This window comes from Notolepis coatsorum (assembly GCF_963971535.1).
Source record: "Notolepis coatsorum genome assembly, chromosome: 14".
Taxonomy (NCBI): domain Eukaryota; kingdom Metazoa; phylum Chordata; class Actinopteri; order Aulopiformes; family Paralepididae; genus Notolepis; species Notolepis coatsorum.
Genome location: NC_140178.1, coordinates 62299328 through 62371416, shown reverse-complemented (window position 1 = coordinate 62371416; position 72089 = coordinate 62299328). Strand labels below are relative to the sequence as shown.

Sequence of the window (72089 nt, the reverse complement as noted above, 5' to 3'; positions counted from 1 at the left end):
CTGATCTGAGGGATCGTGGGGGGTGTGGCGGTGCAGGAGTTCGGACAGATAGGGAGGAGCCATGCCATTTAGTGATTTAAAAACATTTAGGGCTAGTTTAAAATCGATCCTAAAGCGGACAGGCAGCCAGTGGAGCGAGGCCAAAACTGGGCTGATATGTTCATGTTTTTTTGTTTTGGTGAGGAGGCGCGCGGCTGCGTTCTGCACCAGTTGTAGGTGGCGAAGCAAGGGGAAAAAAAGCATCAGCTAAATGACTAAATGTAAATGTAAATGTACAGTAGATTTCATTCTCAATTCTTTGTGCACGCCTGGTGATACTAAATCCAAATTGAACTCTGTCATTGGAACGAGTAGATTTGGCCCGATCCATAGATGTGCAACATGGCTATAATAAGGTAATTTAGGCCTGATATTCTATATTCTATAATAATATTTCAAATTGCATTGCAGTGTCCGGATGGCAGAATTCAGTACTGTATCTACAAAACCTTCTGTTTATTCATATTCCCTTTATTTATTTCCTTATATATTTTGTACACGTGATCTCAAGAAGGTACTGAACGAGCTCAGTGGCAGCTTTTCATGTCTGGTCATTGTTAGCATGGTGTTATTCACTGTCAAATATGCAAAGAAAAATCATAATTTATATTCTCCTTTGTTTCATCACAATGAATCTACTCAAGCCTAGTAACAGACACAATATTTCTGACACTGGGAATACATTCCCTGAGATCCATAGATGTCCCTAGATACCAAGAACATACAAATGGACCTTGTAGAAGTGGAGCAATCTTCCATTTACTTTTTAGGCGGATTTTCAGATAATAGGACTAGGGCTTAACAGGGCACGCTTTAGGGCATAGCCAAGAAGAGAAAAGATAGCACGAAATCTGGTGCACAAGAGCAGCTGATGCACAAGGGGGTGCTGGGTATCGTAGTTCTCTTGCTCAAACTCCAGTAATTAAAACGCAGTGGTGCGTTATGGATTTTGTGTCGTGGATATATTAAAGGTTAGTCCATAAAAGTCAAGATATCATCATAGAGGGGGTAGGATGAAGTAGGTAGTAATGATTACAGTGCAATGCAGCTGTAGACAGTGAGGGGGTAGGATGAAGTAGGTAGTAATGATTACAGTGCAATGCAGCTGTATAGACAGTAAGGGTGTAGGATGAGGTAAGTATGATTACAGTGCAATGCAGCTGTATAGACAGTAAGGGGGTAGGATGAGGTAGGTAGTAATGATTACAGTGCAATGCAGCTGTAGACGGTGATGGAGTAGGATGAGGTAGGGTAGGTAGTTATGATTACAGTGCAATGCAGTTGTAGACAGTGAAGGCAGTAGATAGGTACACAGTTTTTATTCAAAGACACTGTAGGCTACACTGAATGAAGGAGTTTGCAACAACCAAGTGATATTCTTAAAGAAGGTCCCGTTCTAAAGGAACACTTACACCCCCTCCCATCTCTGCCTCAGTGGCTCCCTCTGACCAAGGCCTCATGTCCTACAGCTGGTCTATTCAACTTCAATAGAAAGTGGGCCAAATAGGAAAATCACTGGGGATTCATGGGCCACACAGAATAGTTCAATGAATGGCTACAAATAACTCTTACAGTATAATGTTAAGATACAGTATATTACTACAGTATGTGGAATTAAGTATCAAGAACAATCAGTTATAAGAAATAAAGTTATAAGAAAGACATCATGTACATGACAAAGACATAGACATGTATGCTGTCCAGTTGTAAAGTGTCACTGAGAATGAAATTGTGTGTTTTAAAATCTTTAAAAAAAGTAGAGTGAGCGAGTGAGTGAGTGTGTGTGTGTGTGTGTGTGTGTCTGTGTGTGTGTTGTGTGTGTGTGTGTGTGTGTGTGTGTGTGTGTGTGTGTGTGTGTGTGTGTGTGTGTGTGTGTGTGTGTGTGTGTGTGTGTGTGTGTGTGTGTGTGTGTGTGTGTGTGTGTGTGTGTGTGTGTGTGTGTGTGTGTGTGTGTGTGTGTGTGTGTGTGTGTGTGTGAGAGAGAGAGAGAGAGAGAGAGAGAGAGAGAGAGAGAGAGAGAGAGAGAGAGAGAGAGAGAGAGAGAGAGAGAGAGAGAGAGAGAGAGAGAAAGCCTGTCTTGAGTGTGTGTGTGTGAGAGATAGCTTGTCTTGAGTGTGTGAGTGTGTGTGAGAGAGATAGAGCTTGTCTTGACCGTGTGAGTGTGTGAGAGAGAGCTTGTCTTGAGTGTGTGAGAAAGAGAGCTTGCCTTGAGTGTGTGAGTGTGAAAGAGAGAGAGCTTGTCTTGAGTGTGAGTGTGAGAGGGAGAGTGTGTCTTGACTTGAGTGTGTGAGTGTGTGAGAGAGAGCCTGTCTTGAGTGTCAGTGGGACTGATGAAGATTTAATCAGTTAAAATATCATGGTACCATCGAATCCTACTATAAACACAAATAACACACATACACACAAAGGCCTCTTCACACACTCTTTGTCTCCCCTGCACTGTCTCTCTCTGTCTCTCTTTCACACCCTGTCTCTCTCCCTCTTTCTTTCGCTCTCTCTCACCCACACTCTCTTTCTTTCTCTCTATCTTCCGCCCTGTTTCTATTCTTACCTCCATCTCGAAAGTCATGGAGAAAATAGTCTACGAACAGGTCGGAAAGTACCTGGCGGAAAAAAATCTAATCTACGAATTCCAATCTGGCTTCAGAACGTCCCACTCCACTGACACATGCCTCCTCTATTTGAACGACCACATCAAACAAGAGGTGGACGCGGGCAAATACTGCGGCATGGTCATGCTGGACCTACAAAAGGCCTTCGACACTGTCAATCACTCCATTCTGATTGACAAGCTAAAAGCAATTGGTTTTGATAGTTTATCAGTGAGCTGGATGCAATCCTACCTGGAGGGGAGAGAACAGATGGTAGAGGTAAACGGTACTCTATCCCCCCCCCTCACAGTGAGCTGTGGTGTTCCACAAGGAAGCATACTAGGACCGCTACTCTTCCTAATTTATGCAAATGACATGTCGTCAGCCTGTGACTGCAACTTGTTCCTGTTTGCGGACGACTCAGCCCTGCTGGTCTCTGACAAGAACAAGTTGCAGGTTGAAAAAACAATCAGCTCGGAACTAGGCAAAATCTGCAAATGGCTCGCTGATAACAAACTATCATTACACATGGGCAAAACAGAGTCCATTCTCTTCGGTTCAAATAACAAACTCAGCAAGACCGACGGCTTCTCAGTTACAGTGGGTGACAATATTGTCACAAGGAAAGACGAAATTACCTACCTGGGTTCCATCCTAGAGGCAAATCTTTCCTGTGACAAAATGGCATCCAATGTAATAAAAAAAGTCAACCAACAAACTAGATTCTTGTACCGGATCTCCTCTCTGGTAAACAAGAATACCCTGAAGACTCTGGCAGGAGCACTCATTCAAGGATACTACAACTATGCATGCACCTCATGGTACCAAAGCACCTCAAAGGCGCTTAAAACAAGATTACAAACATCACAAAACAAACTGGTCAGACTACTACTTGACCTTACCCCCAGAACCCACCTCACCCCTGCCCACTTTGACAACCTAGGATGGCTTAGAGTAGACGAGTAGAGTACAGCAACTTGCAATGGGCCTGGTCTACAAGATACACTATACGACTAAAGTACCCATGTACATGTCAAAATACTTCCCTTCTCAGTGAATACCACAACCACTACACCAGAGGAAGCTCAACAAATCATGTTAAACCCAGATTCGGCTCAAACAAGGGACTAAACACGTTTTGCAATTATGCCACATCAATGTGGAACGCCCTACCCAAAGCTGTAAAGGAATGTGAATCCCTACCCACATTCAAAACCGCTCTTAAAGAGCACCTACGGGAGGCTGCAATTAGAAACTGGCCACCGTAAATGCCCAAAACCCCCACCACCTCCTAATAGACAGTCTCCTCCCCACCGCATGTATATATTCCCTCCCCGCCGTATGTATATTTCTCTCCCACCCACCCACCCCCTCCTAATGTACAGTCCCCTCCCCATCATATGTATATACTCTGTCAGGATCTAGGGGTAACAGTACTGTATATTTGAATACCGTTTATGTCACAAATGTATCAGTACTAAATACCTATATGTCCCTATGCCATAAATGTCATGTATGTTGTGTATGTCATAAATGTCTATATGAATTGAAAATGGGGGACCCTGATGGAAACAAGACAAACGTCTTTCTCAGGTCTGCATCCCCTTAACAATTGTGTGTATTGAGCCGTACTGTATTGTACCCATTATGCAATCTGTTCAATAAAGTTTTCATTCATTCATTCATTCATTCATTCATTCATTCATTCATTCATTCATTCATTCATTCATTCATTCATTCATCTTTCTCTCTCTCTCTCTTTCTCTCTCTCTCTCTCTCTGAGTGTATGCTGGGAGCGAGCATGAAGAGAAGCATGTGTGAGCGTTTGTGAGTGATTTATATATTTTATCTTACGTTTATTCTTATAGATGCTGTAAAAGTTCTTTAGTTGTTGTGTATACATAGTTTTTATTTCATAATTTAAGAGCGTTGTGATTGTTTGTGTGCGTGCGGCCAGTCTGTGCTGGTCGGCATGCTGATGCTGAGATGGAGTTTCCCAATTCCCTAGGAAACATGGCTTTAAAATTGCGCCTGATTTTCCTCATTTAGTGGAAGATTGTAGTTTGGCAGTCGGAAAAGTTGTTGGTCATGGCAACATTAAAACAGCTGGTAGAATTAATGGTGGGGTGGTGATTTTTGTGGATGATGTTGATAAAGTGAATGGAGTGGTTGAAGCAGGTGTTGTTATCGATGACAGGTTTGTCTCGGTAACGCCACTCGCCACACCATCAACGAGAGAGTTTCACACAAGCAGAATATGATCCTGAATAAAAAAAGACGAGGAACTGAGTGTAGTGTTTAAAGTGAAAGTGGATGATTTTGATTATGTGATTCTTGTAAACTCCGGGATTCTGAAGTTCTTTGGATGTGGAGGGGAAGGCCATTTGGCTCAGGCCTGTCCTGAGAAACCTTCCTCTGCTGACTAAACGCAGAGTGAAGAAGTGAGGGTATGGTAGACAGGGCAGTGAAGAGATATATTAATAGCAAAAAGGGACAGAGTCCAGAAAGTAAGGACAACGCTGAAACAACCAGGCAGAGTGAAAAGTCTGCAAACAAAAATGTAAATGAGGGAAAACAGACTGAAGAGACTGTTGAAGCACCAAATGCTGCAGACAAAGATGCTGAAGGTGCAGTGTTGAATAGTGATGAGGAGGAAATATCACTAAGCTTCCTGTGCTAAAAAGGAAGAGTCCAGTTGGTGAGAGGGGCTCTCATGTAAAAAAAATTAAATAAAAATAGGTAAATAATGATGAGAGGAATAACCAGGTAGAGGGACACCTGTCAGAGGAAGGGTTGGGCATGGAGATACAGTAGGAGGAGGAAGGCTCACCTGTACACAGACCCTAATACAAGGGTCTCTCAAGCCATGAAAGAGTTAAAAGCCAAGCATCTAGAGGTATCAGATGTGGAGTCAAGTATGGATGAGGAGGAAGAGGAGGAAGAGGAGGTGGGAGACTGTGGTGTCAGTAGCCAGACTCACACTAACTCCAATGGGAGTGATACACAGCCGGACCTGTACTATAATGTACGACAGATAAAAACATTTCTGAGACAGACCAAAAATAAACAACGATTTAGATTTGTTTGGCAGATAAAGAGCTGTTTCTGTGTTCTGTTAAAGCCCAGATGAAAGCGGGGGCTACGCTACCACAGAGGTCTACTACAGGTTGAAGAAAATAGTACAGAAAATCAGCCAAGAGCTACTGAATACTGAAGTAGAAGTGATTTAAGGTAATTTATCTCCTTTTCCATTATGTTATTTTATTCTTGTGTGTTATTCTTTTCTCACATGAGTTTGAATTCCACACTTATTTTAAATGGAGCGAGAGATGTGAGGAAGAGAACATGTCTTTTTGTGCTTGTGAAGCTGAAGTTCATTAGTGTCATGTTGCTTCAGGAAACATAGTCATAACATGAATAAGACTGACTGGGGAAAATAATGGGACAGAGAAGTTATTTTAACCACTTAATTAAGCATCGGGCAAAAATGGGGCTAGTTTTTATTTTCTTTTTTACAATTGCATACCCAAAGTAATTTGCGTAAATTTGTTTTTGTAAATTGATTATACTTTATACTTATAGCAGTATATATATATATATAGTTTGGTCTCTTTTGAAAGGTAACATTCTGAAGTTTCTGACACAATAATCACTTTGAGTGCTAATGAAATAGAGGTTTGAACACACTGAAGTAAAAGTTCTGTATCGTATGGCTCTCGCTCGGCGTCACTCATGCACTGTCCTCGCACGTGCACTGAATAAAAGACCACAATGTACCTTTATATCCCAATATTTGTCTGACCACACCCCTATCAGCTTCCCATATAAGCTGGGGTGGGGCCACCCCCTCGCCTCCTTTCTCGCTTCACCACAAGGAAGTGCCTCGATAGCCCCACTTGACGATGTTGTTAGTAGGAGAAAGTTGGAAAACAAGAGATACGTTGACATCATATCTTTATTTTCTCTCTCACTATATTCGAGAAAATACGGCGATATTGTCTTCGTACTGGAGTGTCTGGAAGATGATGATCATTCTACACCTCCGTCGGGTTTCGTATTGGGAGTTTATGCCGCTACATGCCTCTCAACTGCAGTCCTCCTTGCTGCGGCTGGTTGCGGTAAAACCTTCCAGCGACACAGCTGGACTCTAGGACGCGCCGCTGTTGTGAGAAGCGGTGGGTTCCAGGTTGGTGAGTAATGTTGCTTGCAAGCTCCACTTGTCTGTTAGTGCTATGGGGGCTAGCTGACAATGTTTACGAAAACCGGCCCCAGATTAGGGTCCTTTGTTCAGCCTTTAGGCGACGGCGGAGGATCCTGGTTTGAAGCCCATTATAGCAACTAGTGGGCCACACGACCAGTAACTGGTGATCCCAGGATCTCTGGACGTGTGGGTACTTCTCTGTCACCGTATAAGGCCCCGTCTTTCATATACAAATGAGAGTATATCCTAAAGGAGGAAATGTGAGCATGGATGATCGTTATCGGAAAATCCATGTTCAAGTCGGATACAGCCCAGATGGGACTTGTACCGGCTCCGCCGGATGGTAAAATCACTGTTGTAAAACTGTGTTAACATCTCGTTTCTCTTCTCTCTTAAAAGGTGAGGAGGGTTTCAGAACGGCGGCCTGTCTGAGTGTGACTTGTTATATCGTTGTGTAGGAGTTCAGGTGATAGCTGCTTAGCTTGCGTGCTAGTTGTGGCCTACTGTGTTAGCCAGTCAGCTGTTAGCTGCGGCGCTAGCTCACTGTGTTTACCAGGAGCCTGTTGTGTCACTAGGCTAGGTAACGTTAGCTTGCTGCTATCGGCCGCACTGTTGAACGTTCTGAGACTATAACATGCTTAAACACTCTGACTACGACGTCATCTTTGACAGAGGATGTTAGTCGAACCTACCCTGGGGCCAGCCGGCGAGGACTGTGTCAACAAGGGGGACCGTAGCGGCGGGATGGAGCGGTGACGCTGCCCAGGTCGACAACACAGGACGGCTGTGTTTACTACGGTGCCTTGTTAGAGACTGCAGTTTCGCTTGATCTGCGCTCACGGTAGGAAGGGTCCTGACCAGACCTTGAACACTTCTTCTTGCTTTCCCTTCTAAATGTTTTGTAAATAACGATGTTTTCCAAAACAAATGTTGCTGCACTACATTTAGGATACGACGCGAGTTATGTGTGAATTGTCTTGTCACTGGTCTCCATGCAAATCGGGTTATTTGTTACAGATGTGAAAATGATCTGGTTTGTTGTATTGAGACACATTGTGTGTTCATGTACCGTGTACTCACAACTAAGGGGGTTAAACTAACCTATAAAGCTATGCTTGTTGACATATGAGTAAAGAATGATTCTTTTCTCAGCCTGTAATGACAATGAACAGTGTGTTCACATATTAACAGGTTACCTGTTTAACTGGCCGTATTAAGGGTAAAGTAGGAGGGGTGTTTTTTCCCCCCGATTCCCTGGGGACTTCTTCACCCTCCTCTCAGACATGTTGTTACACTATATTGTGTCACTGTGTGGTAGGGATACGATGTAACCCTTAGCTTAGTTGTTGGGGTTGTGCTAACCGCTTGAGAAACTATATTTTCCTAAAGAAAAGATTGTTTGGTCACTTTTTTGTGTGTGCTTAGCAAGGCCTGTGGCCGATACTAATCGAGAATTATGTATTCTCTCATTATGAAAAACGGCGTTCCTCTGTAGAGTGTTTTTGCCATTTTTTGTAAGTGATAAAGGGTTGTGTGTGTCGTGCGACCTACAACTGGGTTGGGTTGGCCACAGAAGCACATGTGTAAGTCTGGTACCGGGGCTCTTGAGAGGGCCCTCTCTATTCTGTGTTTTTTCCTTAGTAAAAATCAGATGGCAGGTTAGCACATGCGCTGTGTGAAGCTGTTAGACGCTTCATGGAGCTGACTATGACTGCGTCATACTCTTTTTTGTCATTACATCGTATCATGGGTGTGGGGTCGTAAAGGGGTGAACTGGTAATCCTTTTCTCCCCTTCTTTGATGGGCAGGGGTTAAAACCTCCTGTCCTTCAAGGTTCCTGTCACGTTGCTGTTCGGCACATTACAGGGTAAGAGGGGGGGGGGGGGAGTTTCCTGGTCCCACGCCCTGGAATATTGGGCGTGTGCACCGCTGAAATTCCCCCGCCATAGAGTACGTCACTGTGCGCGTCTCTGTTGGTAGGACTTCCGTGTGCTGTTCGGGTCCATATGATGGATCTGTTTCGGGGGCTGGTCAGGGCTCCTCCTCACGAAGCTCCTATTCGGGCCTTCTGTGAGTTAGGACTCTCCTTCCATGTGAGGGAGCCTCCTCAGAGTACAGAGCCTCCTCCTCAGATTGTCAAGGTGAGTGGAACCTCAAGAAGGAGTCCTACTCTATTGTGTGTGTATTCGATTCAATTCGATTATTGAGTGTGTATGGGTTCAGTGCCTCCTCCCCGGAAAGCCCTAAAACCAAACTTTTACATGGCTCAAGGTGAAATATATTCTTTTCAATCTGTACAGCTCGCGTGGGAAGTCTCTCTGGGGATTTCCGTCTCCTCTCTATGGGAGGGTGGTGGAATGTAAAAATGTAAAAAAAAATTACCCCCGGCTGTGTAGACTGGGATACATGCTGTTGGTGCTTCCTTCTTTTCTATTAAAAAGAGTTGGAGTTAGGAAGCATCACACCCCTCTTGTCGTTCCCCTGGGCGCCTTGGGGATTCAATGACAGGTCTAAATAGCCTGTTCATTGATGTGGTTGTGTCCCGACGCACGCATAGTGCTAGCTCGGGGTGTTCTGTTGAAGATCAGGCGAATGACTGGCACGCCTTGGTTGCTTGAGGTTAAAACAGCGTTTTAATAAAGCAACTGGGATGGAGGTTTTTCCTCTTCCGACGACCTGTTTTGGTTGTCGACGGATTCTCCTTAATATCTGGGGGATGATGACGGAATGGATCTGAACATATGTAGAGGGGTCTCACGCCCTGGGGGTGGGCCACCGGGCGCGGTTCGCACCGAACGTCTGGGTGGCGCCTTCTTTTCATGTTTAAGATGAACACGCTTATCTGCCCCTTTTCCTGGAGTAGGCATGTCGGCGTGGTTAGGGCACGGGACTGGTTCTGGTCACGCTGGTCCAGATCAGTTAAACCCGTTGTCCGCCGGGGATGCAGATCTGCTGTTCTGGTACCCTGAGGGACTTGGGCTTTTTTCAGGGGCAAAAATGCCAGGTCGGTCCGGGTGTCACAGGGTTAAGCGCTATGGAGACCCTGGTTGGGTACATTTTGTACTCTGCACTGTCGTAATGGCTTACAGCCATGCCAACCTGTACACGCTCGATCTCGTCAGATCTCGGCCGCTACGCAGGTTGGTCCTGGTTGGTACTTGGTTGGGAGACCGCCTGGGAATACCAAGTACGGTGTGCTTGGGGCTGGTTCTCCATTCTTTTCGCTCCTCTCTCAGGCATGGCGAAGGGGGCCTGTTGGGGTGGTCTTTGACCTCCTCTGGTGACCCTGTGCTTCCCGTATTGCCGGGCCCGGTCCGAAGTAATGTTTCGTCGACCCGTAGGCCTGGGATAACCCTTTTTTGAAAACTGAAACACTTGTACTGCGGTATAGCCAGTGTGTACCCGCAGGTGTGTTTTGGAGTTTTTTTCTTGAGGGGTTATAGGAACAACCACCGCATTGGGTAACGACAAGGTGGTTGATTCCCTGGTGTGTTGGAGCAGTGTCAACTCCCGGGTTACCCGGTTGAGGGTGCCCCTGCACGTTCATGACGTCTGCCAATCATGTCAGCCTTCTCTGCCTCAACCCCTCTGGGTGGGTTTTTTTTAAATGGAGGCTTGGTCATGCAACAACGCCAGCATACGCCCCTTCCGCCGGGGGGGCTGTCTCGTCCGCAGTACTCCAGGCTCAGGTTACAGCCTGTTGCCTGGTTTTCCCCGGTGCGCTGCCTGCTTCCGTTGGTTAACCTTTTTTGTGTGCTTACGGCCATGCTGACTGCCTGTTCTGCAGGGTCAGTGTGCCAAGCGGTGTGCTATTGGGGGGAAAGGGCGCGCTCTTGGAGAAGAGGGGCCTTATCCGAATACGCTGGCGATGTGGGGGGCGGTGTCACTAAGTGACCGCCTGGTGGGGTCTTGATGCCTGGCGTCATTGACCTCTCCGGGCCCCCGTTTTCCAGGGGATCCAGTCCCTTCAGTGGGTCTGGGTCTTCCTTCGCGCTCCGCTGCTACGGCCTTGCCACGGGGTTGGGTTTGCCCTTGACCCCATGATTCTGGGGGCAGTAACGAGGTTGTTCCCTCCGTTCGTTCCCGGGTGGCATGCGGGTTGTGCGTGTGTGTAGTCGTGGGGTCAGGCCACGGTCTGCTCACCCTGTGCGTTGAGTTGCTTGAGTGCCTCTTCGCACGGTCGGGTCCGTCGCCCTCCCGGGAACCTCCAATAGGGGGGGGTGCCCTCCATTAGGGGGGGTCGGGGGGGCTCGGTCCTCCCTGATCTGATGGTTGTGGGGGGCCTTCAGCGGGGTGTATTTGTCGGCCGATGGCTCTCGCTCGGCCTCCCTTGTGCATGAGTGATGCCGAGCGAGAGCCATACGATACAGAACGTTAGGTTATGACTATAACCAAGTTCTGTTAGTAGTGGTGACGCTCGGCGTCCGACGCCGCTGCAGCCCTTGATCTCGCCTTGTGGTGAAAGCTTGGGAAGGAGGCGAGGGGGTGGCCCCACCCCTGCTTATATGGGAAGCTGATAGGGGTGTGGTCAGACAAATATTGGGATATAAAGGTACATTGTGGTCTTTTATTCAGTGCGCGTGCACGTGCGAGGACAGTGCATGAGTGACGCCGAGCGCCACCACTACTAACAGAACTTGGTTATAGTCATAACCTAACGTTTTGTGTACTCACATTTCTTTTTACTGGTTGCCAGATGCCTGTTTTTAAGTTCCAGCTGAGAGGTAGGAGCTGGAAAACATAATGGTTCCATAGCCTGAAGTCTTATGTAGTACAGGTCCAAAGTTTATTAAAAAAAGTTTATATCGTGTGTGCCAGTACAAATTCTGCATGATTATCCAAAATGACCAATCAGCATGGGTATGGGCGGGTTAATTGTCCATTGATAGGGATTTTATTGGCTGTTTAAGCATTACATCACGCAACAGAGTGTGTTATATGAATTAGATCACGCCTAGGGGTGGTTGTTAGGCCCGAGGCGCAGCCGAGGGTCGTTAGACCCCCCTAGGTGTGATCTAATTCATATAACACACGACTTCAAGTGATGTAATGCGTTTATACAATGGCCGAATTCACCCAACCTTATTGCTATACAATAAACACAGTAATTGAAGCATAATGGAGATTTATTCACAAAACCATCCACAGAAAAAGTAGCTAGGTCAAAAAAAATAAAAGTGTAATTCGGTTGTGGGAGGGATCTGGGGTCACGTGGAGTGTGTTATACGAAATAACAACGGCTAACTTGACTGTTTCAGCCAATCAGAATCAAGATATTTGCATGCCATAATTTTAAATAAAGTGCGGCCGCAGGATTAATAACGTTAGTTATCCTCCCCCAGGCCATCAGAACATTGAACACTGAACTCTCCACACACAAGTACACATACACACACAACACACATGCTGCATTCACTCACACACAAACGGTCACAAAATGGAAAGGACACTTTAAGCCTCAGGTAGGTTGGTGACTGACAGCTCGTTGCCATAGCTACAAAAGGATTGCGCTGTGTTTTTTTCTCTCACCGCAAGCGCTGGACGAGAGAGAAAGAACTCTAGCGACAACTACATGACAGCCATCTTGTAATAATAACTTTTATCGTATTTGACTGCCGCGGTTTTGCACATATAGCATATTTTAATACACTTTATTGTATATTAATTATATATATAGTTATTGCCTGACACCACAGTTCGCCCTTTGCTTTTTATTAGCTTTTATTAGTGTATTCGTGTAGTTATTAGTGTATTTGTGCTTTGTCGCGAATCTCAATGGCCCGTCTCTTCTGGGTAGATAACCAAGACAGGCAGGCAACTCCGGTGTCAGGTTACAAACAGAGTGGTATATATGATTGGCTGTGATTGGTTGGCTGAAAATGCGCTCTGCGCATCGCTCTGAAAAGTTCAGAAAGTTTCAACTTTAAACGCTGGGTGCGGCCGCAGAAAAAAGCTGAAAGGCGCTGAAAAAAGAAGCCGACTGCAGCGCATTTCCTATAGGCGGCAGTATGCGGCCGCATACGCTCCCTCCCCATTGGGATCAATTGACAAAAGACGCTTGCGCCCAGAAATATGCGGCAGGTGGATCCAAGCCCTAAAGGAATGAGGAAAATAAAGGTCAGGAAATAACTGATGTGGTTCTTGTATAGTATAGTTTAGAAATAGCAGAGTAAAAACTGTATATTTTATAGTAGTGTACATAGGACCCGACCCAGTGCCTTAATCCGTAGCTAACATTGTATTGCACTATCTCAGGACTTTAGCATCTATTTTATCATGCCTATTTTATGTCTATTTCATTACCTGTTTATTATGTCTATTTTATTATTTAGTATTATTGCACAATCAAAGCGGGCATTGGCCACCCGCATTTCACTGTATGCCCTGGTATGTATGTGACAAATAAACCTCTTGAATCTTGAATATTGTTAGTTTGGCCAGAGAAACAAATATACTAATTAAAATGGTTGGACCTGCAAGATTTATACTTTGTAGGTCAGCATTTTAAATGTAAGGAGTAAAATGTATGTTTTTTCCTCTGAAATGAAATTGAGTAAAAGTACAAGTATACAAACCTGATAATACTTGAGTAAAGTACAAATCCCCAAAAACAGTACTTAAGTATTGTAACAAAGTACAATTACTCAAGTACTTTACACTCCTGCCATCCAATGTAGGAAGTCCCATGACAAAGTCGATAGAGATGTATGACCATGGCCAGCATGGGACAGGTAAAGAATGAATGAGACCAGATGGCACTGAGTGGGTAACTTTACCCTGGGCACAGGTGGCACAAGCCAACACAAAAGCCATGTGTCCATGCAGGAAAACCAGAGTGCGGCTATCACCGGGATGACAGGTGAGTTTGGAGGAATGAGCCCATTGAAGAACACAACTTGCGCGCACGGCGCGGCACTTTGCTCTCCTCTGCCGGCTCCAGGCTGTGATTTCGCCGATCATCCAATACATTGTTGGAAAGTTGAATTTGCCGCCTTTTGATCGTCACCCTACTCGACCTATTGTGTGCTTCCAGTCTCAAGTTACAAGACGAAACATCCGACGAGCGTCATTTGACAAGCCATTCAGACAAGTGACCATGTCCGGTTTGGCCGGGTCCTGAACGGACCAGTCACCGCTGATGGGCGAAAATGATTGACCACCTTTGTAGCCAATGAACTTCTGGAGCCAATGCTATCCCATTGAAGGAATCTATGTTTTTCAATGTGTATATAAGGTATATCGGTGGGTGACAGCATCTACTCAGACGGATCTATAGATCTTAAAAGTAGCCGGCAGCCAGAGTGTGTGTCTCCACGGTAGCAAGCAGGGTGTGTGAATGCCAAGGTCGTCAGCAGGTTTGTAACCAAAACATTGCACTGAGAGCAGGCAGGTTTGGAGAACTAGGGGGATAATATCAACATCGCCGTTGCTATAGTGATTTGGGTCAAAGAGCCGTTGTCAAAGACTGCGTGTCACGCAGTAACGAGAAGGGGGGGCTAGGGAGAAGATGTTATGATGTGAGTTTCTTCCGGGATAAGTTAGACTGAGATACGAAGCACAGACGAGCAGATGCGTTGATCAGAGACTTTGAAACGATCCCTCCTCCCCTCGCGGGGAGGTAGGGAATATGCCATGTCATCGCTAGCTTCGGCTAACAGGGATTGGTGGTTGGCCACGACGAGGCCCAGAACCATTGGACTGTCGTGACAGAAGAGATGGTGGAGAAGAATGAATTAAGACTGTTCAAGGACAATACAGAATGGGTTACATCGGGTACAGAGGCTATGTTTATGAAAATAAACATGAGGATCTAAGGAAAGAGATCACGCTGTAGTGTCGTTTCTTATGACTAACGGATGTACTAACAGGGGTTGATACAAACACAATGCAGAACAGGGAGAGTCACGAAGGAGATGATGAGAGGAGATTGGCTGATTACCGAATAATCCAACACCATGCAAGGGCTGATGAAACGAGAAATGGATAGAAGAAGCCAGGGAAGTCCTTTGTTTTTACTAGAGCCTCGGAATCAATGGAAGCGGACGGCCATTTTGGATAATCATGCCGAATTAACGCTGGTACACACATTACAAAAACCTTTGTAAAACACACATTTTCAGTGGGATTGTTATAAACGTTGGACCTGTACTGTAGATAAGACTTCAGGCTATGGAACCGTTATTTTTTTCCAGCTCCTACCTCTCAGCTGGAACTCAAAAACAGGCATCTGGCAACAAAACGTGAGTAATTTTATTTTTATTTCAGTGTGTTCAAACCTCTAACTCTATTACATTAGCACTCAGAGTGATTCTTCTCCTGTTGTGGAAGAAGGTTCAGAATGTTTCCTTTCAAAAGAGACCAGACTGATGCATGTGCTATACGTGGTTCAAGTAATAAATCGCTAATTACTTTGGGTATGCAATCATCAGGAATTTTATGCTAAATGTGCCCTCAGTATAAGGGGTTAAAGGTCCTCCTCACCTCATGCTCTGTTAACCTGAACACTGAGTCTGCACTGGCTCTACTTACTATTGTAGTGGCCTGTAGGCTGTTGGAATTTACAGCCTCAAAAGCGTGTATAGAAAGTATTGGCCAAGGAGACATCAGTGTTCAGTATGTCATCGTTCTGAGGCCTTGCCACATATCTCTGACCTCTATCACTGTTCTCCAGGGCCGGACTGGGGAAATAATTCATACCGGGAGATATAGCGCGAAATATAGCCCCAATCAGGCCACTTTTTAAGTGGGGTCTGGGGGTCCCCCACCAGGATTTCTTTTGTTACAAAGACTTGATTTCCTGCATTCTGGTGAATTTTAGTGCATGTGAATCACAAACTAATGAGCCAACAATTGCTTAGTACAATGTACTGTTATGAACCTCAAATAAAACTGTTGTGGCACTAGCAATGCTATACTCTCCACCTTCAAAAAGAAAAAAGCAAGAGCACAACGTATTTTTCTATTTACTATTATAATACAGTTAACCACTCTCTCCACCTATTCAAACAGAGCAAGAGCACAATACCATATTCACTTTACTGATGCACTACCCATTAACAGTTAAAATAGCCCTTTACACAAACATTAAATAACAGACCTTTCATTACAATACTATAATAACAGTAGCCACTGCCAGAATAGTGACACATGTATCGCGTGTGGTGAGCACACGCATGCATGCACAACGAAGACAGAAGATTGCGTTGTCTCAATCATTTTAACTATAAAATGAGCTCAAAGTATGAGCTCACTGACTGAAATTTCCAACAAAAAGCATCAATTCTCAAATAATATTGATCACATTAACTAGACTAGATGTTTTTGAGGAAATTAGAAAGGGAACAACAACTTAACCCGTGTGTCTGATCAGATACTTGTTTTTTGATAACTTTGCAGTGATTATGTTTGTAGCCAATATATGTGGCAAAGGTGTGTAATCTTTGAATTATCTTGGAATTATTTTGACTTTCTCTTTCATAAATTGTTTATTCAACTTCAACCCCAATCATAACCACCACATATTGTTTTTTATAATGTCAGATTTAACAACTCCTTTCAGAAAAGTCAGAGTATTTCATTTTTAATCTGAAGTTGAATAAAATATTTATGGTAAAGAAAGTGGGAAATTATTTCAACATATAATCTTTTTATGGCGTTTTTCAATTTATTCCCCTAATATGGTAAGAGTATAACACTTTAGTTTTCAGACTCAAGGGTTAAATTATTTATTTGTTTCTTGGCAGATTCAACATTGGGCTTTTGACAGGGGAGATGATGCATTGCATGGTAACGTTAGCTAGCTAACATCCACATGTTTATTTTTATCACTGACTAACCTGCTGGTTCCTTGACCTTGGTGCAAGAAAACATTCGATAAATGTTGCTGGATTTAGCAGAATCTCCTGTAAGGGCCTTTCTTTTTCTTTGTTTTATCCCTCTCTCCTCCACCCTTTCTCTTTCTTCTTTCTTCAATGGCCTGGCAAAAAAAATTAAAAAATAATAATATTTTTTATTTATTTATTATTATTATTTTTCTTATAATAATTTTTTTTGTATCTGTGCAGGCCAGGCCACCGGGAAAACTCCCGGTGCTCCCGATGGCCAGTCCGGGCCTGCTGTTCGCCGTAGGTTGTAGCACGCCACCTTGTGCTCGTCCATGTTGCCTGTCACGAGCCAGACGTGCAGGCTGATTTGCCCGCATTCAGAGCTTCGCGGACCGATTTGTCTACCCAGGGCTAGAATTGTGGTTGAGGGGACTATTTCTTCTACCAGAGTACCGACAAATTCTAGCACTGTTTCTGTGTAATCGTCAATATTGTCTGTGCTCTCACGAAACACGCTCCAGTCTGTGCAATCAAGTGCAGCTTGGAGCGTGTTCTCCGAGTTCACAAACCAACATTTCACTTCTTACGTTTCCGCGAGAGCACGCTTGAGACTTTGTTTATATTTTGGTATGAGAAAGATGGCCCTGTGGTCTGATTTACCGAATGGACTAAGCGCCTGTGACTTGTACCTGTCCTTGAATTGCGAGTAGCAGTGATCTAATCTAATGTACTCCTGCCTCTGGTGGAACAAGTCACATGCTGGAAGAAATTTGGTAACACTTTTTTAAGATTCGCCCTGTTAATGTCCCCAGCCACCACAATCACAGCATCTACATTAGCTGTTTGGAGTTTGTTTACCCTGTCGTGAAGCTCTGAAAGCGCTGCCCCAATGTTGACTTGAGGGGGGATGTAAACTCCGATTAGGATAACCGACGTGAATTCTCTCGGGATGAAGAATGGACGACTCTGTCTCTCTCCCTCTTCTTCTCTCCCTCTCCTCTCACTCTCTCTATTTCTCTCCTTCTATATCTCTCTCTCTCTCTTTCTTCTTCTTACTTTCCCTTTCAGTGTACGGCCACAACATGAAGAGCAGCAACGACTTTGTGGGCCGCATCATAATCGGCCAGTTCTCCACGGGCCCACCGGAGACATCTCACTGGCGCCACCTGCTGGCCTCACAGAGAACGCCGGTGGAGCAGTGGCACAGTCTGCGGTCACGCACAGAATGCGACCGCGTCTCGCCCGCTTCCCTGGAGGTCACATGATGAGATGAGGAGGAGGAGGAGGTGTCGTGTCGTGTCGTGAGTTCAAGAGCGAGGGAGGAGGTTTGTGGGGAAAAAGGAGGTACTGTATTAATTTACGTCGATGCAGGCTGAGAGAGAAAGAGAGGAGAAAAGGGGTTTACATTTCATCATCTTGCCGGTTAACCATCTTAGATGGAGAAAGACCCTTTTTGTCCAACATCGGCCCGGCCTCCTCAAAATGGCCGCTCTCCTCTCCTCTCTCCTTCCCCACTGATCTCTCAGCCTGGTCATAGGCCTGTGTAAACCAAGGCAAACACAGTGGTTTGGGGGAGAGGAGAGGAGTTTGAAGTGTTTTCTTGATCCAAACAGAGGTCACTTTTGGGGGACATTTGAGGATCTTTGTTTTTCTAATGAATAATTTTATTTGACGACCAGAAGACAACCGCCACCTCACTGTAACACCTGACATTCCGCTTCTGATGTTTTTCTGCCCTTGACTGACCTCTGCTGACTGGCAGTAGTTCACAGGCAGGACCGACTGACCCACTCACATACAGGTTGATGTGTCAGCAGACTGGATGATAGATAGATGGACCGATAATTGGGCCAAATGAAGCCTTCTAACTAAGAACCATACAAATCTATTTAACCTGTGTGTGGTGTTTGGGTCTACAATGTATTTTATGTGAAGAACATGTAAAATAACACATTTGCATTGTGTGCAGTGTGCACACTGTGTACCCCCCCCCTACACATTTATATTACTGTGGTGTGGATTACTTCACCCAAAAGTGTGGAAATTGTACAGTAGGTGAAAATATGGTAAAGATTCAACAAAAATGTTCACTGTGTACCTTCACTGTCTGCCTCCACCTTGTTTCTTTTATATTTGTCAAGTTAAACATGATTTATTCCATTCATATCTTGATTATTTTTGTTTATGTTTGTTTTACAGACATCACATTTTATCACAAAAGACGAATAGCACTTTTATTGATAAATGTGATCTAGCAGAGGTAAATGGCAAATATGAACCATATATGCTTGGTTGTAATTGAGATAAAGTTAACATCTGTTAAGTACTTTTACATGGATTATTATGGCTTTATTGTTTTTAAATACCAACAATGTTGCGGGTCTACCAGACCAGTGCACATTAGATGAGTAACAAAAATGCGTTTCGTTTTTTTTATCAACCAGCATATACTTGCAGTCATAGTGTCAGTCCATATCACTTGGAAGGTAAACGTATCTATGTCGACTGCAAGTACACAACCTGCACTTCCTGTTACAATGGGTACCGCAAAGGCGGTCAGGTGGCATAGCGGAGATTGCGTTCGTCACCAACGCCGGAGACGCTGGATTCGCCTGTTCGAATCCAGCTCCCGGCGTTGTCACCAGCTTGGCTGGCCGTTCACACTAATACAATTAGCAGTATTAGAGGGTGGGAAAGCTGGCGGGGTGGGTCCGGGTCGTTGTAAACAGTGACTCCTACAGTTCGGTCGGGGCGCCTGCTCAGCGCGGATAGGATCTAAGGGGGGTAGTGTGATCCTTCCACACGTTACACCCTCTCAGTGAGAGTCCGCGCTGCCAGGTGAAAAGAAGCGGTTGATTGGCTAGACGTGTGTCGGAGGAAGCACGTGATTGATTGATTGATTGATTGAAAAGTTTATTAACAGATTGCAGAATGGGTACAGTACAGTACAGCTTAATACATACAATTGTTAAGAGGATGCAGACCTGAGAAAGACTTTCGTCTTGTTTCCATCAGGGTCCCCCATTTTCAATTCATCATATGACACACATGACATACAGATAGACAGTACTGCTACATCTATACATTTATGACATACCAGATTTTCAAATACAGTACTGTTTGTGATACTAAAAAAATCCAGAAGAAGAGTATATACATTTGACATAGAAACTGTGCATTGGGGGAGGTTGGGTAGGTGGGGTGGGGCTGTACATTGGAGGTGGGGGGGGGTTGGGTAGGGGGGGGGGGACACTCTACATTGGAATACTGACATACATTTGACATGGAAACTGTACATTGGAGGAGGTTGGGTAGGTGGGGTGGGGTTGGGTGGGGCTGTACATTGGAATACTGACAAAGCCATGATAGCCTCCACTCTCCCAGACCGACTGTGGGGGGTAAGTGCGCAGCGACCAGGAAGGGGATTGGGAATTGGCATAACGACTAACATTGGGATGGGAGAAAATCTGAGGAAAAAGGAGGGGGAAAAAGATTAAAAAAAAAAATAAAAAAAAATTGGTACCGCGATTATAAAAGTTATGTATCACCATGGTACGACTTTTGTACTTAAATAATACCATGGTTTAATTCAATAATTCCATCATTGTCGTATTGACCAGAAAATCATGGAAATACCATGATACTTTTTTGTAAGTTAATTGAAACTACAGTATGAAATGTTGATGCGCATCAACTTCCAAAGGCTTTTAATTGCATGTAACTGCAACCCACCTGGATTAAAACCTGGGTCCCCCATATGGGAAACAACATAGCCACATATATCTAAATGTGGGAGACAGTTAAATTCAGGTACATATTTAATTTATTACACCAATTCTTTTTACTAGTCTAAGGTTTGGATAAATGAGATTCTACTGAATTTCAACTCTCTGTGGATACTGATTATCAACTGTATCCAAACATATGGTACTGCATACCGAATGACAATGCAGCGAGTTGTATATGGTTGGTTTAGGCTTACCGATAAGATGCTGTCTCCAAACAGGAGAGAGAGAGACAGTGCTACTCACCGATAATAACCAATAATTCACTGTTTGTTTTATTGCTGAGTTCTCAAACGTTGAGTAACTTAAATCATGTTTGGGAGGTCACCTTGAGGTCCTGTGTGAGTGATGTGTGTTGACTCTCACTGGGCATCAGTAGAAATAGAAGAAATTGCTCTTTTCTTTCCTGTCTGTACTTGTGTTATCCTGTGTTGTGATGTTCTGTGCTGTGTTGCAGTGCGTCGTTTCAGGCCTAAAAAAGGGCCATGAAAAAAGGGTCTCGATTCTAGGCCCTGTCAATCTCAGATATGGACCAGATATTTGTTTGAAAAATAAGAGAGCTCAGATGTGCCTACCTGCTGTGGTTATGGTAGTATTTTCTCTGTGGTTGTACCTTCCGACCAGGGCTGTTTCTTGCTATACAATATTTAGCATAGGGCCCTAAAAATTCTAGAAATAGTCCCGCCTCTAGCGATAACTATCCACAGTAAGCATACTGTATAACATAGGAACCCGCAGTCCTCTGTAATTGTAAAGCAGTTGTACATAGTTTTTTTGTGATGGTTGAAACCAGGAAATGGTGACTGAAAATTAGGTGGATATCTTCATCACTGATGATAATTATCTTAATATGCACCTATTTCGTGGAGAGCCATTATGTTGCATTGTAAATCTTCACCAGAGGCTACAATCAAATGTGAAATACCGCCTGGAACCATAGGGCCCTGGCACATCTGAGGTCTAAGGTTTAGCCTTTTTTTTCTTTTTAGAAATGAAACATACCATAGTGCCACCAGAGGATGGGAGTTTTATTGCAGAATCTGTAGATTTGCATTGGGAATTGCCTGGCATTAATTAGCATGGTGTTATAGTGTTTGGAAGTGGTTTGGTGGTGCTGAGGGGGAGGTAGGTATACTGTCACCCTACCATCCCTTATATTTCAATGGTAATTGGGTGGGGTGGGTCTACCTATAGGCTATAAATTAGGCTGATTGGTGCATAATACCCACAAAAGATCCTGCAAATGTGTACCCTCAACTACTCTACAGTTGCAGGTCTGTGTCCACTATCGCCCGCAATGTAACTGTTAACCGTGTCTGTGCCTCTTTGAAACCCTGTTGTAGCCTGTTTCATGTGACAAATCAATTTAACAAAATATTTTACGGTGAAAATGTTGGGGGAGAAAAAAGAGATGGATACACTCTGCCAGCAAAGATCTTTATTTATTAATTTATTTCGGTAAATGTTGACAAATATACTCAGTAAGATATATAATATATATTAAATATGTTTATCTCAAATTCTATGTATGTAGCCTATGTACGATAGGCCTCTTTGTAAGTATAATCTTCTTCTGCCTTTAAGGAGAATTGAACAAATCGGTGTCTATAGATATTTACAGTAGATAGATAATTGAAGCATTTGAATCAATGTTTTAAATATTTTTTATTTTTTTGCATCTCTTCCTCATCGTATTCTAGAAGCAAATAGAAAAGGACTCAAATGACCTAATAGGGAGCTTTCTGTAAATTTGTGCCCTCGTTTCATCACGTGTTTGACACCCCAGATATACAATCGTGTGTGGGGGGAAAAGTACATCTGCTCTTAAACAGAATTTACCTATTTCATTCCTATGGTCTTGGATAGTTCAGAAATGCTCAAGAACGAGGCAGATTTCAAGAGACCCTAGTCCCTTTATAGATGGCCATTCTATCACTCGTTTCATCTTCATTTCACCTCAACATTTTTATAAATACATGATAAATACAATACAATATACAATAAGTGCAATCCTAATATTGCGACTATAGGGTCTGAATCGATCAAGACATTTTTAGTCAGTAGTCTTTTTCCCGCTCTACAAAAACCACAGTCACAGTGTGTATATTCCTATATCACTAGGAGTAAACATCAATACCAAGACTGTACTTCTAGTTATCACTATAGCAATACAGTACCACTTTTTCACTGCCCATACAGATTCAGAGTCCTAAACGTTCAGTATTTGATACAAGTCTTTCTGTTTTAGCCCAATCTGATACCGATACCTTGTTTTAGGTATCAGCCCAGTCTGATACCAATACAATGTTTTAGTCTGGTATCAGCCCAATCTGATACCAATCAGGGGCGGATTTAGGATTGTAGGAGATCCGGGGCTTAGCCCAGATGCCCCCCCCCCCTTTTTTTTTTTTTTTTTTTTTTATTTTTTATTATTATTTTTTTTTTTTTTTTTTTTTTTTTTTTGCAGGCAAGGGGTGGTTTGGAGGGGGTCAGGCACGACCCCCTCCACGACAGATTTTTTTTTAATTTAATGAACCTGTACGTGCAATTTCCTGCAATATAGAGCCTTCAATCTTGACCAATAAAGCTGCTCTTTTCACTATAAAACTCAGTTAACCATAACGTAGTTATGGTTAGATTTATATATTGGGGGGGGATATATCATATTTTTCATATAATCAAAAAGTGGTGGAGCAAGATCATACCTTTGCTCCCCCAAGTTCAATAGTGGGAGAGCAGAGATGCTCCGAATGCTCTTATGGCCAGGCGTCTATGATTCACTGATACAAAGTAAAATAGTGCAGTGCAATAAAATAGTTAGTAAAATAGAATAAAATAATGCAATAGTGCATTGCAATAAAATAGTTATCATCGTATTTTTTCGGGAGGCCGGTAAGGAGTGCATTACAGTAGTCGAGTTGGCTTGAGATAAAGGCATGGATCTGGTTTTCAGCGTCCTTTTGATTTATAAATGGCCGTACTTTAGCTATGTTTCTAAGGTGGAAGAATTAAGTTTTTGTCAACTTGTTGATTGTGATTTAAAGCTCACTCAAATACAGTTAGCAGCTGGATAGACCACAGATGGAAATTAGCTTCTGCTAAATCTGGTGCAAACATATTTTCATGTAACAATGATGAATTGTAAAAAAATTGTAAAAAAAAAAAAAAAAAAAAAAAATTAAAAAAAAAATTTTTTTTTATTTTTTTTTATTTTTTTTTAAATAGATTCGGGGCTTTTCAGAATACATCCGGGGCTTGAGCCCAGGTAGCCACCCCCTAGCTCCGCCCCTGATACCAATACCCTGTTTTAGTCTGGTATCAGCCCAATTTGATACCAATACCCTGTTTTAGCCTGGTATCAGCCCAATCTGATACCAGTAAAAGTGAATCCCAAGTTACCATGAGACAAATTCTTGAAAAAGCAATTATCCAATTAGCACCATGGTGGGACTAACGATTAACCAATCAGCGCCACAGGGCGGGACTAACGCCATTCTCAAGCTGTTGTCAAACATGGGGTGAGGAAAAATACGGCAGCTAAGCTTGCTTGTAAGCGTTCTCTTTTTCCACCTAAACTGTCATCGAGTCAACCCATCAACCCACCATTGTGTTTTTCTGCTAGCTTGCTAGTGTGCTAACAAGTTGGTATGGTGGTGTTACCTTTTATTATTATAATCTGTTCAACTTCAAAGTCAAAGTCAGCTTTATTGTCGCTTCTCATAATGTGCTAGACATACAGAGAAGTGAAATTTTGTTTCCCCCTTCCCATGGTGTATATAAAAAGAAAAATATCTAATATAAACATAAAGTAACATATAGGACACTATAAACATAAGTAACATAATGGGACACGATGTGCATACACTATACAGGACTATATACAGTATAAACAGTGGCTAAGAAAATATATGTATGATTGAAATAAATATAGGAGGTAAAAGAGAAAAAAAAAATAGCAGCAGTGGTACATAATAAGTATAACTGATAAATAATGGCAGTAGATGGGGGCGCCAGGGTGGCACACCACGTACAGCACTGCGGTGCAACGCGACTCCCGGACCCGGCGACCTTTGCCGAATGTCTTCCCCCTCTATCCTCCCATACTTCCTCTCTCTCTCTACCGGACTGCGCGGTAAAAACCAATACAAATATCTACCAAAAACATAATAATAAAAAAATTATAATAATGGCAGTAGAATACAATAGTGGCACTAAAGTGGCAGTGAGATGATAGATATGGCAGTAAACTAAAATAAATAATGGCAGTAAAGTAAAGTGGCAGTGAGTTTGTGAAGTGGCAGAGTCAGTGGGGGGGGGGGGGGTAATCCAGCTTCTGTGGTGGCAGAGTGAGAGCGGGGGGAGAGCTGGGAGAGAGTTCAGCTTCCTGACAGCCTGGTGTATAAAGCTGTCTTTTAGTCTGCTGGTCCTGGCTCGGAGGCTCCTCATTCTCCTCCCGAGGGCATGAGAGTGAAACAACTTTGTGAGGGGTGGGTGATGTCACCCGCGATGCTTAGTGCTTTGCGGGCCAGGCGTGTGTTGTAGATGTCCTGGCGGGAGGGGAGGGGGGCACCAACGATCCTCTCAGCTGTTTGTGAGCTGCAGGGTCTTGCGGCAGGATGCTGTGCAGCCGCCGTACCACGCGGTTATGCAGCTGGTCAGGAGGCTCTCGATGGTGCCCCGGTAGAAGGAGCACAGGATGGGTACTGAGGCTCCAGCTCTTCTCAGTTTGCGGAGGAAGTAGAGGTGCTGTTGAGCTTTCTTCGCCAGTGATGCGGTGTTGGTGTTCCAGGAGAGGTCCTCTGTGATGTTTACACCCAGGAATTTTGTGCTGTTAATTGTTTTTAATGAGCCCCACCACAGTTGTGTCGTCCGCAAACTTGACGAAGAGGTTGGTGTTGTGTATTGGTGTGCAGTGGGTCAGTAGTGTGAAGAGTAGGGGGCTGAGCACGCATCCTTGGGGGGCCCCAGTGTTCAGGATGATGGTGCTGGATGTGTTGTTGCCAACCCGAACTGCCTGTGGTCTCCCGGTCAGGAAGTCCAGCAGTCAGTTGCACATTGAGGTGCTCAGCCCCAGCAGGTCCAGTTTCACTATCAGCTGTTGGGGGATGATAGTGTTGAATGCTGAACTAAAGTCTATTAACAGCTGGCATATGAGTCCTTAGTGTCCAGATGGGTGAGTTGAGTGGAGGGCAGTGGAGATTGCATCATCGGTGGACCGGTTGGCCCGATATGCAAACTGGAAGGGGTCCAGGAAGGGAGGGAGGGAGGGTGGATTTAATGTGTTGCATGACTAGCCGTTCAAAGCACTTCATGATGATGGGTGTCAGAGCAACGGGGCGGTAGTCATTGTAGCAGGCTGGAGAAGCCTTCTTTGGGACCTGGATGATGACAGGAATAGATTAGTATTAAAGGTAACAGCAACACACCAGCTCTAGTACACCGACACAAATGTCACGTGTTAGCTTGCTGTCACAGGCAAGCCAGCCAACTCACTCATCATATTAGCATGCTAGTTACAAGCTAGCTGAAAATCACAACGGTGGAGCCATTGTCTCAAAATCTAGAAGTTTCTTTGCGCTTACTGTGCTAGTTTAACACAAACTCAAACTAAGTGATAAAGACAAACAGTGTTTATGTCTCATATAATTCCACTCATGGTACCCAGAGCAGATCTGGTATCCACAATGCCATGACAGATGCAAGCTTTTCTCAAGTTCTGTCTTGAGATTGTGGAACAGAGCTTTGTCGCTTTGGGACACATTTCAGAGAGTTGCTCATGTTACCAAAGAGAAACTCAACTGTCTGAGATCATAGGAAAACCATGTGAATTATGTTTTAGGGTGGATTCTTTCAATCTAGATGATTTTCAAGGAGGAATGTCTTTAATGTATACCTGCGAGTCGCACAACACTCTCTGTCAAACTCCATTTCACATAATGCCCCAGCTGGCCAGCTCTTCCCTCTGAAGGGCCACCATGGTGAAACTATGGACATTATTATGTTGTGCTTCACCAAGTTATACACAGTGATGAGTTTCAATGGTCTGTGTTTCAAAGATAACTATGGTTTTATCACTGATTATCATTTGTGTGCACATCACCGATCTAGATGTCTGAGTCTGTACACATACTGTATAGGGGATGGATTCACTTTAAATTAATTCAACTGGGGAAGGGGACTTTCCTTACATTGTAAAAATGTACTATATTTTTGTCATAAAAGTATTATTAGGGTTGGGTACCAAACTACTTTTAAGGGTACAGACCAAATTACGTCGGTACTACCGAGTACCGATTCACTAGATCAAGCGATGTCATATTTCGGTACCTTGAGAGCTGATAGATTAAGACATACAAGCATACAACCGTCCCTACCCATAACCACCCCCCTCCAACCTACCACCTCCCCTTCCCTACTTTCAGCCATACAACCGTCCCTACCCATAACCACCCCCCCCCCCCCCCCCCCTCCCCTCGGTTTCCTTAATTCCCTGATTGTTCCCCTACTGGATTTTGTATTTCTCACTTGTTACTTGTGGTTTTATGTCTTGTGTATTCAAATACTGTTGCTTATTCCCTGTGGTTCTATGTTACTCCGTTTCATTTGTTTTGCTTATTGGCAGCGTCTTTGGGTTCTGAGCGCTATATAAATAAAATGTATTATTATTATTATTAAGACCCGCCCAGTTAGAAAATAAACTGAATTCCAATGACCAATGATATGCAATTGTCATAGACACAGACCAGCACAGACCTTCAATGATGCGCAATTGTCATTTCATAATAGACACAGACCAGCACGGACCTTCAATCTTAGAAGCTATGACATCTAGATATTCAGCCCTGCTTTCAACATCCCTGTGACAACTCCTTTTGCGAGTCACACTGTTTCTATGTGCAGTGAAAATGCGTCTAACATGCTTTATCCTGTATGCCCACGTCACGGTAAAAACCTAAACTAACATTAGCTGCTAACGTTAACTAAGCTAAGCTAAGCTAAACTAACCCTGGAAACACTCAGGCACAGTGGAGAAATCAGTTTAGTTTTTGAGGGGCTGAGCCTGTCTCTCTCTCTCTCTCTCTCTCTCTCTCTCTCTCTCTCTCTCTCTCTCTCTCTCTCTCTCTCTCTCTCTCTCTCTCTCTCTCTCTCTCTCTCCCTCTGTACATTCAATGATTTTAAGTAGCCAAACGTTACATTATAAAAACGAACTGGATAGTTGATGATAATAAATATTTAAAGGTCCCCTGTCTTATAAATGGCCTTTTCCAGTGTTTAGCATTGTTTTCTAGAAATGGGGGTTTGTATCAATGGGGTCTGTGTCTCTAATTGTCATTTTGGCGGATTGCTCCAATTCAGTTGAGACAAGATCCTCCCCCAGTGAACTAAGCCATTCTGATTTGACTCGCTATCCTACGTTGCAAGGAGCTGATCTGCATAACTAACGCCCCCTCTATGGTTGTAGCGCACACTCAACCATTCGCTCAACAACAGATCGAGTGAAAATACTGACACTTCCTCAAACGGGTTGACGTGGCGCGGGTGCCGACAGAGAGAGAGCAGAGAACGAGAGAGGGAGAGAGAGGGAGAGAGAGAGGGAGAGAGGGATACGGAGCATTTTACACACAATCGCAGCCGCTCACACAGCGCATGCGCACGCTCATGTCCCCGACTCTCCCTCTCTCTACCTCTCCAACCTGCATTTTACACACAATCGCAGCCACTCACACAGCGCATGCGCACGCTCATGTCCCCGACTCTCCCTCTCTCTACCTCTCCAACCTGCATTTTACACACAATCGCAGCCGCTCACACAGCGCATGCGCACACGCACGCTCACGTCCCAGACTCTCCCTCTCTCTATCTCTCCAACCTGCATTTTACACACAATCGCAGCCGCTCACACAGCGCACACGCTTGCTCACGTCCCCGACTCTCCCCCTCTCTATCTCTCTAACCTGCATTTTAGACACAATCGCAGCCGCTCACACAGCGCACATGCGTGCTCACGTCCCTGACTCTCCCTCTCTCTATCTCTCCAACCTGCAAGTTGAGCCGCTCACACACGCGCACACGCACGCTCACGGAGCGATCTCTCCTCTCTCTCTCCCTCTCTCTCTCGCTCGCTCGTTCTCTCTCTCTCGCTCTCTCTCGTATGTATCATGCTGTGTGGGTGACTGTCACTCAAAGCGCTTTGCGAGTATGGGCGGAGCCCAGCCCAAAACAGCTTGAAATCTTGAAGTGGAAAAATGCTGCTTTATAGTACTTGATTAGAAATACAAAACAATGAATTAAAAAAAAAAAACGTACAGATGTGTTCCATAGACTCACAGGAATTGTGTAAAATTGCCCAAATAGTGAAAGGAATAGCAAAACATGGGACCTTTAACTTCAGTAGCTGAAATATTCTAAAATCATTAAGTCTGCTATAAGCCATTCTCCTTTTCTGTGTGTGTGTGTGTGTCTGTGTGTGTGTGTGTGTGTGTGTGTGTGTGTGTGTGTGTATGTGTGTGTGTGTGTGTGTGTGTGTGTGTGTGTGTGTGTGTGTGTGTGTGTGTGTGTGTGTGTGTGTGTGATATTAAGTGCAATTGTGTTCCATTGTGTCATTAATAACTGAATGTCTTTCAATTTGTGTATTTACATGCATATTAATACCCGCAATATTATACTCGAACATTTAATCTTTTGAGTTAGCACACATTAACAGCCTAATCGCTCATTTCACTAACCGAAGCATGTAAACACATTATCTTGTTTGCCTTTGGGTCTCTGTGTGTACTGTAAGTTGTGCTTCCACGGTGACGTAAAAACACCCTTTCCCACCTTAAAGTTAGAATCTGTAACGCCGTCAAACAGTGACCTCTAGGCAAAAGTGCCCCTTTTGTTTATCTGTTTTTGTTTTGGTCTGAAGTGTGATGTTGCAGTCAAGTGGGGATAAGGTGGGACGGGTCGCTATTGCTGGGCCACACCTCAGGCCCACCTCAGAGAAAGTTGCAGTATAATACGTTAGCTATAAGATGGTATACTGTATATTAGGGGTGTAACAGTACACAAAAACCACGGTTCGGTACGCACCTTGGTTTTGAAGTCACGGTTCGGTACGGGTTTTCGGTACAGTGGGGGCAAGTTTGGCTTTCCATGTTCCACTCAGGGGTGATGTAGTGTGCAGTAACTAATTGTACTTGTAGGGCTGTCAACGAAAATTCTATATTGAAATTAATAATCGACTTGTTAAAAAAAAAAATATATATATTATATTAGATTGTGAAAAAAAAACAGCCCCCAGTGGGAAGTCGTTAGTGGTTAACATACCATTGTATTCATTCGGTACACAACCGTACTGAACCTAAGGTCCAGTACCGAAACTGATACATGTACCTTTACATCCCTACTGTATATGTAGTAGATTATACATTTAACCTGGGATATTAGCTAGTATCTGGTATGTTAAAGTGCATCAAAGCACTCAATGTGGACACAATAAAATGCTATGTCTCCTGTTCCCATCGCTGGTATCATTGGACCCAAAGCAATGGTAGCTGTGTTATCTGTTGAGGTCTGTTTGCTACAGTAGGCCTACAAGGTGTCTTTTTAGCCATATGGAATAATGTTTGTTAACTAACACTGTCCCAGGAGGAGCATGCTCAGTTACTCACTTATTCACTGAGTACTACACACATACACAAATATACACACACACACTATTTGTAGGGGAGACAGTGGCTCGGGAGGTAGAGCAGTCGTCTGGTAATCCGGAGGTTCCCTGGTTCGATTCCCGCTCCTCCCACAGCTTGTCGAAATGTCCTTGAGCAAGACACTTAACCCCTAATTGCTCCCGATGAGCAGGTTGGCACCTTACATGGTACACACTATTTGTTGTCTCACATGGTCTCACGTACTGACCAATCACTTCGTTCCACTGCTCCTCTGGTTTTCATGTCCCTGTTGTGTTGTTTTGTGACGAGACACCAAATAAAATGATTGTGCAATCATGTACCCTGTGTGCAGTGACTCACTTGTTGAACACATGTACCGAGGCACACACACACAAACACACATACACATTCACTTCTTACGGTGGAAAGCGATCAGCAAGAGTTGAACGTTACACATTTCTTTCACTCAAGTACTGTTTTTAAAAGTAAGAAGCCACCCATTTTTGTTCTTTTTGTGCCCCAGGACCATCCTCTGAACGTGCACCACTCTCTCCCTAGGAGTCAGATCCCTCGGATTTTGTGATGTCATCTGGATGTAAAGTTTGAGGCTGCTCCATAGACAATGAACGGGACACTGAAAATAAATAAAATTATAGACTCTGCACATGTATCAACAACACCAAAACAATACGTGTCCAGGTAGGTCTGTAGCATCAAACAGGATAAATTTTTTTTAATTCAGTTATCCATCAAGACATGATGCTGAACGCAATAGAATGATAATAGGCATCTTCAAAAGCCATAATCATCAAATGACATGGGAAATATCCATACATATATATATGTATAGACTCTGAACTCTGTTACCTATATTAAATGTATACCTATCTACTACACTGTAATCATAACCTACCTCAAACTACAGCTTACCCATAGTGTATTTATACCTGTATCACTGTTCTTAATATTACTATAACACTACATACATCAGATTAGCGTAATTACTCAGTAGTACTCAATTTACACTCCAGTTTAATCACTTGTATATTGTTATTGAACTTTACTATTACATTTGCACTCTGGTTAGATACCAGCTTATTTTCTTTTTTCTGTATGATGACAATACATTTTACTCTAATCGAATCTAATTTGCATTCTAATCAACTAAGCTAGCTGAAGTTGTGTTCTCGTGATCATCTCCATTCCATAGCAAGATGGAGGTAATATGCATATAAAACTCAATACAATGGAGTTGAATGGCATTTTTTTTATGCCGTTCAAAACGGCACAATACGGTTACTCAAGATAATCCACAGACTTAACCATTTCACTACCACACTACAGAAGGTTAACCCTTTACTATCACACTACAGACCTGCTGTCGTGTGGCAGTGAAAGGGTTAACATTCTGTATTGTCGCAGTGAAAGGGTTAACCGTTTGGTCGTGTGGCAGTGAAAGGATTAATTGTTCCATTAATTTCTATTGAGAACTGTTATGGCGGGTGCGCTTCAGTGGTAAATAGTTCCCAATGAACCTGTTCATGACCAGGCACAGTATGTGGACTATCTTGTGATATATCATCATGGTTTCTGGAAAGAGACGTTGCTATTGAGTTTTTCAGATAGTTTTTTTCTTTAAGCGCAGGAAAATAAATACCATTCAGCTCCGTTACTGGCCTGGCGGCAGACATCTCTACCGCCAATACCTCCAAAGCTTGGCAAATCACACTGAAACTATAAGGATAGACAGTTAGCAGTCAGTGTAAGAGTGCACCAGGGGCCCTCAGCTCTGGCTGTGGGGGTCATGTTGTGCGGGGTGGACACCGGGGCCCTCAGCTCTGGCTGTGGGGGTCATGATGTGCAGGGTGGACATTGGGGGCCCTCGGCTCTGGCTGTGGGGGTCATGTTGTGCAGGGTGGACACCGGGGGGCCTCAGCTCTGGCTGTGGGGGTCATGATGTGCAGGGTGGACACCGGGGCCCTCAGCTCTGGCTGTGGGGGTCATGTTGTGCAGGGTGGACACCGGGGCCCTCAGCTCTGGCTGTGGGGGTCATGTTGTGCAGGGTGGACACGGGGGGGCCTCAGCTCTGGCTGTGGGGGTCATGTTGTGCAGGGTGGACACCGGGGCCCTCAGCTCTGGCTGTGGGGGTCATGTTGTGCAGGGTGGACACCGGGGGACCTCTGCTCTGGCTGTGGGGGTCATGTTGTGCAGGGTGGACACCGGGGGACCTCTGCTCTGGCTGTGGGGGTCATGTTGTGCAGGGTGGACACCGGGGGACCTCTGCTCTGGCTGTGGGGGTCATGTTGTGCAGGGTGGACACCGGGGGACCTCTGCTCTGGCTGTGGGGGTCATGTTGTGCAGGGTGGACACCGGGGCCCTCAGCTCTGGCTGTGGGGTTAAGCTGTTCCCTCCTCTCTGCCTCCAGCACATAACTAATGCCTCCTTGAGACCCCCTTGACGGAACACAAACAGGCTCCGGGCTCTGCGTGTGTAAGTGTGTCTGTGTATTACTATACATGTGAGGACTGATTACACTTCTTGGCACGAGAGATTTTTAAGGGGGAAGTGACCAAATGTTTGGGCTGATCCTCATTTTGACAATAAGGGGCTACGGTTAAGGTTGGGAGTAAGGTTTAAGGTTATGTGGTACATTTTCGGAAATTGACTTGGGAGTGTTCCTTTAAGGGTGGGGATTGGGGTTAGCGGAGGGGGGGGGGAATGGATGTGTGTGTGTTTGCAAAAGTGACAAAGACAAAAAGAGAGGGGGGAGGGAGTGTGGCTAGATGTCTGTCTGTACATGGCGGTTGTTTTGGTTGGAGGAGGGGGTTTGGGCTGGTGATATAAGCAGGGGGGAGAGGATATGACACGGGTGCTGTGCCACTGAGCCGACTGAATGAGGAATGTTCTCATGTGGGAGGGATGTGAGCAGAATGATGCCAAGGCAGAACGGGAGTTGAAATTACTCACGATAGCCGTAAAAGCTCAAACAATCATTCTAGGAGTCCACAAGGTCAGTTTCCAGTTCATTGTCAATATAGCCACAGTTTTTTTCAGTTCCATCACAGATTAGCACACTGGTTCTCTGGCTTCCAGCTCTGGGGCTAGATATGAGCATGTTCACAAGTATTGACTGAACTAATTCGGTTTCAGGGTTGGTTGTGTGGTCAGATCCTTGGCACTGACAGAGAGGTGTATTCCAGTTGTGAGCTGGGAACCAGAGAATGACATGCATCAAGAACATCTGCAGTACCCAGTACCACCCGAGACAAGGCACTTACTGCTCCAGGTCCGCTGCACTGCCGCTCTGTGCTCATCCCATTTACAAAAAAGTTACTTGCTTACTCACCATCTTCTCCAGAGTAATACAAGAACATGAACATTTCCTCTCTGTGTTCAGCAGAAAGCTAACCTAGCCTATAGCTTAAAACTCCAGGAGAGGTGTTTTTGGCCAACAGCTAGGCTAGCTGGTCCGTATCCACTTCCATTATTTCACTGTATGCCCTGGTATGTATGTGATAAATAAACCTTTTGAATCTTGAATCATTAATTTGTGCTGGTATATATCTTCTTGTCTGACTCTGGAGAATGTCTGAAAGAAATATGGATTCAATGCAACTATACAATGACATCCGCACGACACTCCCCACTATTCAAACTCATGTGAGAGACTATATAATGAAACACACTGCTGTGATGTCCAAGCAGCTATTTCACCTTGAAATCGTTTTTGAAATCCTCATTGTATTTCATGTCATCTTAATTGCTTGATTTGTTTCCTGTTTTGGGGGATAATCTTAGAGGTCAGGTTGCCAGGTTGAGCCCACATCTCATAATCCCTGCTCCCTCAAACTCACACCTTCTGGGTCGCTGAGCGGTCAATGTGTACTGGCAACCTGGCAACCAGCCCTGCAATGTGGCTGAGGTTCAGGGTATTTAAAAAATCCATTTGATAACTTTATAGAGTTTGTTTGGCATAGCCAACACCATATATCAATCTATCAATCTATCAATCTATCTATCTATCTATCTATCTATCTATCTATCTATCTATCTATCTATCTATCTATCTATCTATCTATCTATCTATCTATCTATCTATCTATCTATCTATCTATCTATCTATCTATCTATCTATCTATCTATCTATCTATCTATCTATCTATCTATCTATCTATCTATCTATCTATCTATCTATCTATCTATCTATCTATCTATCTATCTATCTATCTATCTATCTATCTATCTATCTATCTATCTATCTATCTATCTAAATCAAATCAAATCAAATGTATTTATAGGGCCCGACAACACACGTTAATGTCCCCATGGGCCGTACAGGTCTTCTTTAAACAAGTCAAGAAGACAACATAACAATAAGTCAAGAACAGAACAAGAACACAATAGGGTCCAAACATTTTTTAGATGAATGCAAATAAATGAAAGAATGCAAGCACTCCCAGACATACCCCACGCGAAGGTAAGGAAAAACTCACTAAAACCTAACAATAGGGAAAAAAGCTCCACAGGCGGTGTGGAGGAGAGAAACCTTAGAAGGGCCATTCAAGGGGGGATCTCCCTTCTTAGATGTTGGTGATAGTAGTGTTGCAGACGGACAGTTGGTAAGCATGCACTCATGTGTGTGGTGAAACACAGATGAGTGCATGCAATAGCAACTGTACATTTTGAAAATTTAAAGATAGAGCAAATAGCGATAGCAACTGAACATTTTGAAAGATTAAAGATAGAGTTGATAGCGGATCTATTTGAGGCACAGGGGCGGCGCAAAGAGGGTCACGTCCTCCCCGTCTTAGTCACGGGACATTCAACACTCCGGTCGTTGCTCAGGGACAGCCAGAGACAGGGAGATAGGGGGTGGCGCAGAGAGGGTCGCGGACTCCTCGACATCATCGCGGGACATCCGGCACTCCGGTCACCACTACGAGACCTCCGGAGACAGGGGGGCACGCAGAGGGGGTCGCAATCTCCCGGCCTTCGTCACGGGACGTCCAACACTCCGGTCAATACTCCAGGACAGCAAGTCATAGGAAGACAGGGAGACGGGACAGGCGTTAGACAGCTCATGAGATTGTAGTAGGCGGACATAGCAATAGATACAAGTGGTAGGCATATATGTGAATGGAGTAGATATATGAAGTAAGCGTATTATGTGAATAGAATAGAAGTACTTAACCCAGCAATGAAACCGCGTTGACTGTTAATCTGTTAACAGTCTGTTAATCAGTTGACAGGACCACGGACAGACGGCGGTGAATAGCTGATCCAAGGCCTCGGAGGTGCATGTAGAGCAGTCACTACAAGCTTGGCCAAGACCCCGAGGCATCCATCACCTTGGTCAGCGCCAGGAGACGGGTACTCAGAGAGATAGATCTATCTATCTATCTATCTATCTATCTATCTATCTATCTATCTATCTATCTATCTATCTATCTATCTATCTATCTATCTATCTATCTATCTATCTATCTATCTATCTATCTATCTATCTATCTATCTATCTATCTATCTATCTATCTATCTATCTATCTATCTATCTATCTATCTATCTATCTATCTATCTATCTATCTATCTATCTATCTATCTATCTATCTATCTATCTATCTATCTATCTATCTATCTATCTATCTATCTATCTATCTATCTATCTATCTATCTATCTATCTATCTATCTATCTATCTATCTATCTATCTATCTATCTATCTATCTATCTATCTATCTATCTATCTATCTATCTATCTATCTATCTATCTATCTATCTATCTATCTATCTATCTATCTATCTATCTATCTATCTATCTATCTATCTATCTATCTATCTATCTATCTATCTATCTATCTATCTATCTATCTAGGTATAGCTGGTCTATCTGCTTCCGTTACAGTTTTTCTCAATTGCTTTGGTGCATTTCTCTGATCAGAATTAAAGTTCTCATAACTGTTAGTGCATTTCTCAAAACAATTAGTACAAACTGCAAAACCTAGTTGATAACCTGCAAAAGCGTGTCACTTGCTCAGAATGGATAGTTCCTTCTTCAAAAGCAAGTATTCATGTCAATGAAAGTGTCAGTGTCATCAAAATGAAAAGTCCTGACACCATTGATTATGAACAAGATAGTCAAATGGCTTTGTCATGTTTTCATTATGACAGATCACTCTGTAAGTGTTTTCCAATGCAAAAAAAGTCAGATATTGGTGACACTACCTGAAAATGCTCAAGACAGCACTATACTGACACTACCTGAAAATGCTCAAGACAGCACTATACACTATTTGCACAGCCATTCAAAATCTACAGTTACACATTACTGTACACACTGTACACATTGTAATATTCCCTCCGTGTTGGTCTGGGACATCAATGGTTCCTCTCTGTCCAATGTGATTTCTTCCACGCCGTCTACCTTTTGCCAGATTGAAACCCGCCTCATCAACGTATAATGTGTGCAGCGGTTCCCTGGTACACGCTTTATCCCAGAAGAGAGAGAGATAAAAACTATAAACTTTTCCTGTGTAACATAATGCATTTTGGACAACATATTGTACAGTATGAACTGTCATGTAAGTGTACTGCATGGCACTACACAAAGTAACCAGTTTACAGCACTGAACATTAGAGTATGCATAGAACACATAAATGTTTTACTTGTGCATACTGGTGGTGGATCTCCTTCACTCTGTTCCAGTCAAATGGCTACTCATTTGTCAATTGTACTACAATTGTTTCATACACATTTCATTTCCACTGAGCACTCTGTAAATTGTAGCAATTGAAACGGATTCAATATTCCAAAAGATATTGTCATCCTCTAACAGCGCTTTGTATCTCTGTCAACCTTATGGAATTGTTTGCAATCACCATTGCACAAATGGCTTCCTCTTGTTGCGGAGTAAAAAGGGGCCCTCTTCCACCTCTGCGAGGTTGTCTTGCAATCCTATGTGGTGCAGAGTAAAATTACAGTAATGTACAGCAAACATGAGATACTGTATACTGCTTTACAGTAACCCATATTACTGTAGTGTACAATAACAGTGCTTCCCACTTGTAAAATAATGCAGTACAGTACCATACTGTAAATATGGCAAATATTTACTGTAACACTACTGTACACTACAATACAGTAAATCTGTGCTGCAGTAAAGCTGTCTAAATGTAAAATGTAAAATGTAAAAAGTGACAAGTTGTTGTCCCACTGCAAGCTTCATGTATGACACAATGGCAGTAGTGCAGTGCAGATTGTTTAGTGCTGAATTACCGTCCAGTATACACACCTGCTCTCCCGATGAAATGTTTGAATACAGTAATTTAATTTACAGTGGATCTCTCAACATTTGGCTGCACCCTTCGACCAGTCTCAGCCATTGTGAGGCCGTGATTGATAGATTTTGACTAGTTCAACATTTTTGTATGTAATGACTCAATCAATGAAATGAGGACTATTAGTTTTATAGGGAATGACTATTCAGCAGTCATAAGTATAGTTAATTTTGACTGACATGACATAAGCAAATGATAATGTTATAAAACAGCAGAGAATTGTATGAAAGCAATTGATGCATGTCCAAAAGCATTTGCAATTTGTTCGGAGGAATGAGAAACTGCTACTATGATGTGCACAAATGACAAAATGTTGTGGAGGTTGAACTAACAGTTATGAGAACTTTAATTCTGATCAGAGAAATGCACCAAAGCAATTGAGAAAAACTGTAATTTGTGCTAAGCTAGCTTGCAGCCAGATTTGCACAGTGAGAAAATTGGTAACTATCTTTTTGTCTGACTCTGGAGAAGATCGTAAGCGCATTTCCCATAATGTTGGCATGTTCCTTTAAAGGGAAGGTTTGGCATTTTATTTGGACAAAAGATACAAGTGTAGTGACTTGACTGGAGTAATGAGTCATTTATTCTGTGGAATCGACAAATGGCATTCTGGGGGGAACTTTGAAATCCCTGTTTGAAATCATTAAGGGATATTTTGACGACATTCAACCTTAATCCTATCATTCTATTGTGAGGAGGAGATGTGATGGTGGGACATGTTCTGTTCTGTGTTTCAAGAGGATGCCTGCATTTCCTGGTGGAATCATCTGAACATGTTGGTAAGTTTTATGTCCAATTATCACATCCTCCTCACAGCAACAGGAGAGGCTTACACTGGAAGTGTGTCGTTTAGACAGCCACCGTGGAACAGTCTTGTTGACAATCTGCATGATTGGTAAGCAAGAGAAAATAGCTAGAACTGTCCCAAAAATGTCCCATCAATGGATGATAAAATCACATTGAAACGACAGTGTCCAAATCATCACGCCATTCAAACGCATACAGCTATACACTCATAAACGTTTATTCATGAACAATGAGGAGAAAATACATTTCTCAAAGACATACTGTACTAATACAAATATAATTACAAAAAAAGTCACTAAAACGGCATATATTGACACAAACGTTTGTATAATCAAATACCACACAGATATACTGTCTGCTATGTACAAATAGTATAATCACAACAGCAAGCTAACGCTCATGTATTCTGATGACAGGCAGCAGGATTGGATGAGAGAGAGAGAGAGAGAGAGAGAGAGAGAGAGAGAGAGAGAGAGAGAGAGAGAGAGAGAGAGGATATGGTAATACAGCATGTATGAATGGAAGTGTGTGTGTGTGTGTGTGTGTGTGTGTGTGTGTGTGTGTGTGTGTGTGTGTGTGTGTGTGTGTGTGTGTGTGTGTGTGTGTGTGTGTGTGTGTGTGTGTGTGTGTGTGTGTGTGTGTGTGTGTGTGTGTGTGTGTGTGCGTGTGTGTGCGTGCGTGTGTGTGTGTGTGTGTGTGTCTAGCTGTCCACTGTGGGGATCTTGCAGACAAACGGGAAGGTCTTGTCACAGCTGTTATCATTCCAAGACCTCAGCGCTGCAAGAGAGCAAAACAACACACACACACACACACACACACACACACACACACACACACACACACACACACACACACACACACACACACACACACACACACACACACACACACACACATAGTCATAAACCATTCCAAGTACAAAAATGCTTGTATGCTCATACTCTTTCTTCCCCTCTCTCTCTCTCTCTCTCTCTCTCTCTCTCTCTCTCTCTCTCTCTCTCTCTCTCTCTCTCTCTCTCTCTCTCTCTCTCTCTCTCTCTCTCTCTCTCTCTCTCTCTCTCTCTCTCTCTCTCTCTCTCTCTCTCTCTCTCTCTCTCTCTCACTCTACCTCTCTTTCATAAGAATGATGGTATAGATCAGTCAATCTCAAACTTCCATACTTCCATGGAGGCCCCCTGGGGGTTCCTGGACCCCATGTTGAGACCCACTGGTATAGAGTGACGTCAGTAAGCAGGGGTGAAAAATATCATGCCAAACTTTCATCTGCACGTGTGTATGTGTTTGTGCACGTAAGTGCATCCGGAAAGTATTCATACCCCCTTCACTTTTTCCACATTTTGTTATGTTACAGCCTTATTCCAAAATGATTAAATAAATGTTGTCCCTCAAACTTCTACACACAATACCCCATAATGACAAAATGAAAAAAGAAATATTTTTGCGAATGTATTCAAAATAAAAAGATTTTAATATCCCATGTACATAAGTATGCACTTGTATGAATACTACTGGTTGTAGTCACCGCCCACAATTCGCTCAACAACAGAGCAGTGAAATTATATCCTCAAACCACATGGAGGTTTCTCTATGACAACACGTGAAACACAAATTCACTCATAATTCATAATTATTATTAATTTACATATACCTATATATATATATATATTTTTTTTTAATTATTATTATTATTATTTTTTTATTATAAATGTTTTCCTCTGTAAAAAAAATGCCAGTGAATTTTTTTTTCCTCAAAAATGGCCAAAATGACCGCTCTGAGCAGGCCTGCACTGCAGTAATTATTCGTGCAGAATATCTGCACAGGTTGACCAGGGTTAAATAAATAATAAATAACAGCCAATCAAAATAGGCTATTAATGTCATCTAAGCACGGTCTGTGCAGTTAAACTCTTTCCATTGAATGGAGGATTGATTGATTGACAGCCCTTGACATCCAATAATACACGGAGGTTGAATGATTGGCAGCCTTGCAAATCAAATCAGAGATTGCTGCATCGCACAGTCAAAACGGGTCCAGCTGCAGGTTCGGGGGTTAGGTTTAGCTCGGGCCAATCTCAAGTTTCTCAAGTTTCTTTATTAGTTGTCATACAGAAGTATAGAATACTTTTATACAAAATGTAACAGAAAGAAGCAATTTTGTATAAAGTATTCTGTACTTCTGTATGACAACTAATAAAGAAACTTGAGAAACTTGAGATGGGGCCTGAGCTAAACCTAACCTCCGAACCTGCAGCTGGACCCGTTTTGACTGTGTGAAACATAGCAAGCTAGTAGTTTAGTAAGCTGTGTACAGCTATAACAACACAGGCTAAATTAAACTTTGCGCCAACATTAGGACCGAAGTATAAACCAGCAACTGAGCAACATGAAGAAGTGGACTTATGCATCTGGATCAGAAAAAAAGTTGTGGATGAAAAAGTAAGTAGGCTACAGTGTTTGTAAAAGCTTGTATGCTAACAGTAGCTAGCCAGCTTAGCCTACATCACAATGATGATCACCAAGCTAACTTACTGTACACACTGTAGGGCTGGGCAATTAATCGAAACAATATCGCGATATCGATTCATAGACCTATGCAATCTCATTTATAAGTTATGACGATTTTTCTTTTATTAAAAGAAATTAAATTTTTTTTTTTTTTTTACCTTTTAAATTATTTTATCTGGGTTGAACATGATTTGTGGAACTCCTCTGGTGTTGTGGTCGTGGTATTCACTGACCTTTGGGAAGTATTTTGACATGCACATGGGTATCTTAGTGGTGTAGTGTATCTTGTAGACCAGGCCCATTGCAAGTTGCTGTACTCTGTCGTCTACTCTAAGCATCCTAGGTTGTCAAGTGGGCAGGGGTGAGGTGGGTTTTAGGAGTAAGGTCAAGCAGTAGTCTGACCATTTTGTTTTGTGATGTTTGTAATCTTGTTTTTAGTGCCTTTGAGGTGCTTTGGTACCATGAGGTGCAAGCATAGTCGTAGTACCCTTGAATGAGTGCTCCTGTTAGAGTCTTCAAGGTATTCTTGTTTACCAGAGAGGAGATCCGGTACAGGAATCTAGTTCGTTGGTTGACTTAGTTTTATTACATTGGATCCCATTTTGTCACAGGAAAGATTTTCCTCTATAGGATGGAACCCAGGTAGGTAATTTCATCTTTCCTTTTAAGATAAGATAAGATATTCCTTTATTGATCCCCTTGGGGAAATTCAGGCATCATAGCAGCATGGGGGAAGGGGGGGGGGGGGGGTACAGGTAGTGAAAACAACACAAGCAGTGTAAACAAATAGGTCATATAATTTACTATCTAACTAACTGAAATATATTTTCACAGTGTCACATAAGGTGCAGTATGCATAAGGTAGTGTTATAATTTACTATCTAACTAACTGAAATATACATTATTCAATATTCACAATATCACAATATCCACATAAGGTGCAGTATGCATAAGGTATTGTTATTGTCCTACTTGGGTTCCTATTAGTTCTAGGTCGATGTCTGGCAGCAGTCCCTGCCCACTGTTGTGGAGCCTGATGGCCACTGGTATGAAGGACTGTCCGAGGCGGTTAGTTGAGTGTCGGGGGGGGTATGAGTCTGTGGCTTCCTTGTCACCTTCACCTAATATGTTTTGATATGGTCAGGTGCGCTGTCACCTAATATGTTTTGATCTGATCAGGTGCGCTGTCACCTAATATGTTTTGATCTGGTCAGGTGCGCTGTCACCTAATATGATTTCATCTGGTCAGGTGCGCTGTCACCTAATATGATTTCATCTGGTCAGGTGCGCTGTCACCTAATATGTTTTCATCTGGTCAGGTCCGCTGTCACCTAATGTTAATATGTTTTCATCTGTGTCCACTGACACACAGTGGGGGATGTTTTAAAAATATAATTTAATATATAATATAATATAATAATTTGTGCTTCACCTAAAAATTTGGTCAGCAGCCTCCACTGCCTCAAACAGAGGGTGCGACAGACAGCAGAGAACGAGCGAGCGAGAGAGGGAGAGAGAGAGATAGAGAGGGAGAGAGAGAGAGAGAGAGGGAGAGAGAGGGAGGAGAGAGAGGGACCGCGGTGCAGGAGTGTGTGTAAATGTGTGTGCGCCGCGGGGATGGGTCTTCTCCCCGCAGTCGGGAGCACTCCATATCACTGTCAAAATATCTTTGCGCACGCTCCCACGTGCACGCCCGTATTCCGATCCGTGCAATAATATTCACAGAGGTTATATTGTCATTTGAAACAAGTTACCAATGCATTGTCACGTGGGATTATGCCCCCCCGCGGCGAAATTAATTAGTATCCCCATCAATCTCTCTATCTCTCTCTCTGTCTGCCAGTCGCAGACTGTGTGGGTGACTGTCACTCAATTTTGATTTTTTTTTTATATTTAATCCATTTTGTAATGATGCTGTAACATAAAATGTGGAAAAGGTGAAGGGGCATGAATACTTTCCGTGTGTGTGTGTGTGTGTGTGTGTGGGTGTGTGTGTGTGTGTGTGTGTGTGTGTGTGTGTGTGTGTGTGTGTGTGTGTGTGTGTGTGTGTGTGGTGTGTGTGTGTGTGTGTGTGTGTGTGTGTGTGGTGTGTGTGTGTGTGTGTGTGTGTGTGTGTGTGTGTGTGTGTGTGGTGTGTGTGTGGTGTGTGTGTGTGTGTGTGTGTGTGTGTGTGTGTGTGTGTGTGTGTGTGCGTGTGTCTCACCACTGCTGGGTCTGAACCAGATCTCCACACAGTCCTCCTCCTGTGGGATGCGGTGGATACCGTCGTCTGGTTGGTTGCCGTCCCAGTAGCTGTACTCATAACTGCTGCCATCTGTCCACTCCAACATACCCTCCTATTGGTCAAAGACACAGAGGTCAAAGACACAGAACAACAATACACACTAACTATAACCACACTGGTTGTCATGTACGCCTTAGTTAGTAGGATTAGCATAGCTGGGCTACAATAAAGGCTAAATACCAGGCTTACTGCCAAAGCCAGCTCAGGAACAAATGATAAAATAGCCAACGTCAAAGTCAAAGGGATAGTATTTTCTATTTCTAAATTATGTTGTTGATGGATAGAGACATACAGTAGAGTCCTTTCGCAGCACAATCCATGCTGTTCCTAATACTAGCTCCAGTTATAGTCACAACAACAAAGTCAATGGGGTCACCCTCCTGTCTGTACAAGCTGACTGAAGGTAATTGAAATCTACTCCATGGCGCACACAAAGTAGATTTCAGTTAACTTTGGTCAGCTTGTACAGCTTGCAATGACCCCATTGACTTTGTGTTTGTAACTATCCGGAGCTACAGTAGTATGAGAAACAGCATGGATTGTGCTGAGAAAGGACTCTACCAATCAACAACATCATTGGTACATGTAAGTAAGAAATAGGGCTAGGGTTAAAATCTAAACTATCCCTTAAAAAAGACATTTACATTACATTCCCTGCTTTTACATACACTTAAGTATTGGATACAACCCTAATGCTTATAGTTCATGTTGATAATCTGGTTTAAATGCTGCAGATGAAACTTGGCTTTCTTTATAGAAATATAACCTGCTTTCCCATGTTAGTAGACATTTTTTTGTTGAAACTGTATTACTCGTTGTCTTGGATTATGGTGTATTATGGTGTGACTATATGGTTATGAGATCAACACTGGTACTGTATGTCATGCACCTCGAAGCCAACAGGCTTCCCGTCCCCTGTATCCCTTTGTTTTCCTCCGCTCTCTCTCTACCTCTCTCTATCTCTCAATCCGGCAGGAGTGGATCCAGGTGTGGGGAGTTCCACATCATCATCCTTGCCATAAAAGACTGGTCACAGCTATTCCTCTTTGCCAGATCGTAGACTTACATACCGTTAGTCCTGTGCCTATGCATTCTTGTGTTTTTGATTCCTACTGTAGTTACTATTCCGTGTTTTTTTATCATTTGAGATTTATAACTTTGTACCTTCTTTTGTCACAGTCTCGGCCTGACTACTCCGTCTGGTGATTCTCCTGCCTGTCCCCTTTTGTTGGTCCTGGATACACTTTGTTTTGCCCTGTGAGTTTTTGTATATTTTATGTTCTCAGGCAATTGGACTTTGATTGTTCCTGTGGTTTACTTTGCTACGTTGTTTGTTTTTTGACTGAGTATGCAATCTCTTCAGGGAAGTAGATTGGATATGTGAAATGGTTTGATTTAGTTGATATCCAGAGGGATAGAGATCAAAGGGCTCTAGACATAATTAGACTAGATTCATTATAGTAACAGTCTGTAAAAAAAAACATTTTCTTTTGAACTTAATCCCATTTGTGTTTTGATCTGTTCACCCCTGATCCAATTATTCACTTGTACCATTGTCCCTTGTAAATAAATATACCCGCTGTTTTCTCTATTTACCTTGTCTCATTTTGTAGAATATCCGTCACAGTATATGTTTATTTACAAAGCGCTCGTAACCAAATTTAACCAATTTACCAAACCAAACCAATTCACATTATTGAATTATTAGACCTCAATGTAGAAGCTTATCCAACCCACTCTCAGGACAGGATTACACTACAAGTTCCTTGGGTCAATTCCGGACTCGGAATTGACTGACTATTGATTGCCTGATAACATTGGGACATTTTATAAATATGCTTATAAATCGTAATGTTTTTTAATATAACTGGTTTAAATTGTCTGTCTTATCTTTGTAGTTATTTTTGTTCTTTCTTGTTTTCCTTCTGCCTAATCTACTGGTTGTGGATTATTGGAGAACGAAGACACATGCGCACAAAACATACCCCACCTCGGATTTCACTTGCCTCTCGCAAAACCAATCATTTCCATGGCTTTGATTTCAGAGTAGGTATGTGAAATTATAAAAATAATGATGAATTTGCAACCTAATAAAACACATCCACACACGCATAAAACACATGTCTCACCTCAGCATCTCTCTCTCTCTACCACAGCTATCTTGTGATTTCAGAGTAGCCTTGGTATGATGAATTAGCAATAATTCACTTGATCACGTGAAATAGGATGCCACGGAATAATACGAGAGACGTTTGAGTTGAGTCAAAAACTGACTGGCAAGCTTTTAAAAGCTAAAGTGAAGTATGGTACAACTGAAGGCTAAATACTGGGTCCTCATCCAATGGCCCACGAAAGCATGGTTGATGCATGTGTGCATGTATGTGTGTGTGTCTGTATGTGTGTTGGGGGGGTGTCTGTGTGCGTGTTACCTGTCTCCTGTCATGCAGACCTATCCAGATGTCAGTGGGGATTCCCGGTATACGGCTGTTAACCAGGTCGTACACAAACACATTCTCATCCCAGCTACACACACACACACACACACACACACACACACACATACATACACACAAACCCTTAAACATTTTCTATATTAAATAATAATATGTATAAACATTTTAAAAGAAATTCCACAAAATAACTAATAAACTTTAAACTACTGAAAATGGCTTATCAGCCCTCATTGAGAATGAAAAGGCTAATGAATATGCAAATTGGCAACAAGCACCCATTGATATTTATCGGGAATTTCAAGTCGGCAGCTTATATTCTTTGAAGACATGTCAATACCTACTCAGCTTTCTGTGTCTGTTGAAGCTAAAGCTGTCAAGTTACCACATATTGGATCGTGAGAGGTTTGACCTATTAGTGGCATCACACATGCAACCCAGATTTCAGGGAAGTACCGAGAAGCTCTCTCTTTCCAGGCGAAGAATGTGAAAAAAGTCCTCTGGTGATGAGTTCTGCACAAATAACAATCTGTATAGTCAAAGTCACGCCTCCAAGAAGAGTTAACGTTAGGTTATGACTATAACCAAGTTCTGTTAGTATAGCGACGCTCGGCATCGCTCTCTGCACTATCTCGCATATGTGCACGCGCACTGAATAAAGACCACAATGTACCTTTAATCCCAATATTCGTCTGACCACACCCCTATCAGCTTACCCATATAAGCAGGGGTGGGGCCACCCACTCGCCTCCTTCCCAAGCTTTCGCCACAAGGCGAGGTCAAAGGCTGCAGCGGCGTCGGATGCCGAGCGTCGCTATACTAACAGAACTTGGTTATAGTCATAACCTAACGTTCTGTTTCGTATACGCTCTCGCTCGGCATCGCTCTCTGCACAAGGGAGGCCGAGCGAGAGCCAACGGCCGACAAATACACCCCGCTGACAGCCCCCCACAACCATCAGAACAGGGAGGGCCGAGCCCCCCCGACCCACCCTAATGGAGGGCACCCCCCCTATTAGGGGCTTCACGGGAGGGCGACGGACCCGACCGTGCGAAGAGGCACTCAAGCAACTCAACGCACAGGGTGAGCAGACCGTGGCTTGACCCCACGACCACACACACGCACAACCCGCATGCCACCCGGGAACGAACGGAGGAACAACCTCGTTACTGCCCCCAGAATCACGGGGTCAAGGGCAAACCCAACCCCGTGGCAAGGCCGTAGCAGCAGAGCGCGAAGGAAGACCCAGACCCACCAAAAGGACTGGACTCCCTGGAATGGGGGCCCGGAGAAGTCCATGATGCCAGCATCAAGACCCCCACATCGCCAGCGTATTCGGACAAAGGCCCCTCAGCCGAGCGGGCCCCGTCCCCCCAATAGTACACCGCCTGGCACACTGACCCTGCAACAGGCAGTCAGCATGGCCGTAAGCACACAAAAAAGGTTAACCAACGGAAGCAGGCAGCGCACCGGGGAAAAACCAGGCAACAGGCTATTAACCCTAGCCTGGAGACTGCGGACGAGACAGGCGCCAGAGGGGACAGCTGAACACAGCCGCCCCGGCGGAAGGAGCGTAAGCTGGCGGTGTTGCATGACCAAGCCTCCATTTAAAAACCCCCACACAGAGGGGTCGAGGCAGAGAAGGCTGACACGATTGGCAGACGTCATGAACGTGCAGGGGCACCCTCAACCGGTGAACCCGGGAGTTGACACTGCACCAACACACCAGGGAATCAACCACCTTGGTGTTACCCAATGCGGTGGTTGTTCCTATAACCCCTCAAGAAAAAACTCCAAAACACACCTGCGGGTATACACCGGCTATACCGCAGTACAAGTGTTTCAGTTTCCAAAAAAGGGTTAACCCAGGCCTACGGGTCGACGAAACATTACTTCGGACCGGGCCTGGCGGTACGGGAAGTACAGGGTCACCAGAGGAGGTCAAAAACCACCCCCACAGGCCCCTCTTCGCCATGCGTGAGAGAGGAGCGAAAAAGAATGGAGAACCAGCCCCTAAGCACACCGTACTTGGTATTCCCAGGCGGTCTCCCAACCAAGTACTAACCAGGACCAACCTGTGTAGCGGCCGAGATCCGACGAGATCGAGCGTGTACAGAATGGCATGGCCGTAAGCCATTACGACAGTGCTGAGTAAAAACGTACCCAACAAGGGTCTCCATAGCGCTTAACCCTGTGACACCCGGACCGACCTGGCATTTTTCCCCCTGAAAAAAGCCCAAGTCCCTCAGGGTACCAGAACAGCAGATCTGCATCCCCGGCGGACAACGGGTTCAACTGATCCTGACCAGCGTGACCAGAACCAGTCCCGTGCCCTAACCACGGCGACATGCCTACTCCAGGAGAAAGGGCAGATATGCGTGTCGATCTTAACATGAAAAGAAGGCGCCACCCAGACGTTCGGGCGAACCGCGCCTGGTGGCCCACCCCAAGGGCGTGAGACCCCTCTACATATGTTCAGATCCATTCCGTCATCATCCCCCAGACATGAACGAGAATCCGTCGAAAACCAACCCAGGTCGTGGGATTTGGTCGTCGGAAGAGGAAAAACCCCCATCTCAGTTGCTTTATAAAAACGCTGTTTCAACCACAAGCAACCAAGGCGCGCCAGTCAGTCGCCTGTTTACAGCGAGCTAGCACTATACGTGCGTCGGGACACACCCCCATCAATGAACAGGCTATTTAGACCTGTCATTGAATCCCCAAGGCGCCCAGGGGAACGACAAGAGGGGTGTGACACTTCCTAACTCCAACACTTTTTGAATAGAAAAGAAGGAAGCATCAACAGTATGTATCCCAGTCTACACAGCCGGGGGTAAACATTTTTCACATTTTTACATCCCACCACCCTCCCATAGGAAGGAGACAGGGATCCCCAGAGAGACTTCCCACGCGAGCCGTACAGATTGAAAAGAATATATTGCACCTTGAGCCATGTAAAAAAATGGTTTTAGGGCTCTCCGGGGAAGAGGCACTGAACCCATACACACTCAATAATCGAATTGAATCGAATACATATACAATAGAATAGGACACCTTCCAGAGGGTCCACTCACTTTGACAATCTGAGGAGGAAGGCTCTGTACTCTGATGGAGGCTCCCTCACATGGAAGAAGGAGTCCGAACTCACAGAAGGCCCGAATAGGCGCTTGGTGAGGAGGAGCCCTGACCACCCCCCTGAAACAGATCCATCACATGGACCTGAACAGCACACGGAAGTCCTACCAACAGAGACGCGCACGATGACGTACTCTACGGCGGGGGAATTCCTGCGGTGCACACGCCCAATATACCAGGCCGTGGGACCAGGAAACTCCCTCCCCCCCCCCCCCCCCCGTAACGTGCCGAACCGCCACGTGACGGGAACCTTGAAGGACAGGGGGTGTACCCCTGACCGACAGAAACAAGGAGGAGAGGAAAGGTTACCAGTTCACCCCTTTACGACCCCACACCCATGATACGATGTAATGACAAAAAGAGAATATGACACAGTCATAGTCAGCTCTATGAAGCGTTTGACAGCTCCACACAGCGCATGAGCTAACCTGCCATCTGATTTTTACTAATGAAAAAACACAGAATAGAGAGGGCTCTAAGAGCCCCGGTCCAACATACACATGTGCTTCTGTGGCCAGTCCAACCCAGTTGTAGGTCACATGACACACACAACCCATCATCACCTACAAAAAATGGCAAAAACACTCTACAGAGGAACGCCGTTTTTCATAATGAGAGAATACATAATTCTCGATTAGTATCGGCCACAGGCCTTGCTAAGCACACACGACAGCAACCAAACAATCTTTTCGTTTAGGAAAATAAAGTTTCTCCAGCAGTTTTAGCACAACCTCAGCAATCAAGCTAAGGGTTACATCGCATCCCTACCACACAAAAGACACAATTTAGTGCACAACATGTCTGATAGGAGGATGAAAAAGTCCCCAGGGAACCGGGGGGAAACACAATCCTCTTATTTTACCCTTAATACGGCCAGTTAAAACAGGAAAACCTGTTAATATGTGAACACACTGTTCATTGTCATCACAGGCTGAGAAAAGAACATTCTTTTACTCACTTGTCACTAAGCATAGCTTCATAGGTTAGTTACCTTAGTTGTGAGTACACGGTACATATAAACACCATGATGTTTCTCACACAACAACCAGATCATTTTCACATCTGTAACAACAACCCGATTTGCACGGAGAAGCTAACTGCCAGTGACAAAAACAGCTCACACATAACTCGCGTCGTATCCTAAATGCATTGCAGCAACACACGTTTTGGGAAAAACATTGTTATTCACAAAACATTTAGAAAAGTAAAACCAGAAGACGTGTTATAAGGTCTGGTCAAACCTTGTCCTACCCGGAACGTAGATCAGCGAAGTGCAGACTCGAGACCCCGTAGACAACACAGCCGATCCTGTGTTGCTCGAACTGGGCAACCTCTTTGTTGACGCAATCCCCGTCCAGGCTCAGGGCAGGGTCGACGAACATCCCCTGTCAAGGATGACGTCGTAGTCAAGAGTGTAAAACATGTTAAAATCAAAGCACGTTCAACAGAGTAGCATTAAGCTAACGGCCGCTCCAACCGTTCGGGCGCTACTGCCCCTGCTCGCGAGACGCCGAGCTAACAGCGCACGCGACCAGAAGCGAGCTTGCGGCGGCGCGCGAGGAGCTAAAGCTACCCCGCGCCAGGCCTTGGCCTATAGCAGCAAGCTAACGTTACCTAGTGATCACGACATGCTAGCGCCGCAGCTAACAGCTGACTGGCTAACAGTAGGCCCAACCTAAGTAGGCCATGCAGCGATCCCAGCAGGCTAACGCAGCAGCTAACAGCTGACTGGCTAACCGTAAGCTAAGCAGCTATCACCTGAACATGTAAACAATGACATAACACTCACCCAGACAGGCCGCCGTTCTGAACCTCTCCTCACTTTTTAAGAGAAAAGAGAAACAAGATGTCAACACTGCTTTACAACGGTGACTTTACCAACACCCGAAGGAATCAGCACAATACCAAACTGGCCTGTGTAGCTGACTTGAACATGGATCTGCCGCTATCGCACATCCATGCACATATCTCCTCGTGAAGGAATACTCTCATTTGAATATGAATAAGGGGCTTAACACGGGACAGAGAGAATCCACTGTCGCCTTCTGTCGCCTAGGTGGCTGAACAAAAGACCCTAGCCTGGGGCCGGTTTCCATAAACATTGTCAAGTAGCCCCCATAGCACTAACAGACAAGTGAAGCCCGCCAGCAACAGTACTCACCCAACCTGAAACCCACCGCTTCTCACAACAGCGGCGCGTCCGACAGTTCAGCTGTGGCCTGACAGGTTTCACCCCAACAAACACAGCAAGGAACTGCAGTTGAGAAGCATGCAGCGGCGTGCTCCCAATACGAAAACCGGTGGAGGGTTTTTAGAATGATCATCATCTTCCAGACACTCCAGTACGAAGACAATATCGCCGTATTTTCTCGAAAATAGTGAGAGAGAAAATAAAGATATGATGTCAACGTATCCTTGTTTCCCAAAGCTGCTCCTAATCCTTTCCATCATGGTGTCAAGTGTGGGGATCTACCGAGGCACTTCTTCCTTGTGGTGAAAGCGAGAAGGAGGCGAGTGGGTGGCCCCACCCCTGCTTATATGGGTAAGCTGATAGGGGTGTGGTCAGACGAATATTGGGATTAAAGGTACATTGTGGTCTTTATTCAGTGCGCGTGCACATATGCGAGATAGTGCAGAGAGCGATGCCGAGCGAGAGCGTATACGAAACAGAACCATAAGAAGAGAAGATAGAGTGGAGGGGATCTTTAAAAGGCGTAGAACCTGCTGACCCTGCACTCAGAGTCCTGTGGTGAAATGCCTGCATGTATGTGTGTCTCGTATTATGATAAAAATTCCTATAAAAGGAATGCGACACATTTTAAGAATTCACGTTATGTTATTCAAATGGTGTTTTGGTGGGTTTTACCTTTTATCTTTTCTCCCATCCCCCAATTTGGACCAGATCAACATTGTAAATAAGAAACCTGTTCTTAATGTTTTATCTGGATAAATAAAGGATAAAAAAGATCCTGCTGCCCTACTGTCAGTGTGGGGAGGGTGTGGCTGGTTAATTACAGCTCTATGAAATTATGTAGATGAAAAAATAGCAATACCTCATCTTCTAGGGACTGCTACCTTATCAGCACTATAGAGCAACCACTAGAGGGGATTGCGAAGTGCCCGGCCGGGAAAACCGCTTTTGCTAAAAACACCCTCTCAGTCCAGTGCTGTTTAATCTGGAATGATCTACCACTGACCATACGAGATTGTACATAATTTCCATCTTTTAAATTCAATCTAAAAAAATTGTTACTCGACAACCAAACCTGTGACCATGTATATAGTCAAATTATATTGTAGTGCACCATTTATACCTTGTACTTTTTTCTGTACTGTATGTTTTTATGCCTTGTCTCATAGCATGTTATGCTTCACTGCCTGCATGTTTAGTTTTTATGCTTTGTGTGGGGACTGCGGATGAAAATTAGCATCCTTGCTAAATCCGGTGTATTTACACTGCATTTATTTGTAGTGTCCAGTAATATGCTATGTCCTTTCTAAATAAACAAATAAATGAATTAATTATCATTTAATTGAGCTGTAATTAACACAACACAAGGATTAAATGTCAACAATAGCATCACTGGTGGCCATATCAAAATTCATTTATACTCAATAACTGTGAAACTAAATTAATCTGTTAAATGAAAACTGTTTATAGTTTTTGGATGTGTGTGAGATTATCTGCAAAATAAATCAGTATTGTTTTTGGTGAAGTGCCCCTTTAACTACCACACCATGTCTGCAAGCAGGGGCAGGCTACAGGCTTTTCTCTGGGAAGTTTAACACACTGTAAGTCAACATGGTGATGTATGAACCTGCTCTAATCCATTAGTGTCAGGTGTAGTTAGGAGTACAGTCACAGGGCACCTGGGGGGCCCTGGGGCCTGAGACTAGCTAATTTATCTGTTTGCCTTCTAGGACTTGGGAAACCAGGTGTGCATGTGGTCGTGTGTGCTGTGCCAGTAAGGAGGGTATTGGAATCAGTATTAGGTTAAGGCTACAGTCAACACCCCTGTGCTGTTTGTGTGTGTGTGGGGGGGGAGGGGGGGGGGGATTATGGTTAGGGTAAGGGTTAAGGTAAATAGTCAAATGGATACAAAATGGATATGACGCTTTTATCCAAAGCGTTTTACAATTAGGTCCTCACATTTTACCCATTCACTCACACCCCGACGGCGGAGGCAACTATGCAAGGTGCAATCTGCTCATTGGGAGCAGTTAGGGTTAGGTGTCTTGCTCAGGGACACATTGACATACTGCCCAGGAATCAAACCGGGAAACTCCGGATTACCAGACAACCTCACTGTAAGGTGAGGTTAAGGTTACGGTAAGGGTTACGGTAAGGGTTAAGGTAAGGGTAAAGGTTAGGTTTAAGGTTAGGGTAAGTTTTAACCTCTTAAGCCCGCATTTGTAGTCCTATGAGAAGAGGAGACCCTGCAGGACTTTCGATGGGCTTTCGAATTTCAAAAAACGACACTTCCTAGGCAGGGATGGGTATCGTTAGGATTTTATCGATACTACTACTCTTATCGATACTGCTTAACGGTTCGGTACTTTATCGATACTCTTATCGGTTCTTTTTTATTTAGCAAAAAAAATTAAAAAAAATAATTAAGAACAGAATCGACATTGCTTTATTATTCTTTTATATAACTATATTACATGGCTACTTTTTTATCAATTAATACAAGCAGTCAGATAAATTAACTATTTTGGGACTTTCTATTTTATTTAGAAAGTTCTTAAATCAGAATGTCCCACCCAATACCCAGCTGTTAAAAATGGTTCAATACTCCATGTTATTAGTAGAGGCTGTGACACTCTGTCATCCTTCCTCTAGCTGCTAGGGTGAAGGGACTTTGGGCTTGCTGGGACCGGTGGTGGTAGAGGGAGGAGGGGTGGGCTGGGATATGGTGACTGCAGCCTCAGCCTGAAGATTTTTCATCTTTCTAATATATTTGTAGCTAAACAATTAGCTAAGCAATTATATTTGATTTATTAGCCTATTCATAATAATTCGTTATTAGCCTAGCTAACTCCGTATCTTGGCTTGCCTGCAGTGGACGTGGATGGAGATGGAACACTGCGAGCAAAGCAGTCGAAAACGGCGCATTTCTGCAGACTAATGTTATGTTTTGACAACAGATGTTTTGACAAATTGCTTGTATTGCTTGCCACCCTTACTGGCAAATGTTTTATTGCACTTGTGGCAACGTGCGTCGTCGGCATCGACTTTCGTAAAGTGTACCCAGACTTTCGAGCGCTTTGCTCTCTCTGCCATGACGAGCGCAGAGCTCGGTCTGTGTGTGCTGCGCTTCAGCAGCACGGAGCCACTGACTGGCACTCCCTTAAGTACCCGTGTGTGTATGTGTGAGTGTGAGTAATAATGACTCACTGCGGCGTGCTTCTCGTGCAGAGACAGAGAGAGGAGAGATAGTTTGCAACGTTTGAATTCCTCGGAAAAAAACTCATAGTAATAATAATTTCTAGAGTATCGATAGCAGTACCGATAACGTCGGAGCTTATCAATACTTTGTTTTTTTCTAATTTAGTACCGGTTCCCGTTTAGAACCGGGGTCGGGGGGCATCCCTATTCCTAGGTCAGGCCAGCCCCTGTCAATCATCTGACTCCTAGATTTACTTTTTCTTATTTTTCGGGGATCATCTCCCACAAACCTGAATGTTATTGCCATAACAGAACACAGTTAGTTTCTCTACCTTTCTTTGAACGTCTAGCAAAAACGTGATCTTAAGAAGGTGCTGAATGAGCTCAGTGGCAATCTTTCATGTCTGGTCATTTTTAGCATGGTGTTATTCACCATCAAAGATGAAAAAAGACAATTTATATTCTCCTTTGGTTCATCACAATTTACTCAAGCCTAGTAACAGACACAATATTTCTGACACTTGGAATACATTCCCTGATATCCATAGATGTCCATAGATACCAAGAACATGCAAATTGCCTTGTAGAAGTGGAGCAATCTTCCATTTACTTAGGTGTGTATTTTTAGGCGGATTTTCAGAAAAGAGGGCTCTGGCTCTTTTAAGTTGAGGTATGGGTTAAGGTTAGGGCAAGGGATCAGATCAGATCACATTTGATAGTTTTCCGTGATGTTATTTGGATGTACAGTAGGTGAACTGTTAATTGTTAATCCTTCACCTGTGTACGGAGGTGAGCTTGGCTGACTTGAGGCCGTTGGAGAACTCAGAGCAGTACATGTCTGCCTCGGCCCAGGTGCGGTTGAGGGGGAAGAATCTGTAACAGCTGCCCTCAAACTCAGTCCAGAACAGAGGACAGGAGGCCGGGGGGGCCGAGTCAGGAAGCTGCAGGGGGAGGGCTGGGGGAGGGAGGGAGAGAGCAGAGGAGTCAGGAAGCTGCATGGGGAGGGCTGGGGGAGGGGGGGAGGGAGGGAGAGAGCAGAGGAGTCAGGAAGCTGCAGGGGAGGGCTGAAGGGGGGAGGGAGGGAGCAGGAGGGAGAGAGGGAGCAGGAGGGACTAGATGAGTGGGTCTCATCCTGGCGTCCGAGAAGATCCTTGAGGAGGGCCCCAGAATGTATTTTAAATATTATACATTGTATGTATTATTTTGATCATTTCACTCTCCGATGTTATCCTTCCATCTACAGTAGATTAGATTAGATTATGGGAAATGGGATGGGATATGGGCTAACATTATGGGAAATGCACTTACCGTCTTCTCCAGAGTCATGACAAGAAAGTCGAATTTCCTCTCTGTGCATTCAGTAGAAAGCTATTCGGCTGCAAACTAGTCTATTTTAGCACAAAATAATGAGTGGAAGTGGATATGGACCACTAGCCTAGCTTAAAACTCCAGTAGATGTGTTTTGACCAAACAGCTAGGCTAGATATGGAGAGGAAATGCTGAATCACACACCTTTTTCAAAACTTCACAACTTCCCAAAAGTGATTCTTCTGGAATGCCATCCATTCCAAATGCTGAATCAAGAACCTCATATTTTAACCTGTTAAGCTGTAGCCCTATTTTCAGAAATCTCGCCTAAAGGTACATGCCTAAGTAAATGGAAAATTGCTCCACTTCTACAAGGCCAATTTGCATGTTCTTGGTATCTAGGAACATCTAGGGACCTGGGGGTATGTATTATCCAGTGTCAGAAATATTGTGTCTGTTACTAGGCTTGAGTAGATTGTAATGAAACAAAGGGGAATATAAATTATGATTTATTTTTGCATCTGTGCCGGTGAATAACACCATGTTACAATTGTGCTGGAACCGAGCTTGCTCACTGAGCTCATTCAGCACCTTCTTCAAGTGTAAATAAAATCTAAGCAAATGAATAAAGGGAAGATGATTAAACAGAAGGATTTGTAGATACAGTAATAAATTATAATCGATTTTAATTATAAATTCATATTTGACCTTGAACTTGACCTTATTATGGCCAAATCATACATCTATGGATAGGGACAAGGCTCCTCTTTCCAATGGCAGGGTTAATTCTGGATTTAGTCATTTCCTTGCGGTTTTACGATAAAAGAGATATAATTAGCATTTTTCCAATAAATTCTTATGTTCGGTAAATCGTATAAAACATCGGTAAAAATTTAAATATACACTTTGACTGCTGTTATGGTCTTTACTCTTGACAAAAAAAAAGAATAAAAAAAAACATTACATCGGCGGACCGCAAATGACATAATGGTCATAAATCAATATTTCTAGACTGTTCTTTTTTATTTTATTTTTGTATCCTCTTTTTCTCCGCCTGATTTTCTGTGCTTTTTCCTCCCATCCCAATTTAGTCGTTATGCCAATTCCCCCCTCTCCTACCTGGTCGTTGTGCGCATGTGCCCCATACTGGTCGGTCAAGGGAGCCCTGAGGTCTACCACATGCTTTCTCCGACACATGCGGAGACAGCCAGCGGCTCTCTTTTCACCTGATAGCGCGGACTCTCATTGGTGAAGTGTAACGCGTGGGAGGTCACACTGCCTTCACCACTTCCTGTCTTTTGCTGTGCAGGCGCCCTGACCTGACCTGTAGGAGTCGCTGTCCACAACGCCAGATTACCACACCATCGACTTCCCTCCCGCTAACTCAGCCAAACGAGTTAGTATGACGGCTGGCCCAAGCCGGAGGCAATGCTGACACCCGGAATCAAGACCGGAGTCTCTCGCATTGGTGACGAGCGCAATATCCGCTGCGCCACCCAGCCGCACCTATTTCTAGACTGTTCTATAAAACTAGCGATTTTCATTTAAAACGTATTCAAGTATAAACATTATGAACATGTCAGAACAGCATTTAGAATGTATATTATCATCAATACGTTAGTTTAGGAATAGGTTAAAGTGCTATTAGATAGATTTTCCTTCTCGAAATGTCAATGTTATTTCGGGAGAGGCGACCATTTTGTAAAACCTTGAATCATGGGAATTGTATTTTTTTTTGTGGCCATTTTGTAGCCGAGATCCATACTTATGGCTTTGCGTTGACATTTTTTAAAACTACACTTCCCCTAAAGTTCTATGGGGTTCAAGGTTCAGAGTTCTGTATGAATTATTTCAATAACTGTTATTATTCAGGATAATTCTACCACAAAAGGTAAAATGTTGGACAAATTTGAAAACGCAGTTAGTTTCTCTTCCCTATTGTTAGCATGTAGCAATAATTAGATCTGAAATTAGTTTCAAAACGGTTGCACCCTGGTGAAAATAAAAAGTACAGTAGATTACAGTAGATTTCATTATCTGTTCTTATGCACGCCTGGTGATACTAAATCCAAATTGAACTCGGGCATTTGAAAGACAATATATGTATATATATAAATGTGCGAATTGGCTATAATAAGTTAATTTATAAGCCTGCTATTCTATATTCTATAATTGCATTGGTCCGGATGGGAGAATTCAGTACTGTATCTACAGAACATTCTGTTTAATCATCTTCCCTTTATTAATTTCCTTAGATTTTTTGTACACATGATCTCAAGAAGGTACTGAACGAGATTAGTGGCAGTTTCTAATGTTTGGTCATTATTAGCATGGTGTTATTCACTGTCAAAGAGGCAAAGAAAAATCATAATTCATATTCTCCTTTGTTTCATCACAATTTAAGCAAGCCTAGTAATAGACACAATATTTCTGACACTCGGAATACATTCACTGAGGTCCATAGATGTCCCTAGATACCAAGAATATGCAAATGGGCCTTGTAGAAGTGGAGCAATATTCCATTTACTTAGGTATGTATTCTTAGGCTGATTTTCAGAAAATAGGCTCCGGGCAGAGGTTAACATCCATGGGCCCACATTTGGCTTGAACATCTTTGGACAGGGTTGTAGCCAATGAGTGTGGCTTTCCAATGATACCCCACATGGGGATCTAATACGGTCTCTATTGATTGATTTATGATAAAGAAAAGCAGGGTCCCCTTATAAGGAGACCTTACAGCTTAACAGGTCTTTTAACCACATAATAATAGCATTGGCAAAAATGTTGCTAGTTTTGCACAACATGCCTGACGATTGCATACCCAAAGTGCTTTGTGATTTATTATACTTTATACTTATAGCCCATGCATGAGTCTTTTGAAAGGAAACATTCTAATTGTTACGTTCCACCCGGTCCTGCCCTCCTTCCCCCTCTTATTCCCGGACTTATCCCTGTAACTCACCTCCCCTCACATTCTCTTGGACAATTCTCCCACATCCTCCACTCATTCATGGTCCTCTTCCCCCACCTGCAAGTACCCTCACTACCTCTGGGACTCCTCATTCACTTGTGTCTGATTATATTATCCATGTTCCTTAGTGTTCTCCCCATCTTGTTGTCTCTCCCAGTATGCCTGTTACCCTTTGTATTCCCTTGTCTGGTTTATGTTAGTATTCTTGTCTTTAGTATTATGTCCCCAGTGTGTTTAGTCTTGTCTTGTGTTCGTTAATTAGTCTTGAACTCCAGTTTGTCAGTCTGTTCCCATCCCAGGTGTCTCTTGTTACCAATCAACCCTCATGTGTCAATTACCCTGTGTATTTAAGTGCTGTGTTTTCCTTGTCTCCTTGTCGGTTCATTATTCTTGTTAGTGGTTGTTACTGTGATGTTCGCTGTCAGATACTCCCCGTGTTAGGTTTTTGTTCCTTGTTAGGTTTTCTCCTTTTCCAGCATTGCTGAGGTTTTTGTTTGTGTCTTGGAAAGTACCTTTTGTTTGTTGTATTTAGCTTTATGTTTTGAGTAAAGCTCTCTCTCTTTGAATTACACTCAGTTTCATCCTGCCTGCTTCCTCCTTGTCCTGTCTTCGATTGGGTCATCTTCTACAACACCAATACCTAACACTAATCTTTCTTCCACAACAAAGAAGAATCACTCTGAGTGCTAATGAAATAGAGTTAAAGAGGTTTGAACACACTGAAGTAACATGAAAAAACATTTCAGTTTACTTGTTGCCAGATGCCTGTTTTTAAGTTCCAGCTGAGAGGTAGGAGCTGGAAAACATAACAGTTCCATAGCCTGAAGTCTTATCTAGTACAAGTCCAAAGTTTATAACAATCCCACAGAAAATGTTTTACAAAGTTTTTTTTTTTGTATTTTATTTTTTTATTCTTTTTTTAAACAAACACATAAACAAACATGACAACACACAATAAGATATACAAGCATTAGTTGACAGTGCACATCCAATGAAATCACATTTTAGTTAATTGTCTTATATAGGATATACCCTTAATAACTGTTATCCAAAAACCTACACACATATGCTCCAGCTCGTACCCCCCCCCCCCCCTCCCGGACCCCCCATTGGATAATCCATCCATTTTCCCTCGCTCCTAACCAGACATTACCATTATATGCTAGCTTTTATTTTCTCCACCACTTCTAACCACAATGTCATTTTGGATTCATTGAGACCCAAATTTCTTGCTGTAGATATTTCTTGATAGATCACATCGAGATATGTAATAATCCAGACCTTTCGGCAAATTTTTTCCGGTTGGAACCATCGTGATGCTATCAGCTTTTTAGCCACTGTGATACCCGATAAAACCAATCTCTTTAGCTGTGGATGTACTGCACACTCAAAAACATCATTCAGCAGTAATACAGAGGGGTGTACAGGTATATTCCAAGTTAAGAGATTTGATAATTGCTGGATCACCTCTTTCCAGAATATCTTAACTGGTGGGCAGTCCCAGTACATGTGCATAAATGTCCCCTCATCCCCATTTGTACATAAGGAGCATTTGGAGTCTTGTATAAGACCCATTTTTTTCAGTCTTATAGGAGTCAAGTATGTCCTGTGAATATAGTTAAGATTGATTTGTTGATGGTCCGGGTTCCTTGATGTGAGTCGAACATTTGCCCAGGCTTCTTGCCAATCAAAATAACTTTCCAGGTCTGGTATATCCCTCCTCCAGACGGAGTCTAGGTGGAGGGTTTCATATGAGGACGTTAGTAATTGATGATAAAAATCTGAAACAAAACCTCTTGATGTCTCTCTTTCATAGAAGAATTTGTGGTATCTGTGGTGTTCAATTTGTTTCGTTAATGGAACACCTTGAGTCTTCAAACATAACAATAACTGTATGTAAAAAAGATGTGTGGACTTGGTGAGATTACATTTTTTCCGTATTTCTTCATAACTACAAAAACCCTGTTTGTTAAAAACATCCCCTAATGAGTGTATGCCTTGCTTTTCCCATATAGGGAATCTTATAGGTCGTTTTCCAATCAAGAGTGCATTGTTATTGAATAAGGGAGTATGATTGTGCCATTTATGTGGGTTAGGATATTTTTTTTGTGTTTCACGCCATATCCGGATCGCATGAGTAATTATGGGGCCACATTTCCATTTGCAATGCTTGATTGATAGTTTAGTGTATGCTATGTCCTTCAGTCTATGTGGGGCTACTATGTTTTCTTCTAATTTTCTCCAGGACACTAATGCTTGGGGATCAAACCATGTTGTCAATGGTATTAATGTGTACGACTTAAAATAGTGGAAAAAATCTGGAAAGGCCATGCCACTGTCTGCTTTATTTCTCTGTGCGGTGGATCTTTTTATACGTGGTGGTTTGTTATTCCAAATAAATTTGTATGTGGAGGAGTGTAATTTTTTCCAGTAACCCTCTGGAGGGGGTAACGGTAGCATTGAGCTGAAGAAGTTGATTCTAGGTAGTACGTCCATCTTAACTATTGATATCCGTGTCTGTACTGAGTTTTTAAGTTTTGCCCACCTATCAAGGTCGTCTTTGATTTTGTTTTGGATTTTTGTGTAATTGTGCTTCACCGTTTGTCTTATGGTGGGGAATATTTCCACTCCCAAACATCTAAAATGTTTTACCATAGGTATCTCTCCTGGGAGGGTTATATCTTTTTTTGCAGGGGCGTTAAGTGGAAGGAAAGCCGACTTCGGCCAATTTATCTTGAATCCCGATAAATCTCCAAAGTTCTCAATCAACTTGAGCAGATGAGGCAGTGTGGTGTTGGGGTTTTGCATGAACAGTATTATGTCGTCCGCATATAAACTAATTTTATGTTGTGTGCCCTTGATTACGATTGGTTCTATGGATTGGGATTGTCTTATATATTGTGCTAAAGGTTCTAATGATAGATCGAATAGTCCGGGACTAAGAGGGCAACCCTGTCTAGCTGAGCGTGATACCGGAAAGATTCCGGAGGTGATTATACCTGTTGTAATCATGGCCGATGGGTCTTTGTATACTACTTTAATCATATCAATGAAACCTTTACCTAACCCCATCTTCTCTAATACTGCCCATAGATACGACCATTCCAGCCTGTCAAAAGCTTTCATTGCATCCAGGGACAGCATCGCCTTAGGTATGGTGTCGTCCTTGTCGGCATCTAGTACGTGCAGTATTCGTCTTATGTTATCAGTGATCAGGCGGCCTCTTATGAAGCCAGTTTGGTCCGGATGAACTAAAGACGTCATATGCTTTTGTAATCTGATGGCTAATACCTTAGAGTACAGTTTGATATCGGTTCCGAAGAGGCTTAAGGATCTGTAACTACCGCACTCGGTGGGGTCTTTGTCTTTTTTGAGAAGGACTGTTATGAGTGCAATATTGTCGTTCTTATGGAAGTTCCCCTCCTTGACTGAGTATAAGATCATATTTAGTAATAAGGGTCCAATTATGTCCCAACAAGAGAGGTACATTTCTGGTGGGATACCGTCTCTTCCAGGAGCCTTACCACTTTGCATTTCGGATATGGCCTTCTTGAGTTCCTCTAGTGTGATCGGTGTTTCTAACTGTTTAGCGTCATCCTCTGAAAGTTTAGGGAGAATAATTTGATTAAGAGATGTGTCCATTTTGTTTTGTTTTTTTAGTACCTTAACTTGATTTTCTAGTCGAGTTGAGTTGTTGTATTGTAAAGAATTAAATAACGTTGAGTAAAGCGTTTCCAGTTCAGCCAGTTTTGTGCATCGATTCTTGCGCATTTTGGAGGAAAAGCTATCAGTGAAATCCTTGATCGTTCCCTTTACCGACATCCATATTATTCTGGGGTCTTGCACCGAGTTTGCATTCTCCCGTAGGAATACTGTAAGAGCTTCTTTGAGTTGTGTAATGAATTCCTTGTTATTAAGCAGCATCGAGTTAAATCGCCATCTTGGGGCTCGGGAAGATAGTATACCAAATGTTCCTTTTAGGAGTAAATAACAGTGATCTGATAATGCATTGGGTATCATTTCCACTTCATAGTTATCAAATAGTCTCGGGGATGCAAAGACATAATCTATTCTGGATAATGTGTTATGTCTCGCAGATCGACAAGAGAACTTTCGGGTCGTGGGATTAAGTGATCGCCATAAGTCATTTACACCTGTAATCTTCGACCAATCCTTTAATGCATTAGATGAATTCTTTTGTTCTCTGGAAAAGGCGAGGTAAGATTTGTCCATCCTTGGATTCCAAATGGCATTAAAATCCGCACCTATTATAAATGAGTAATCGGGAAGGTATAACATTGCTTTGGTTAGGGTAGTGAAGAAACCCACTTCATACAAATTTGGGGCGTATACCGCTACCAACGCTATTTTCCTGTTCTTGTGTACAATCTTAGCTATAGTTATCCGACCATCTACATCAGACCATACTCCCTTTAATTCAATATTCAACTTACGTCTAACGACTATGGCTACCCCCCGGGTTCTCGTACCAAAAGAAGAGTGACTAATATTATGATATGTGTTGTCCGCTAACGTATCTATGTCTTTCTCTAGAATGTGCGTTTCGCTTAGCAGAGCAACGTCCACCTGTTCTTTTTTCATCAGTGTGAGCACGCTTTTGCGTTTGTGTTGGTTATTTATTCCCCCAGTGTTCCAGATCATTATATTCAAACTAGCCATAATCTATACATGTTGTTGTGTAGTTGTTGGTAATGCTTCTGGAGTGCGAGGCAACAATAGATATACATCCAACTAGTGAGGTCCCGTTGAGAGCCGAGCTTAAAAACATACATATATACAAATAAAAATCCCCTTTCCCCCCCTCCCACAGAGAGTCGTACAGGATTGTGTCCCATAGACACATCCTACACGTATGACTCCCTCCCTTAGGCCACCGGATTACCCAAATTGAGCTTTGTAATCCTACTCTTCCTATGCTAATTGCCATAGGATCTAAAACTTTCATTCTAATTCAATAGAATGTCGCTTTTGGTCTTGCGCCTTCCCATTAATGTACTAACAATAGTGTGAAAAATGAAAAATATACCTTCATTGATATATTCATTTGAACCTGCTACTAACTTATGTAGGAAACATCAGAAAAAAGGAAAAGAGTGGAGATAAACACTAACACCTTAAAATGAAAAAAAATAACAATGAAAGATAAAAATTTAAAAAGGAGTGAGAACTAAAATAAAACTCATCAGAGAAAAACAGAGAAAATAAAATTGAGTAAATAGAAAAAAGAGAAAAACAGAGACTTTTAGAGCTACATTGTGCAAATCTCTGTGGAGTAATTATTTAAAATATTAGAATAACCTTGTCGTGCTTATACATTTAGATGTGGCTAATGTCTTTTTTTCTTTTTTTTAAACGCCTTATTAAAGCCTAATTAAACTTCAGTCCTTTGGATCCTATGCTTATTCACACCGGATGTTAATGTTAAATTTACAGGCCTTCGTTGAAGGGGTGCATTATATTCTAGAAGGTTGTAGAATACTAGTAAATATGTAAACACTGCTGTTATGTTCCAGAATGATCTTCCTACCCAGGGGTCATGACCTTCTAGTATTTTCCGGGATATTCCTTTGGGTCCCTGAGCAGTCGAGAGAGGAGCCCAGAATGTTCCAGAATGTTCATAATGTCAATGTTGGATTATTGTCTCCACAGAGACAGCGTGCATATCATCTGTTACTTTTGTTGAGCCGTGGTAAAGTCATTCTAATAAAATTACTAAAATACAAAGAGAAAGAGAGAGATGAATAGGCGTATCTGTTCTGAGCCAGTGTTGCGTCCTGCCCGGGGGGACCAGATCCATGTTGCTTCATGTAATCTTCGGCGGCTTTAGGCGTGGGTATTCCCTGCCTAATACCGTCTTTTCCCAAGATCGATAATAGTGCCGGGTAGTTAAGGATTGGCCTGAGACCACTCTTAAACATTCTCTGCATCACATCCTTGTAGGGGAAACGCTGAGCGATGGCCTCCTTACATAGATCTTCGTAGATAGATATTGAATTTTCACCATATTTCAGTTTCCCCCTTTGATTGCGCGCTCCTCTAATGATGGCGTCTCTTATTACCGTCTTGCTCAGGGTAACAATGATAACTCTCGAACCGTTACCTCTTTGGCCTTGTGTACCGACTCTGTAACATTGGTCCACTGTCGGCGCTGTGGGAAGGGTGTTATTACCTAAAATATCTACTAACACTGTTGGAAAGCTGTCGTCTGTGCAATTGACTGATTCATCCAGTCCCACAATGCGGATATTATTTCGCCTGTAGTAACGTTGGGTCTCGAGCTGCCTCTCCATTGCTTTCTCTTCGACTTCTTGTATTTTCTTCCGACACTCTTCTTCCACCTGTTTTATCTCCTTCGATAACTCTGTTAATCCATCGTTGACGTTCTTCTCATTCACTTGGACCATCTGTGTAATTTCTATCACCGTATTCTCCACTGCCGTGATTCGCCCGGCCTGTGCAGCGACTGCTTCCATAACCTCTTCGAATTTAGCATCGACGTGTGCTTTGAATTCATCTTTGAGTTCCTCGATGTGTAATTTGAAAGCGACCATCTGTTCCTTCATCAGGATAGTCAGAGAGTTGAAGTCGGGTTGTGAAATTGCACTGCTTGTGTCAGTTGATGTTGTGGGTGCAATGATGGACCCGATGGGTTTGTTGGAGATTATCTTCTCAAATTCCCCTGCTTTATCTCTTACGGTATTTTTACACGTCGTTACCGTTGTGTTGTCAACTGCTGTCTCCCTTTCGGGGCCAGTCGTCGCTGGTCCCGGTATATTCTCCACTATAGTCCCCCCATCGGGGCTAGTCAACAACGGTACCGCCGTTGCCTCGCCTGTTGTATTTTTTGACCGTGTCAAAATAGGCGCTGTTGGAGTATCTGTGCCGAATCTCTTTCCAACCTTTTTCTTATCCTTAATATCCATGTTGAGTCTTTATGTCTTTTGATATAGTTAGTAGAAGGTCTTATCAATACATACGATGTGGTTTGATCTCTTTTGGTATTGTTCAAATAAGGTTTTTAAACGAAATTAACGTTGACGGGAGCGGAGCTGTAACCAAACGCGTATCGCTTCACATTGTGTTCAAACCGGAAGTTTTTACAAAGGTTTTTGTAATCTGTGTACCATCGTTAATTCTGCATGATTATCCAAAATGGCCGTCCGCTTCCATTGATTCCGAGGCTCTAGTCAAAACAAAGGACTTCCCTGGCTTCTTCTCCTCCTTTCTCGTTGCGATCAGCCGCCGCATGGGATAGCGTTGGCTCCAGAATTGCATTGGTTACAAAGGTGGTCAATCATTTTCACCATCAGCAGTCACTGGTCCGTTCAGGACCCGACCAAACCGAACGTGTCACTTGTCCGAATGGCTTGTCAAATGATGCTTGTCGGATGTTTCATCTTGTAACTCGAGACTGGAAGCACGCAATAGGTTGAGTGGGGTGACGATCGAAAGTCTGCAAATTCAACTTTCCAACAATGTATTGGTTGATTGGTGAAAACACAGCCCGGAGCCGGCAGACGAGGTGCTTAAATGGTTAATCAGTCATAATGTGTTAATCTTTCTCTCCCATTACAGATGGTGAAGCGTTGACACTGGTAACGTTGAACTGTCCCACTACATGCCAGCTGGACCCGATCCCCACTCCTCCAGACCATAGCACCAGACATCCTCCCATTCCTAACTGCAACCATCAACTCCTCCCTCAACTCCAAAAAAACCATGAACCCCACCGTTATAGATAACTATCACCCTGTCTCTCTTCTCTCCTTCCTTTCTAAACCACTTGAACGTACTGTATCCAACCAACTCACTGATTATCTATTACAGAATGACCTCCTAGACCCTAATCAGTCAGGGTTCAGGACCGGTCACTCCACAGAGACGGCACTCATAGCGGTCACAGAGGCTCTTCACTTAGCAACACCTACTACACCAAATCTCTGGGTAACATTATCACGTCTCACAGTCATGTCTCGCCTCGACTACTGCAATGCACTGCAACCACCGCCACCAAGCCACTTTAACTCATTCAGTGGCCCGCCTGATCTCCAACCTACCAAAATCAGCCCATGTTAGAGAGAGCTTAGAGAGCTGCACTGGCTCTGCATATCACCGCACAAATCCGCTTCAAGGTCCGCAACCTGGCATATCGTGCAGCGAAGGGAACGGCTCCCACCTAAGTCAATGGTCTCTAACTACACACCCTCAAAGACCCCTCTGCTCTACATCTTCTAGCCGCCTCAGACCCACTCCTAGCCGAACTCCGGGAGGGTCATCAAAGAGAAGCCGCCTATTCTCTATTGGTGGAATGAACTTCCAACCACAGCCAGGACAGCCGAAACCTGACCAATGTTTCGCCATGGACTAAAAACACACTTATTCAATCAATATCTGAAATGAAGAAAACAATTATAATAATAACCTTTTTACTGTCTTCTACTATCATGCACTCTTCCACTAAATAATCTACCTTGCCTATATTACTACCTACTATACTAATACTGTATGTCTCTACTACTATGATGAACATTGTTACTCAGCTGAAAGAATTGTACCCTTCCTGCTGACTTGTCATACAGAACTTGTAAGTCGCTTTAGATAAAAGCATCAGCCAAATTACTAAATGTAAAAATGTAAATGTAATGATGTAAATGATATAAATAACAATGTTTTAAAGGTAGAATCTCTACTAGTGGGGAAACTACGACCTCTACAGTATTTTTATAATCCTTACAACAACATCTTTTGTTGTTGGGTGGAACCAGGGGCGGAGCTCCCTGAGTCCCTCACCAAATCTCCTCTCAACTTTATTGTCACATATATTAAAAATACAATGAAAGCTCTGGCTCTCTACACACACACAAAAATCTGCAGATCTCTTCATCAATATTGTGCTATCAGAGCAGTCTTATGTTCTTATGTTATGTTAGTCTTACTGTACAGTATGTTCGCTACCTAATGTTATTGCCCAGCTGCTCACCTGAAACTTGTATTATAACTTACATCTAGTGATCTATGCACAAAACATTTGTCTTAGTTATGCATGAATTAATTCTGACAACAGCCTTGACCAAGGCTCGAAGCGGTGATCTTCCAATCATGAGTCCAGGGCCTATACCCATGTAGCCACACTGCCAGACAATTTTATATAGATAGTGTGCTGTCAGAACAATTTGTGTTTGCAGGTTAATGTTCACTACCTAGCGTTATTGCCCAGCTCACCTGACATTGTATGCATTCGCACCACCTCTAAATAAAATGTTGTGTTGTATTTGGACGCGATTACATATCCTATTTTTCGCATTAAAATGTTGTCCGAAACATATTTAATCTAAACTGTTTAGGTGGAAAAAGAGAACGTTTACTGCTGCTGTGGTATTTAAAAATGGCGGTTGGTATAGGTGAAACTGAGGCCTCACACTCTCACAACCTCTCCCACACACCCACACATCGGATCAAAACACAAACTTGGAAACAAGGTGCAGTTCCAATGGGGGCTATTTTGCCTAGAGGTCGTAGTTTCCCATTATTACAGATTTTACTTTTAAAGGAACATGCCAATATTATGGGAAATGTGCTTACCGTCTTCTTCAGATTCTGACAAAAAGATAAATACCTATTTACTTTCTGTGCGTTCAGTAGAAAGCTATCCGGCTGCAAGCTAGCCTAGCTTAGCACAAAGGAATGGAAGTGAATACGGACCACATACCCTAGCTTGAAACTCCGGGACAGGTTTTTTTGCTAAGCTAAACTAGCTGGTCCACTTCCATTAATTTGTGCTAAACTACGCTAGCTTGCAGCCAGATAGCTTTCTACTGAAAGCACAGAGAGGAAATTGGTATCTATCTTCTTGTCTGAATCTGGAGAAGACGGGTAAGCGCATCTCCCATAATGTTGGCATGTTCCTTTAAGTATATATTAAGTATATATTGATGACAGATGATTGATGTTTTGGTATGAAACACGTTATTAGTTTATTGATTCACTCAAAGAAATCCAACCAACTGGCATGGCTTCCTTTCTTTCACGGCTCCTAACTCAAGCCATATTCTCTTTAAGAATATAAGAACTGGCTTGTGTCCCAGACAGTGGGAGAAGCATGTAGATTTAAATGTAAATGGGGTGCCCGTTAGCTTTCAAACTCTCTCCAGATTTCCAAGTTTTTTGCAAAGCATTCACCTGGAAACTTGGAGAGTGTCCTCTTTTAAAAGCTGCCAGCCACATTCCAAACCATCTATTCACGTAGCAAAAATAGATTCACACATGGTCTTCGAGGAGTTTCGATAAAGCACAGCAAATACCCAGGAGACCGAATAACAACAACAAAATATATACCAGATTATATAATAAAAGTATATACTAGATTAGATAATAAAATATAAATATATACCAGATTATATTATATTAACGCTTTAAGGTGTACACTCACACCAGTGTGATTAGGATTTTGAGAAGTGAATATTCTGATGATGTAACAATGGTCAACAAAACCTCTACAGTCCTGGAATTCTAAGACAGAACAAAACTCAAACTTCAACGGGTTGAGTAGAAAGTTATAACTTGAATAAGGTCAAGCCATGTGTAATGTTAGATAAAGTGTACTGTATACATTTGCTTTCCCGGTGAATTTGAGAATCAACAATGTAAAACAATCAAATCTAAATCTAATGATACAGACAAAGCGACAAACTGTCTCCAGTGTCTCACCGCATAACTCCAGCCCTGTAGCCCCGCACACTCAACTTAACTCTGACCGGCTCCAGCCCTGTAGCCCCGCTCACTCAACTTAACTCTGACCGGCTGTAGCCCTGTAGCCCCGCTCACTCAACTTAACTCTGACCGGCTCCAGCCCTGTAGCCCTGTAGCCCCGCTCATTCAACTTAACTCTGACCGGCTGTAGCCCTGTAGCCCCGCTCACTCAACTTAACTCTGACTGGCTCCAGCCCTGTAGCCCCGCTCATTCAACTTAACTCTGACCGGCTGTAGCCCTGTAGCCCCGCTCACTCAACTTAACTCTGACCGGCTCCAGCCCTGTAGCCCCGCTCACTCAACTTAACTCTGACCGGCTGTAGCCCTGTAGCCCCGCTCACTCAACTTAACTCTGACCGGCTCCAGCCCTGTAGCCCTGTAGCCCCGCTCATTCAACTTAACTCTGACCGGCTGTAGCCCTGTAGCCCCGCTCACTCAACTTAACTCTGACCGGCTCCAGCCCTGTAGCCCTGTAGCCCCGCTCATTCAACTTAACTCTGACCGGCTGTAGCCGTAGCCCCGCTCACTCAACTTAACTCTGACCGGCTCCAGCCCTGTAGCCCCGCTCACTCAACTTAACTCTGACCGGCTCCAGCCCTGTAGCCCCGCTCACTCAACTTACATTTACATTTACATTTAGTCATTTAGCTGACGCTTTTATCCAAAGCGACTTACAAGTTCTGTACGACAAGCCATCAGGAAGGGCACAACTCTATCAGCTGAGCAACAATGTTCATCAAAGTGTTGAGTGCTACAGTGTAGGTTAGTTTATTAGGACAAGTGCATGACAGTACGGTTAGTTAGGGTTAGATTTTTTTTTTTTTTTTTTTTTTTTTTTTTTTTAATTCAGATAATGGTTATCTGACCGGCTCCAGCCCTGTAGCCCTGCACACTCAGCCTTTGCAATTCCAGGGAAGTAGCTGTGTGTCTGGGCTTAGTTTTGTCTCGACTCACACCCCATCCCCATAATCTCTCTCATGCTCCCTGGTGAAAATAAAGATATATATATATATATATATTTACTCACCGTGTGTGATCTTGATGTTAGTGGACGGCAGGCTGTGGACTGGGATGACCCAGAGGAACAGGGCCAAGCACATCTCCCAACAGAGCATCTTCAACTGGTCGGGAAGGACGCGCTACACACACTGACACATCACATCTGAGTAGGTGGGTGTGTTTTAGGCAGGGGAGGGGTGTGTGTGTGTGTGTGTGTGTGTGTGTGTGTGTGTGTGTGTGTGTGTGTGTGTGTGTGTGTGTGTGTGTGTGTGTGTGTGTGTGTGTGTGTGTGTGTGTGTGTGTGTGTGTGTGTGTGTGTGTGTGTGTGCGTGTGCGTGCACGCATGCGTGTGTGTGGGGTGGGGTAGTCCCTTGGCCAGAGTAATCTGTGTCAAAGAGAATGAGAGACAGAGAGAGAGACAGAGAAAGAGAGAGAGACACAGAGAAAGAAAGAGGGTGAAAGTGAGAGAGATTGAGAGCAGAGAGAGTCGAGAAAGCTATTACTCAGCCACTTGTGTTTCCAAACCATACCCACTCAATCACACTTGCTGTACACCCACACCCAAATTTTCGACCCTCAACCGGACAATATTTTGTATACGTATCATGGAACATAACTCATTGTCCCTGAAACACATGCAGAGTTACAGACCAACGTGGACATGATGCGTGCGAACGCACCCGCCTGCCAATAGTCTTGTGTTTGTTGTCAAGAAATATCTATGAGCAGATGTTGGTCTATCAACACCACTCCTTCCATCATCATTATTATTTTATTCCTGCCTTGATGTGCAGCTATGAAAGCATTTAGAGAACACAATCCTAAACACCTCTTTTGGGTTAGATTTATTTGTAACACTTGGCCCTAGGGGATTACGTGTTAGGACGGTGTGTGAGCTAATGGGAGATCTTATTACATGCTTTTATCACTAATACACAGTAGCTAATATGTCTGTTGATGAAGCGAACTGGAAACTTCAAATATGAAGTATGGTGTGTTCTGTGGAATTCTATAACCTACTGGTAGATCACTGTGTGTGTGTGTGTGTGTGTGTGTGTGTGTGTGTGTGTGTGTGTGTGTGTGTGTGTGTGTGTGTGTGTGTGTGTGTGTGTGTGTGTGTGTGTGTGTGTGTGTGTGTGTGTGTGTGTGTGTGTGTGTGTGTGTGTGTGTGTGTGTGTGTGTGTGTGTGTGTGTGTGTGTGTGTGTGTGTGTGTGTGTGTGTGTGTGTGTGTTCTGTTCTGTTCTGCTCTGGCTGTTTTGAATGGACACCAAAGATTCTATTTCACACTATTCCACAATACTGTAGTCATTACCATATCTCCCGGAGTGACTACTACTCATTCTCTCTCTCTCTCTCTCTCTCTCTCTCTCTCTCTCTCTCTCTCTCTCTCTCTCTCTCTCTCTCTCTCTCTCTCTCTCTCTCTCTCTCTCTCTCTCTCTCTCTCTCTCTCTCTCTCTCTCTCTCTCTGTAGTAATTAATACTAAGCTCTCTCCCTGTGTGTTTGTGTGTATGGAATGCAGACATCAGAATCAGAATCAGAAAGGTATTTATTGCCAAGTAGTTTTCACATACAAGGAATTTGCTTTGGACGTTATCGGTGCGACATTAGCGGACAGACATTAACAGACATATAATACAATAAAGAGGTGGAGTAAAATAAAATGAAATATGAGCTAAGTTAAGCACAATAGAATAATATAATTATGAAATAAAATATAGGCCAGGGCTGTACAACTGTAAATAAGAGGTAAAAAGCCTGTTAATCTGATGGTCCTGGGTTAAAAAGTCTCTGTTCAGACGGTCTTTGTTTTTGTTAAAAGAAAACTGGGAAGGAAACAGTAGGAGCCTTTTTGGTTTGAGCCTGACACACAAGCTTCAAAATCCCTCCTGAGTAGTTTTGAGAGCTGCTTGTTGAGCACAGCTTCAAACGTCAACAGGCAAATTAAGATGAAGCAGCTCCATTGGGAAATGGTTCGACTAAAGGTCTAAAGAAACCCAGATTTTGACGAATAGGGCTGGCAAGTGCTAGCTTTTTTTTTGCT

At 43.3% G+C, this 72089-nt stretch overlaps 1 protein-coding gene across 1 annotated transcript; it reads right to left on the bottom strand.

The window, feature by feature from the left end:
- Positions 1 to 38489: 38489 nt before the first annotated feature.
- clec19a (C-type lectin domain containing 19A) lies at positions 38490 to 70196 on the bottom strand. The gene is made up of 5 exons (XM_084329825.1): positions 70075 to 70196; positions 54776 to 54953; positions 45454 to 45547; positions 42944 to 43076; positions 38490 to 39012 (listed from the first exon to the last, which is right to left on the bottom strand). Exons 1-5 carry the CDS (start codon positions 70160 to 70162, stop codon positions 38936 to 38938), a joined length of 570 nt encoding a protein of 189 aa, XP_084185951.1. The 5' UTR covers positions 70163 to 70196; the 3' UTR covers positions 38490 to 38935.
- Positions 70197 to 72089: the final 1893 nt, after the last annotated feature.

Coding starts and splice junctions, on each gene's coding strand:
- clec19a (XM_084329825.1), bottom strand. CDS start 70,162: ATGCTCTGTTGGGAGATGTGCTTGGCCCTGTTCCTCTGGGTCATCCCA. Junction 45,548..54,775: donor AAGCTCACCTCCGTACACAG/GTGAAGGATTAA, acceptor GTGTGTGTGTAG/CTGGGATGAGAATGTGTTTG. Junction 39,013..42,943: donor CTGGTTCAGACCCAGCAGTG/GTGAGACACACG, acceptor GCTCTCTTGCAG/CGCTGAGGTCTTGGAATGAT.